General features: G+C 39.7%; 3 protein-coding genes across 6 annotated transcripts; 2 read left to right on the top strand and 1 right to left on the bottom strand.

The window, feature by feature from the left end:
- Positions 1-33,519: 33,519 nt before the first annotated feature.
- Positions 33,520-43,147, top strand: LOC107828904 (chloride channel protein CLC-f-like). 4 transcript variants are annotated; one of them, XR_012697476.1, is made up of 9 exons: positions 33,520-34,147; positions 36,587-36,989; positions 37,605-37,799; positions 38,621-39,075; positions 39,175-39,279; positions 40,424-40,660; positions 40,802-41,063; positions 41,177-41,409; positions 42,632-43,147. XR_012697476.1 is itself a non-coding variant. In XM_075227017.1 (9 exons), the coding sequence occupies exons 1-9, from the start codon at positions 33,809-33,811 to the stop codon at positions 42,711-42,713; spliced, it is 2,265 nt and encodes a 754-aa protein (XP_075083118.1). In that variant the 5' UTR covers positions 33,520-33,808; the 3' UTR covers positions 42,714-43,147. The 4 variants fall into 4 exon arrangements, 3 of the variants coding, with proteins under 3 accessions (XP_075083118.1, XP_075083119.1, XP_075083117.1); XM_075227017.1 differs by having other exon boundaries at positions 40,802-41,017; XM_075227018.1 differs by lacking the exon at positions 40,802-41,063.
- Positions 43,148-44,955: 1,808 nt separating this feature from the next.
- Positions 44,956-47,711, top strand: LOC107828905 (putative 4-hydroxy-4-methyl-2-oxoglutarate aldolase 3). Its single transcript, XM_016656294.2, has 2 exons — positions 44,956-45,090; positions 46,977-47,711. Exon 2 carries the CDS (start codon positions 46,985-46,987, stop codon positions 47,483-47,485), a length of 501 nt encoding a protein of 166 aa, XP_016511780.1. The 5' UTR covers positions 44,956-45,090; positions 46,977-46,984; the 3' UTR covers positions 47,486-47,711.
- A 1,102-nt stretch (positions 47,712-48,813) lies between these two features.
- LOC107828906 (COP9 signalosome complex subunit 6a) lies at positions 48,814-55,061 on the bottom strand. Its single transcript, XM_016656295.2, has 9 exons — positions 54,704-55,061; positions 54,126-54,214; positions 51,822-51,915; positions 51,394-51,455; positions 51,220-51,298; positions 51,004-51,096; positions 50,553-50,653; positions 50,222-50,277; positions 48,814-49,217 (listed from the first exon to the last, which is right to left on the bottom strand). Exons 1-9 carry the CDS (start codon positions 54,975-54,977, stop codon positions 49,136-49,138), a joined length of 930 nt encoding a protein of 309 aa, XP_016511781.1. The 5' UTR covers positions 54,978-55,061; the 3' UTR covers positions 48,814-49,135.
- Positions 55,062-72,089: the final 17,028 nt, after the last annotated feature.

Here is a 72,089-nt window from a genome sequence, read left to right as displayed (position 1 = left end):
AACCGATGTCGAAACCTATCAAATCACGTCCGATTGACCTCAAATTTTGCACACAAGTCATATTCGACAGTGCGGATCTACTCCAACTTCCAGAATCAGAATTCGACCCCAATATCAAAAATTTCACTTCCGGTCAAACTTCCCAAAAATTCAACTTTCGTCATTTCAAGCCTAAATCAGCTACAGACCTCCAATTCACATTTCGGACACGCTCCTATGTCCAAAATTACCCAACGGAGATAACGAAACCGACGAAACTCCATTCCGGAGCCGTCTTCACACAGTTCCAACTACTATCAAAATCATAAGACTTAAGCTTCCATTTTAAGGACAAAGTGTCTCAAATCACTCCGATACCATAAACAAAACATCTCGGCAAGTCACATAAGCAGAAAAAGATACGGGGGAAGCAGTAAATAGGGGATCAGGGCCGGGTCGTTACATCGACCGGAGAACACTTAGGCGAACATAAATAATACATGAGTATATAACATATAGGCGATCTATGATTTTATCACGAGCTCCCACTTTATGACGATCTACCGGAGATCAATTAGGCGATCGTAACTAATACATGAACGATTTCTAGATAACACATAGACGATCTATGATTTCACGACAAACTCCCACTTGTAAAAAGATAATCATGGTAATAACTGATAAATGATAAATCGGAGATCACTTAAGCGATCATAAGTAATACATAGGCAATTTTTAAATAACACATAGGCAATCTATGATTTCATCAAGATCTTTCACTTACAAAAATTGATATTGGTAATAACTGATAAGCGATCAATTAGATATCACTTAGGCGGTGATTTTAGATAAATCATAGGCTATCTGTGATTTTACCTGGACCACCCACTATACAAAAAAGTTATTCCAGTAATAATCAATACGCAATGAAGAAGATATCACTTTCCATGAGTAATACATGGACGATTTTTAGATAATACATAAGTGATCTATGATTTCACCAAGATGTCCCACTATATAAAGCAACAACAACAACTCGGCCTTAGTCTTAAGGAAGTTAAAGTCGACGACATGAATCCTCATGCCTTTTATTTAGCTTAACTCATATCATCATTATTATAGTCTAATTAATGATGAATTCCCACTATATAAAAAATGATCATGATAATAACTAATAAGCGATCGACCGAAGATCACTTAGGCGATCATAAATAATACATATATGATGTATGATTTTACCAGGATCTCCCACTTTTAAAAGATTGATCCTAATAATAAATAATAAGCGATCAACCAGAGATCATTTAGGCGATCATGAATAATACATAGGTGATTTCTCGATTACACATCGGTGATCTATGATTTCACTAATATCTCCAAATTTATAAGTGAATGATCTTGATAATGACTAATAAGCGATTAACCGGTGATCACTTAGGCCATCATAAATAAAATATGTATAATTTCCAAACAACATATAAGCGATCTATGATTTCACCACGATCTCCCGATTTATTAAAAATAATTCTTATAATAACTAATGCGCGATCGATCGTAGATCACTTAGACGATAATAAATAATACATGAGCGACTTCTGGTAAAACATCGGCGATGTCACGACCCAAAACTCAACTTGTCGTGATGACGCCTATCATGGTACTAGGCAAGCTAACAACTCAGACATTACCGATACTTTCAAATTTTAACATATTCTAAAACAAGTTTAAATAAGTAAACTCTCATAAAACTGGATAAAATGTCATAACTAATACAGAAGTTTCCCAAAACCAAGGTGTCGCTGAGTACATGAGCATCTATATAATGACATAATCTGATACACTGTCTAGAAAGTAGAACTGAATAAATAAAACTGAAAGATAGGGGGAGGAGAGTCAAGGACTACGGACGCAATAGAAGTTACCTCGATGATCTCCGAGCAGGTAAAAAATCCACGATCAACAACCATCGTGCCCGAAAATGCCTGGATCTGCACAAGAGGAGCATGGTGTAGTGTGAGTACAACCAACTCAATAAGTATAGCAAATAAACAATTCAAGGTAAGAGAAGCTTAAATTATTTAGGATACTAGTTGATTCAGTGTGATTCTGTCCTTTTAGACCAACACAACATAATATTTAAAACTAACTCATAAGGCTTCGTCGGAAGAATATTCGTATGTGCACGTGCACTGTTTTCTCAAAATACCTCGCTCAACAATATTATGGAATGTAAAGGAAAGAAACAAGTAAATAAAATAAATGGTCAAGGAAATACAAGTTCCACACACTGCACGGACAACTCACGTGTAACGGCCCGGCCGGTCATTTTGAGAGTTGTAGCCCCATTTTACCATTTACTGTTACTTTATGCTTTATAGTTGTTATGTGACTTACCAGGGTGATTGGTTTGGGCTCGGAGAGATTTCGGAATGAATTGAGACACTTCGCCTCAAAGTTGGAAGCTTAAGTTGAAAGAGTTGACCGAATATTGACTTATGAGTAAATGACTTTGGAATGGAGTTTTGACGGTTCCGTTAGCTTCCTTAGGTGATTTTGGACTTAGGAACGTGTCCGAATTGTGTTTTGAAGGTCCGTAGTTGAATTAGGCTTGAAATGGCGAAAGTTAGAAATTTGGAAGTTTGACCGAGAGTGGACTTTGTGGACGTCGGACTTGGATTGGAGTTCTAGGAGTTGGAGTAGGTCCGTGGTATCATATGTAACTTGTGTGCAAAATTTGGGGTCAATCGGATATAATTTGATAGGGGTCCCGGGGGGCCTCGGGTTGATTTTGGATGTTTAACGAATCGAAAATGGGACTTGGTGCATGGCTGAAGCTGGGACTCTTCTGGTGTGATCGCACCTACGAGGGGTTGGCCGCAAGTGCAATGCCGTAAATGCGGATGGTTATGTGTAGGTGCGAAGCTGGGATTGCCTGGGGCAGGGCGTAGGTGCGAGGGGGTAACCGCATCTGCGTGCCCGCAGGTGCGAGCAAGGCTCCGCAGATGCGGAGTTAAGGGGCGAGCAAGGCTCCGCAGATGCGGAGTTAACTAGATGGTGGGCCGCAGAAGCACCTCCGCAGGTGCGGAACCTGGAGCGCAGATGCGGGCCCTGGGGGTTTAAGTGATTTTCGTAAAAGTGGAGGATTTTACAGCAAATATGGTTCCACAGGTGCGAAAAGCCTAGGTAGTGTCTAATAAATGAGGGTTTCGAGATTTTTCACCATTTTAAACATTTTAAGCTCGGGATTTGGCGATTCTTAAGAGGAGTTTTGGGGGATTTCATGAGGTAAGTCACTTGTGGTCTAATTTGTTCAATAATTGTGTTTCCCCATTGATTTTCCCACCTAGTTTGTGTGTATTTATGATGGAATTTGGGAGTTTGACGCTAGGGATTTAGAGAGTTTGATTTGGGGATTTGGGTGGCGATTTGGTGTCGGATTTTGGTAAATTTAGTATGGTTGGACTCGTGGATGAATGGGCTTTCGGGTTTTGTGACTTTTACCAGATTTCGAAACGTGGTCCCAGGGGCCGACTTTTGAGTTGACTTTTGACTTTCGATTAATAACATAGTATTTTTCTTATGGAATTGATTCCTTTAGCCTGTGTTGATTATATCAAATTGTTTATAGCTAGATTCGAGGCATTCAGAGGCCGTTTCGTGAGGCAAAGGTGTGTTGGAGTAGAAAATTGCACGGATTGAGGTAAGTAGCAGTTCTAAATTTGGTTATGAGGGTATGCAACCCCGTATTATGTGTCATGTGTTCGATTTTGACGTGACGGGCATGTGGGCGTGTACCGTAGGAATTGTGACTTGGTCAATCCCATGAAACTGTATAGTTGAATAATCTGTTGTTATCTGTATATTCTCCATGTATTAGAGAAATTGAACTACAAATCATGTTAGAAATCATGTTTAGACTATATGTTGGCACCGTAGGGACCCACAGAAGTCGTGCACATGTTGAATTATCTGCTAAAATGTTGTTTTGTGCTCAGTCACAATTTTAGTTGCATATTACATCTTAGTCTCTATTGTTGTTATTGATGCATTATATCATTGTTGTTTGGGCTGGTTATCATGATTTCTGAGAGCCCGAGAGACTGGAGAGGTTGATGACTGAGTGAGGTCGAGGGCCTGATTGTGACGATATTTATAGGATCAGGCTGCACGCCGTAACATGTTCCATTGATTTATGCCATGATTGGCTTGTTATAGAGCTTGGGCTGAAGGAGCCCCTCCGGAGTCTGTACACACCCCAGTGAGCGCAGGTACCTACTGAGTGTGAGTGCCGAGTGCCGAGTGCTGAGTGATCGAGAGGAATGAGTGACTGTAAGAATGAGTGATGGTGAGGTTGGAGTGAATGGGAGGATAGAGTGATTGTTGCTCTGAGAGGATGCATTTGACTTTCATTTCTGTTGCAGTTCAGTTGTCATATATCACCGTCTTGTAATTTCTGAGAGATATTATGTTCTATTTCACCTGAACTTGACATGGATTAACTGTTGTGGCCTAAATTGTCGAACTTGAAAGCATGCCTACCTTCCTATGTTGAAATTACTGTAATTGAACTATAACTATGAAGCTCATCACTATTTTTAGTCCTTTATTTAGTCTTATTGCTTACTGAGTTGGTTGTACTCACACTACATCCTGCACTTTGGGTGCAGATCCAGGTGTTTCCGGACACGGTGCGTGTTGACCCCTTTGTACAGTTGATCATGTGGAGATTTCAAGGTAGCTGCCTGGTGTTTCGCAGACCTTGTCTCTCCTTCCCTATCTTTTCGCCTTATGTATTTAGTTTCAGAATAATATAGACAGTAATTCTAGAATTGTGATGTTTAGACGCTCATGTACTCAGTGACACCCCGATGTTGAGAATTTTTATATTTTGAGAGTTTTGCTGATTTAAACCTGTGTTATTCTTATTTTTCAAAAAATGTGGAAGTATTTTGAAGTGTTGGCTTGCCTAGTACCATGATAGGCGCCATCACGACAGGCTAGGTTTTGGGTCGTGACATCACGTGTCAAAAATATTAATATGTGGATCCGCACGGACAACTTACGTGTTGCACGGATAACTCACATGCCAATAATATCAAAGCATTTATTAAATTTGTTCAGGGGTTGAACCTCTTTGTAGCCTTGTCAGGGCTTAATAGATCACATAAACTGTTAACAGTCATTTCTGGGCTTATAAAAGCCCAGGCACAACCCAAACATAAATGTATAATCTCGGTGCCGGCACATGGGATCATCCCCACGCATGTGCGCACCCAAAAGCACATGGTTATCATAACAATTCAGGCAATTGGTGCCTCAACCGAGTTTAAATACGATACTTACCTCACATCGAGCAAATCTCTACTCCAACTAGCCCTTGCCTCGCGAATCGACCTCCGAATGCCTCGAATCTAGCCGCAAACAATTCGACACAATCAACACGAGCTAAAGGAATCGATTCCATATGAAATTACTAAGTTCTTAATCAAAAGTCAAAAAGTCAACTCAAAAATCGACCCCTCCGGGCCCACATCTCGGAATCTAATAAAAGTTACAAAATTCGGAAGCTCATTCAACCACGAATCCAACCATACCAAATTTAGCAAAATCTAACACCAAACCTTCACTCAAATCCCAAATTAAACTCTTCAATTCCCTAGCCTCAAACTCCCAAAATTCCACCTCAAAAACACACAAACTAGGTGGGAAATTCAATAGGAAAACAATATTATTGAATAAAAATGATCACAAGTGACTTACAAGACCTCTTCGAAATCCCTCACAAAAATCGCCTTAGACTAAGTTTGAAAAGTTCAAAAATGAAAAAAATCACGAAACCCTCGAATTTAATATTCTGCCCAGTGCCTTCGGACCTGCAGGCCAAATATCAGCACCTGCGGAATCGCTTATGCGATAAGAGTTCCGCTTCTGCGGAAGTCACTTAAGTCTACAGGCTCCGCACCTACGCTCCAAGTTCCACACCTGCGAAAGCGCTTCTGCAACCTTCGATCCGCTTTTGCGAAGACAGTCTATACTCCCCTTCTCCGCGTCTGTGAAGCCTTGCTCGCACCTGTAATCACATCTAAAGCACACCTTAAAAGAGGAATGAAACGTTCATATGTAATAATATAAACCCAACTAAGAGTCGGGGTCGAATCCATAGGGAGCTAAGATGAGGGTTAGGGGTATATATTCGAGTTGAGCAATTGGATTTTCTAGATTGTACTACCATACAAAGATATGTTTTCTATTTCTAATTTTACTCTAATGACTGCAAAATAAAGGAAGATGACTAGAGAAAATTATTTTAAAGGTTTTTCCAAATGGATAAAAAGCCTAGGGTTGTGACCATGACCTAGATGTTTGCCTAATGGGATAAAGATTTTAATACTTGTTTCGTTGATTGGGGTGTATTATAGCTATTAATTCTAATTTACACACTCAATACCTCTCGGTCAGAGAGTGGTTTTGCCCAATTTGGCTTTCTTAAGACCAAATGGGTATCACCCAAATCAGTTGATAAGAGCTCAAGTCGAATTATTACTATCTCTAGGTTGAACCCTTTAATTGGGTTAACCAATCTCTCAATTGACCCAATTCCTTATTAGCTAAGTTATCCTAAACTGGGTCTCTCTTTCTCAAGTAGAGACTAAGTCAAATAGGCATGAACTAATATTTGCAACCATTAATTTTACAATTAAAGCATGAACTAAGCTAAATAATAAATACCCAATCATAAACAAGCACTAAATTAGATACCCATAAGGTTTACACACTAGGGTTGGGTCACAACCCTAGTAAAAGTCTAGCTACTCATAATAGATTTTGAAGAAAATAAGGAAGAGAAACTAATTAAACTCATAATGGAAGCTAAACATGGTTAAATGTATTGAAAACACACCAAAGCAAAGTAAAAATTCCTAAAATAGTAAAGCAAAATGGCTACAGCAACTTCGGAGGTTCAAACTTGACCTAATTTTGTGAAACTCCTCTATTTTATAAAAAGGCTGAAAATCTCGGACAAAAATGCCCCTCGGGAGGTTTTGTGGCCTCACAATTCCATGTGCGGTCCGCAGATTTCTTCATCTGGCAGGAGCTGGAGTTCTGCGACCACACAATTCTGAACTGCGACTGTGATGTATTCTTCTGCGAACGCAAGGCAACTCTTTTGCGGTCCGCATATTTAGGACTGCGGCCGCACAATTCTTATGCGGTCCGCAATTCATTGAGGCTCTGGACTTGGTCTTTTTGCATACTCTCAGCTCTTCGACTCTTAGCCCAGCTTTGCGGCCGCACAATTCATGTGCGGTCCGCAATTTGTGCAAATGTCTACTATATTTTCCTTCTTTGTTTGCGGTTGCAGATGGAATTTGCGGTCCGCAATTTCTTCTGCGGACCGCACATTTGTTCTTCCGTGGCCTTTATTGCATTGTGCTTCGGACTACTCCTTTTTTAGTTGGGTTTCATCTCAGGAGATCAACTTCCAGCATTCCTGCAATTATGCATAATTTCATTAGTTTTGGGAACACAATTCAATGCTTTTAGACTGAAACAAAAGCTAAAAGATGCTAATAAGCAACCAAAAACCCCACTTATCAACCTGCGGGCTCGCAAATGCGGAGCTCTTTCTCCGTAATGATGTAGTTGATTTGGGCACCATTCATGGTCTTACTAGCATAGTAGAATGGATGAAAAATCTTGTTGATGCGTTTCCCCAAAACAGTCTCAACCGCTACGTCACTTGCATCATACATGAGTTCAAAAGGGACACTCCAATTCGGAGCGGTGATGATGGGAATAGTTGTCAACTTGAACTTTAACAATTCAAAGACTCTCATGCAATCATCATTAAAGTTAAACTTAGCATCTTTCTCCAGAAGCATGCACAACGGGTTCACCACCTTAGAGAAATCTTTGATGAAACACTGGTAAAACCCCGTGTGGCCTAAGAAACTCCGCACACTCTTCACCGAAGTTGGAGGTGGAAGTTTAGAAATCACCTCAATCTTTGCCTTATCAACTTTAATTCCATAGTTTGATATTTTTCGGCCAAGGACAATGCCTTCCTCAACCATGAAATGACACTTCTCCCAATTGAACACCAAATTTGTTTCTTCACATCTTGCCAACACTTTATCTAAATTTGCAAGACAATCATCAAAATAATCTCCAACCACCGAGAAGTCATCCATGAAAACTTCAAGGTAGTCCTCCACCATGTCCGTGAAGATAGCCATCATACACCTTTGAAAAGTCTCTGGTGCATTGCACAAACCAAATGGCATCCGCCTGAAGGCGAACGTACCATAGGGACATGTAAAGGTTGTTTTCTCTTGGTCCTCCGGAGCAATAAGGATTTGGTTGTAGCCCGAATACCCATCAAGAAAGCAATAGAAAGCACAAACGGCCAATCTATCAAGCATTTGATCTAAGAAAGGAAGTGGGGAATGATCCTTCCTTGTGACTTTGTTGAGCTTGCGATAGTCCATACACACTCTCCAACCGGTCACCGTTCTTATAGGAATCAACTCATTCTTGTCATTGGTGACCACCGTCATGCCCCCCTTCTTCGGGACACATTGAACCAGAGAAGTCCATGAACTATCGAAAATGGGGTAGACAACCCCGGCATCCAACCACTTGATAATATCATTTTTGACAACTTCTTGCATAGCCTCATTGAGTCTCCTTTGATGTTCAATAAATGGTTTGGCTCCTTCCTCTAAGTTGATCTTATGCATGTAAAATGCGGGGCTTATCCCCCGAATATCCACCAATGTCTACCCAATAGCCTTCTTCCTCTTATGTAGCACCGCCAATATAGAATCTACCTGCACATTAGTCAAACAAGAGGAAAGAATAGCCGGTAAAGTAGAACAAGGGCCAAGAAATTCATACCGAAGATGTGGAGGCAATGGCTTCAAATCCAAGGTAGGAGGCTCTTCAATGGAAGGCTTTGTAGGAGGAGTTGTACTATTTTCAAGATCCAAAGATAGTTTCTAGGGTGCATAATTGTACGACCATATTCCTTGCAAAGAGTTCACATATTCCATAAAGTCATCCATCTCGTCATCATCAAAGTTGAGCAAGACGGCCTCCAACATATCACCAACATTGATCGTGGCACTTGTATCATCAACAATAACATTGGTAACCAAGTCCATAAAAGAACACACCTCGTTGCTATTTGGTTGCCGCATGGACTTACACACATGGATACCACTTTTTTATCACCCACCCAGAAAGTGAGTTCTCCGGCTTTAACATCATAAAGAGCCTTCCCTATAGCAAGGAATTGTCTTCCACGAATAATCGGCACCTCATAATCAACTTCACAATCTAGAATGACAAAATCCGTCGGAAGAATGAATTTATTAACACAAACCAAGACATCTTCAATCACTCCCAAAGGTTTCTTCATGGTCCGATCAGCCATTCGCAATCTCATAGAGGTGGGTTTTAATTGCCCAATTTCCAAGGTCTTGAAAATCGAATAGGGCATCAAATTGATACTTGCCCCAAGTTCACAAAGAGTTTTAGCAAACTCAGCACTTCCAATTGTACAAGGAATCGTGAAAGCACCATGATCTTCTAACTTAGTATCCATTGAATGCACAATTGCACTCACTTAATGAGTGACTCTGATAGTTTCATAATTCATTGACCGCTTCTTTATCACAAGATCCTTCATAAACTTTGCATAACCGGGAATTTGTTCCAAAGCTTCAACTAATAGCACATTGATTGAGAGACTCTTCATCATTTGAATGAACTTTTAAATTGATTCTCGCCATTTTGTTTGGAAAGTCTTTGAGGATATGGAGGTGGAGGCTTAGGCAATGGTGTCTTAGCCTTTTGCACTACTGATTCCGATATGTCAATAATGTGATCCCTAGACGGGTTTACATCCTCTTGAGTCTCTTCCACATTATCATCAATATCAATCCAAACTTTATCATTGATTGCACCACATTGTTCGGACCTCCTTTTCTTGTACCACTTGATCATTCTCCACAAGTTGTTTTTGACTTGAGGTGGGTGCATTCTCACCTCTTCCACTTCTTGTAGTAATGGCCATGGCATGCCCCGTGTTGTTTCCACTCTTTGGGTTTACCACTGTGTTACTTGGTAGTGCCCCCTTAGGACGAGAATTTAGAGCTTGAGAGATTTTTCCCATTTGAACTTCTAAGTTGCGGATCGATGTGTTGTGTGAGGCAAGTTGGGCATCCGAATCGGCATTCTTCTCCATAATTTGCTTGAACATGTTCTCAATACGCCTCATCTCATTGTTGGAAGAACTAAGGCCATAGGAAGGATAAGGAGGCGGGTTGCTCGGTTGTTGATACATCAGGGGCCTTTGAAAACCTGACCCCTGATTTCCTTGATTATTGTTCCATTCGCCTTGATTGTTACCCCTCCCCCCCCCCCCAATTCCCTTGATTATTGCCACTCTAATTTTCTTGATTTTTTTTGTTATGCCAATTCACTTGATTGTTTCCACCATTCCAGTTTCCTTGGTTGTTAGACTTCCAATTGCCTTGATGTTTTGAGGTCGACATTGTTGTTGGTTTGGGCCTTGAAAGTTGTTTCGTTGCCCTTGAAAGTTGTTCACATATTGTAACTCCTCTTCTTGTTCATTGTAAGAATCATCTTGATCAAAACCACTATCCTCTTGTACATAATTCTCCACTCGATGTTGCACTTGTGGCCCCTTAGTCTTTCTTTTGTTCACCATCATGTTCACTCCCTCCATGGCATTGACTTGCTTAGGATTTTGCACTTGTTGTAGTTGAGCCTTTGCTAATTGATTCATGGTGGTAGTCAATTCGGCGATGGCTTGCCCATGGTCATGCAACTCTTTGTGAAAGTGGATCACGTTGAGATCACCTTGTAAAACATTAGCCCGGGATTGCCATACCGATGATGTTTCTGCCATTTCATCTAAAATCTCACACGCCTCCGCATAAGGCATAGTCATGAAGTTCCCACTGGCAAGCTGATTTACTACACATTGGTTGGTTGTGTTGATCCCACAATAGAAAATTTGTTGAATCATATTCTCCATAATATCGTTGTTGGGACATTCATTAACCATTGTGCTATAGCATTCCCATCTCTCATGTAGTGGTTCATTTGGATCTTGCTTGAACGCCAAAATCTCATCCCGAAGTGTAGCCATGTGCCCCGGAGAGAAGAACTTAGAAATAAACTTTTCCGCCAACTCATCCCAAGTGTGAATGGAATAATTCAACAAACGTTCCAACCAATCTAAAGCTTTCCCCCGTAGAGAGAAGGGAAAAAGACTTAGCCTCAATGTATCCTCGGAGACATTTGTTTATTTGCTCTCCCAACAAGTGTCCACAAACCCCTTCAAATGTTTGTATGCGTTTTGACTTGGAGCACCGGTGAAGAAATCTTATTGCTCTAGCAAAGTGAGCATCACATTGGTGATTTGAAAGTTGCCCGCCCTAATACGGGGAGGGACTATTGCACTTTCATATCCTTCATTGGGTAACACCCGATGTGGAGTCGCTCGTGGTAAAGGTGTGGGTGGAACGTGCACATTGTCACGAGGCACTCGGCCTCTTCTATTGGCTTGAGGTTCAAGAGGAACCTCATCCACTTGGTCATCCTCAACGTCCACATCCCCCAAAGCAATATTTTCGAGCTCATTGTTTGCCATGGTTGTACCTACGATTTCTCAAACACGTTAGTAACATGGAAGGAAAAGAAGATATTCCAAAAATACACCCAAATATATAGCTAACACCGTTTATAACTCCCCGGCAACAACGCCAAAAATTAATCACGTCCAAAGCACACCTCAAGAGAGGTATGAAACAGTTGTATACAATAATAGAAACCCAACTAAGAGTCGGGGTCGAATCCATAGGGAGCTAAGATGGGGGTTAGGGGTATATATTCGAGTTGAGCAATTGGATTTTCTAGATTTTACTGCCACACAAAGATATGTTTTCTATTTCTAATTTTACTCTAATGATTGCAAAATAAAGGAAGACGACTAGAGAAAATTGTTTTAAATGTGTTTCCAAATGGATTAAAAGCCTAGGGTTGTGACCATGACCTAGGTGTTTGCCTAATGGGATAAAAACTTTAATACTAGTTTCGTTGATTGGGGTGTATTATAGCTATTAATTCTAATTTACCCACTCAATACCTCTCGGTCAGAGAGTGGTTTTGCCCAATTTGGCTTTCTTAAGACCAAATGGATATCACCCAAATCAGTTGATAAGAGCTCAAGTCGAATTATTACTATCTCTAGGTTGAACCCTTTAATTGGGTTAACCAATCTCTCAATTTACCCAATTCCTTATTAGCTAAGTTATCCTAAACTGGGTCTCTCTTTCTCAAGTAGAGACTAAGTCAAATAGGCATGAACTAATATTTGCAACCATTAATTTTACAATTAAAGCATGAACTAAGCTAAATAATAAATACTCAATCATAAACAAGCACTAAATTAGATACCCATAAGGTTTACACACTAGGGTTGGGTCACAACCCTAGTAAAAGTCTAGCTACACATAATGGATTTTGAAGAAAATAAGGAAGAGAAACTAATTAAACTCATAATGGAAGCTAAAAATGGTTAAATCTATTATAAATACACCAAAGCAAAGTAAAAATTCCTAAAATAGTAAATAAAAATGGCTACAGCAACTTCGGAGGTTCAAAGTTAACCTAATTTTGTGAAACTCGTCTATTTATAAAAAGGCTGAAAATCTCAAACAAAAATGCCCTTCGGGAAGTTCTGCGGCCTCACAATTCTATGTGCGGTCCGCAGATATTTTCATCTGGCAGGAGCTGGAGTTCTGCGGCCGCACAATTCTGAACTGCGGCCGCGAGGCATACTTTTGCAGCTGTAAATTTCTGGACTACAGTCGTAGGCCGCAAGGCACTCTTCTGCGGCAGCACAATTCTTATGCGGTCCGCAATTCACTGAGGCTCTAGACTTGGTCTTTTTGAATATTCTGATCTTTGACTCTTAGCCCAGCTTTGCGGCCGCACAATTCATGTGCGATCCGTAATTTGTGCAAATGTCTGCTATATTTTCCTTTTTGTTTGCAGCCGCAGATGGAATTCTGCGGTTCGCAATTTCTTCTGCGGACCGCATATTTGTGATTTTGCGACCTTTATTGCCTTGTTCTTCAGAATACTCCTTTTTGAGTCGGGTTTCATCTCGAGAGACCACCTTCCAGCATTCCTGCAATTTTGCATAATTTCGTTAGTTTTGGGAACACAATTCAATGCTTTTAGACTGAAACAAAAGCTAAAAGGCACTAATAAGCAGTCAAAATCCCCACTTATCAACATGCAGGCTCGCAGATGCGGAAGACCCCTCGCACCTGCATCACACCCCAGGCCAGGCCAGGCCAGCTCCGCTCCTGTGCTACATCAGCTGCACCTGCGGCATCGCACCTGCATTCAATCTCCTCGCAGGTGCGAACGAGCAATCAAAAGATTTTGTAGCATCTTCGGGATTAGTTATTGTTCCCCCAATGATCGTAGTACCAAGTACTTCCTGGCGAGCTCTAATATGATACGATTTATAAGTAAGTATCTCTTGTAAAATATGAGCAACTACAAACCCTTCTAGAGCCCAAACCTCCATTTCACCTACCCGATGTCCCCCTTATTTGGCTCTTCCTCTAAGGAGTTGTTGTGTAACAAGCGCATAATGTCCACTGGAGCGCCCATGGATTTTATCAACAACTTGATGAATTAATTTCAAGATATAAGGCTTTCCTATTATAACGGGTTGTTCAAAAGGATTCCCCGTCCTTCCATCAAATATTCTGCTCCAGAAGGCTCCCACCTTCACCAATGCTCTAAGTCCCATTTTCGATCTGATAACCATCTGAACTCCACCCGAGGCCCCCGAGACCTCAACAAAACACACTAACAAGTCATAAAACACGATACGAACATAGTCGAGCCCTAAATTCACATCAAACAACATCAAAAACATGAATCGCACCCCAATTCAATCCTAATGAAAACTAAGGAATTCCAACTTCTACAATTGATGCCAAAACCTATCGAATCAAGTCCGATTGACCGTAAATTTTGCACACAAGTCATAAATGACACAGCAGACCTACTCCAACACCCAGAACCAAACTCTGAGCCCGGTAACCTTGGTTAAACTTCTAAATTTCCAAAGCTTCAAATTTTCCAACTTTTGCCATTTCAATTCTAATTCAACTACGGACCTCCAAATCACTATCTGGACACACTCCTAAGTCTAAAATCACCCAACAGAGCTATCGGAATCATCAAAACTCCATTCTGGAGTCGTTTACAGATAAGTCAACATCCGGTCAACCTTTTCAACTTAAGCTCCCAACCTTGAGACTAAGTGTCTCATCGCATTCCGAAATATCCCCGGAACTGAATCAACTACCCCGTCAAGTGACATAACAACAATTAAGCATACAATGAGCAGTAAATGGGGGAACGGGGCTACAACACTCAAAATGACCGGCTAGGTCGTTACATCCTCACCCTCTTAAACAAATGTTCGTCCTCGAACGAGTCTAGAAATATACGTGGAGTCTCAAATAGGCGTGGATATCAGCTCCGCATCTCCCACTCGGTCTCCCAAGTAGCCTCCTCAACTGGCTAACCTCTCCACTGCACCTTCACTGAAGCTATGTTCTTTGATCTCTACTTTCGAACCTGTCGATCCAAAATGGCCACCGGCTCCACATCATAAGTCAAATCACCATCCAACTGAACCGTGCTGAAATCCAAAACATGAGACGGATCACTGACATACTAGGTAGAAAGGCAAGCTCGTAAGCCACCTCTCCAATCCTCTAAAACACCCCAAACAGCCCAATATACCGAGGGCTCAACTTGCCCTTCTTCCCGAACCTCAGAATACTCTTTATGGGTGAAACCTTGAGCAGTACCTTCTCCCCAACCATGTAAGCAACATCACGAGCCTTTCGATCGGCGTAACTCTTCTGTCTAGACTACGCCGTGCGAAGCCGATCCTGAATCAATTTAACCCTTTCCAAGGCATCCCGAACCAAGTCAGTACCCAATAGCCTAACCTCACCTGGCTCAAACCATCCCACCGGAGACCAACACTGTCTCCCATACAAAGCCTCATATAGAGCCATCTGAATGCTCGATTAGTAACTATTGTTGTAGGCAAACTCTGCGAGCGGCAGGAACTGATCCCAAGAACCGCCGAAATCTGATGGTAAAATGTTGTACTCAGCTCAACATATGTGCCCAACTCTCGTTGCACTGATCTCCAAAACTGTGATGTAAACTGTGTGCCTCGATCTGAAATGATGGACACTGGTACACCATGAAGGAGAACAATCTAGCGGATGTAGATCTTAGCCAACCGCTCCGAAGAATAAGTAGTCCCAACTAGAATGAAATGCGCGGACTTGGTCAACCAATCCACAATCACCCAAATAGCATCAAACTTTCTCAAAGTCTGTGGGAGTCCAACTACAAAATCCATGGTGATACGCTCCCATTTCCACTCCGGAATCTCAAGCCTGTGAAGCAATCCGCCCGATCTCTGATACTCATACTTCACCTGCTGACAATTTAGGCACCGAGCTACAAAACCCACTATATCCTTCCTCATCCTCCTCCACCAATAATGTTGCCTCAAGTCCTGGTACATCTTCGCGGCACCCGGATGGATGGAATACCGCGAATTGTGGGGCTCATCAAGGATCAACTCAAGTATCCCTTCTACATTAGGCATACAAATCCGACCATGCATCCACAACACCCCATCATCCCCAATAGTAACATCCTTGGCATTACCGTGTTGAACCATGTCTTTAAGGACAAGCAAATAGGGATCATCATACTAGCGCTCTCTGATGCGATCATATAAGAAAGACCGAAAAACCACACAAGCTAGAACCCGGCTGGGCTCCGAAACATCTAAATTCACGAACTGGTTAGCCAAGGCCTGAACATCAACTACAAGCGATCTCTCACCAACAGGAATAAATGCAAGGCTACCCATACTCATTGCCTTTCTACTCAAGGCATCGGCCACCATATTGGTCTTCCCGGGATGATACAAAATGGTGATATCATAGTCCTTTAGCAGCTCCAACCACCTCCACTATCTCAAATTTAGATCCTTTTGTTTGAACAAGTGCTGGAGACTCCGATGATTTGTAAATACCTCGCAAGACACACCATAGAGGTAATGCCTCCAATTCATCAATGCATGAACGATGGCTGCCAACTCCAAATCATGAACATGGTAGTTCTTCTCAATAGGTTTCAACTGACGCGAAGCATAAGCAATCACTCTACCCTTCTGCATCAAGACACACCCAATACCAATTCAAGAAGCATCACAATACACTGAATACAAGCCAGAAGTTGAAGGCAAAACTAGAACTAGAGTTGTGGTCAAGGCAGTCTTGAGCTTCTGAAAGCTCTCCTCACACTCATCCGACCACCTGAATGGAGCACCCTTTTGAGTCAATTTGGTCAAAGGCGCTGCAATAGACGAGAAACCCTACACGAAGAGACAATAATAACCAGCCAAGCCGAGGAAGCTCAAAATCTACGATTTGGGCCAACTCTAAATCGCCTCTATCTTCTTTGGATCCACCTTAATCCCCTCACTGGACACCACGTGCCCCAAGAACGCCACCAAACTAAGCCAAAACTCACACTTAGAGAACTTGGCATAAAGCTTCTCCTCTCTCAACCGCTGTAATACAATCCTCAAATGCTGGGCATACTCCTCGTTGCTACGTGAATACACCAGGATATCATCAATGAATACTATAAAAAATGAGTCGAGATATGGTTGAAATACATTGTTCATCAAATGCATGAATGTTGCTGGGGCATTGGTCAGCCCAAAATACATCACAAGGAACTCATAGTAACCATAACGGGTCCTGAATGCCGTCTTTAGAATATCTGAGTCCTGAATCTTCAATTGGTGATACCCAGAAATCAATCTTGGAGAACACCCTCGCTCCATGAAGCTAGTCAAATAGATCATCAATACGCGGCAAAGGATACTTGTTCTTGATTGTAACTTTATTCAACTATATATAATTGATGCACATCCGCATAGTACTATCTTTCTTCTTCACAAACAGAACCAGTGCACCCCACATCGGCACACTAGGCCTAATAAACCCATTATTAAGAAGTTCCTGAAGCTGATCTTTCAATTCCTTCAACTTAGTTGGTGCCACACGATACAGAGGAATAGAAATGGGCTGAGTGCCCGGCACAAAGTCCTACCAAAGTCAATATCCCTGTCGGGTGGCATGCCCGACAGGTCTGCAGGAAACACATCCAAAAAGTCTCGCACCACCAGAACAGAATCAATAGTAGGGGTATCAGCACCAACATCCCTCACAAAAGCCAAATATGACAAACATCCCTTCCCAACCATCCATTGGGCCTTCAAATGTGAAATCACCCTGCTGGGAACATAATCTAGAGAACCTCTCCACCTGATCCTTGGCAAACCTGACATTGCCAACATCACGGTCTTAGCGTGATAATCTAGAATAGCATGACATGGAGACAACCAATCCATACCCAAGATCACGTTGAAGTCAACCATACTAAGCAATAAGAGATCAACTCTTGTTTCCAATCCCCCTATAGTCACTACATACGACCGATATGCACGGTCCACAATAATAGTATCGCCCACCTACATAGAGACATGAACGGGTGAAAATAAGGACTCACATGACATATCTAAGTAACAAGTAAAATAGGATGATATATAGGAATAAGTAGAATCGGGGTCAAATTATATGAAAGCATCTCTATGGCACACTGAGATAATACCTGTGATCACTGCATCTGAAGCAGCAGCATCTTGCCTGGCAAAAATAACATAGAATCGAGCATGACCGCCACCTGATCGGCCTCCCCCTCTAGGGCGACCTCTAGTTGCATGGGCCTCACTCCGAGCTGATTGTGCGGGAGGTGAAGCAACTGGTGGTGCCAGTACCATCGGCCGAGAACTCTACTGTGGAACCCCACTTAATAATCTAGGGCAATCCCTCTTGATATGACTCAAGTCCCCGCACTCAAAACAACCCCTCCTCTAATGGAGCTGCTGCTCCTAATAACCCGAGGATCTTCCTATAGAAACCTAGGCAAACGATGCATGGTGAGAACTCTGCGCTGGTAGTGCACTGAATGAAGACTGGCCCGAGCGAGCACTGTAAGAACAGTGGCTAACTAATGCACCATGATGAGTTAGACGACCAGTCTGAGCGGGCCTATAAAGACGACCCCTATTGTGGTGGGACTGAACCCTAGAAGAAACACCGTTGAAACCACCTGATCCACAAGGCCTCTTGGCCTCCCTCTCCTTACGCTCCTAAATACGAACCATCTCTAGCCACCGAGCAATATCAACCACCTCATTGCACGTAGCACCGGTTATACTCTCTCGAGTCATAATAATATGCAATTGATAGGTGAGGCCATCAATGAACCTCTTAATACTCTCCCTCTCAGTGAGAACCAACCAAACTGCATGACGAGCCAACTCTGAAAATCTCATCTTATACTGGGTCACAGATATGCCTTCCTGACGCAGCACGCAAACTGTCTACGCAGCTCCTCCCTGCAGGTCTGTAGCACAAAATTCTCCAAGAAGAGAAAGAAGAACTCATGCCATGAAAGTGGTGCAGCACCGACTGGCCTGTGCGTCTCATAGGCCTCCCATAATCTGAAGGCATCCCTAGTAAACATAAAAGTAGTAAATGAGACCCCACTGGTCTCCATAATACCCGCCGTGTGAAGAATCCGCTGGCACCTATCCAAGAAGTCCTGGGCATCCTCTGACTCAGCCCCACTGAATGATGGAGGCTGGAGTCTCCCAAATCTCTCTAGTCTCTTTTGCTTATCATCACTCATAACGGGACCCACCTGGGCCTAAGCAAGTACAACCGGTTGGGCTGGTAGTACCCCCGGTGTTTGAAGTCCCTGCATCACCTACTCTAGAGTACGGGCAGCGGGAGTCTGAGTACCTCCCCCTGCCTGAGAAATGGCTGGCACGGTCTGAACCGAAACTGCCTGAGCAAGGCTAGTGCATACAGTCAATATCTGACCCAAAGCCTCTTGTGGGCCTGAAATCATAATGGGCACTCCTGGTGCCTGAGCTAGCCCCACTAGCTCAATCACATCTGGTACCTGCTCCTGACCTGGAGCAACTGGTGGATCTGCAGGTGCTGCTCTAGCTGATGTACGAGCTGCACCTCGGCCCCTACCGCGACCTCAGCCTCTCGTGGCCCTAGTTAGTGGTACTAGTGGTTGTCCGTCCGGTCTGGTAGCACGTGTCCTCACCATATGTGAGAGAATAGAATAACAGAAATTTAGTTCCCGGAATCAACAAATTCGCACGACGAGAATACAAGAATATGAAGTTTTCCTAAGGGTTCGGTAGCCTCTCGAAGATAAGTACAGATGTCTCTGTACCGATCCGAAAGACTCTACTAAACCTGCTCATGATTCGTGAGACCTATGTAATCTAGGCTCTGATACCAACTTGTCACGAGCCAAAATGCAACCTGTCGTGATGGCGCCTATCATGGTACTAGGAAAGCCGACAACTCAGACATTACCAACACTTTCAAATTTTAACATATTCTAAAACAAGTTTAAATAAGTAAACTCTCATAAAACTAGATAAAATGTCATAACTAAATACAGAAGTTTTCCAAACCAGGGTGTCACTGAGTACATAAGCATATATATAATGACATAGTCTGATACACTGTCTAGAAAGTAGAACTGAATAAATAAAACTTAAAGATAGGGGAGGATAGTCAAGGTCTTCGGACGCCATATCAGCTACCTCGATAAATTCTAAACAGGTACAAACTTCACGATCAACAACCACTGTGCCCGAAAATGCCTAGATCTGCACACGAGGTGCAGGGTGTAGTGTGAGTACAACCAACTCAATAAGTATCGCAAATAAATAAGGCAAGGTAAGAGAAGCTTAAATTATTTAGGATACTAGTTGATTTAGTGTGATTCTGTCCCTTTAGACCAACACAACATAATATTTAAAGCTAACTCATAAGGCTTCGTGAGAAGAATATCCATGTGTGCATGTGCATTATTTTCTCAAAATACCCCGCTCAACAGTATTATGGCATATAGAGGAAAGAAGTAAGTAAATCAGATAAATGATCAAGGAAATACAAGTTCCACACACTGCACGGACAACTCAGGGATTGCATGGACAACTCACGTGCTAACCATTGAACCTGCACAGACAACTCACGTATGACACGGACAACTCATGTGTAACGGCCCGGCGGGTCATTTTGAGAGTTGTAGCCCCGTTTCACCATTTACTGCTCCTTTTATGCTTTATAGTTGTTATGTGACTTGCCGGGATGGTTGATTTGGACCCTGAGAGATTTCGGAATGAATTGAGACACTTAGTCTCAAAGTTGGAAGTTTAAGTTGAAAGGGTTGACCGAATATTGACTTATGAGTAAACGACTTCGAAATGGAGTTTTGACGGTTCTGTTAGCTTCGTTGGGTGATTTTGGACTTAGGAGCGTGTCCGGATTGTGTTTTGAAGGTCCGTAGTTGAATTAGGCTTGAAATGGAAAAAGTTAGAAATTTGGAAGTTTGACCGAGAGTGGACTTTGTGGTTACCGGGCTTGGATTGGAGTTCTGGGTGTTGGAGTAGGTCCGTGGTGTCATATGTGACTTGTGTGCAAAATTTGGAGTCAATTGGATGTAATTTGATAGGTTTCGACGTCGTTTGTAGAAGTTGGAATTTCTTAGTTTTAATAGGCTTGAATTAGGGTACGATTCGTGTTTTTGATGTTGTTTAACGTGATTTGAGTGCTCGAATAAGTTCGTATCGTGTTTTAGGACTTGTTGGTATATTTGGTTGAGGTCTTGGGAGGGCTCGGTTTGATTTCGGATGGTTAACGAATCGAAAATGGGACTTAGTGCATGACTGAAGCTGGGACTCTTTTGGTGTGATCGCACCTGCGAGGGGTTGGCCGCAAGTGCGATGCCTCAGATGCGGTTGGTTATGCGCATGTGCGGAGTTGGGCTTGCCTAGGGTAGGGCGCATGTGCGAGGGGGTAACCGCATTTGCGAGCCCGCAGGTGCGAGCAAGGATCCACAGATGCGGAGTTAAGGGGCGGGGTCAGTTTTCGCAGAAGCGGATGGTGGGCCGCAGAAGCGCCTCCGCAGGGGCGGAACCTGGAGCGCAGATGCGGGCCTTGGGGGTTTAAGTGATTTTCGCAAAAGCGGAGGATTTTACCGCAAAAGCGGTTCTGCAGGTGCGGTTATTTGGTCGCATGTGCGAAAAGCCTGGGCAGTGTCTAATAAACGAGGGTTTCAAAAAATTTCACCATTTTAAACATTTCAAACTCGGGATTTGGCGATTCTTGAGAGGATTTTTGGGGGATTTCTTGAGGTAAGTCACTTGTGGTCTAATTTGTTCAATAATTGTGTCTCCCCATTGATTTTCTCACCTAGTTTGTGTGTATTTAAGGTGGAATTTGGAGAGTTTGATTTGGGGATTTGGTGGAGATTTGGTGTCAGATTTTGGTAAATTTGGTATGGTTGGACTCGTGGATGAATGAGCTTTCAGGTTTTGTGACTTTTATCGGATTTTGAGACGTGGTCCCGGGGGCCGACTTTTGAGTTGACTTTTGACTTTTGATTAATAACATAGTATTTTTCTTATGGAATTGATTCCTTTAGCTCGTGTTGATTATATCGAATTGTTTATGGCTAGATTAGAGGCATTCGGAGGTCGTTTTGCGAGGCAAGGGTGTGTTGGAGTAGAGATTTGCTCGGATTGAGGTAAGTAACAATTCTAAATTTGGTTCTGAGGGTATGAAACCCCGTATTATGTGTCATGTGTTCGGTTTTGAGGTGACGGACATATGGGCGTGTACCGTAGGAATTGTGACTTGGTCAATCAGATTGAACTGTGTAGTTGAATAATCTGTTGTTATCCATACATTCTCTATGTATTAGAGAAATTGAACTACAAATCATGTTTAGACTATGTGTTGGCACTGTAGGGACCCACAGAGGTCGTGTACATGTTGAATTATCTGCTAAAATGTTATTTTGTACTCAGTCACAGTGTTACTTGCATATTACATCTTAGTCTCTATTGTTGTTATTGATGCATTATATCATTGTTGTTTGGGCTGATTATCATGATTTCTGAGAGCCTGAGAGACTGGAGAGGTTGATGACTAAGTGAGGTCGAGGGCCTGATTGTGAGGATATTTATGGGATCGGGCTGCACGTCGTAACATGTTTCATTGATTTATTCCATGATTGGATTGTTATAGAGCTTGTGCTAAAGGAGCCCCTCCGAAGTTTGTACACACCCAGTGAGCGCAGGTACCTACTGAGTGCGAGTGCCGAGTACTGAGTGCCAAGTGCTGAGTGATTGAGAGGAATGAGTGATGGTGAGGTTGGAGTGAATGGGAGGACTGAGTGATTGTTGCTCTAAGAGGATGCATTTAACTTTCATTTCTGATGTAGTTCAGCTGTGATATATCACCGTCTTGTAATTTCTGAGAGATATTATGATCTGTTTCACCTGAACTTGACATGGATTAACTGTTGTGGCCTAAATTGTCGAACTTGAAAGCATGCCTACTTCCTATGTTGAAATTACTGTAATTGAACTATTAATGTGAAGCTCGTCACTATTTTCAGTCCTTTATTTAGTCTTGTTGCTTACTCAGTTGGTTGTACTCATGCTACACCCTGCACTTCGTGTGCAGATCCAGGTGTTTCCGAACACGATGGGAGTTGACCCCTTTGCACAGTTCATCGTGTGGAGATTTCAAGGTAGCTGCCTGGTGTTTCGCAGACCTTGTCTCTCCTTCCCTAACTTTCTGCCTTATGTATTTAGTTTCAGACTATTATAGACAGTACTCCCAGAATTGTGATGTTTAGACGCTCATGTACTCAGTGACACCCCGATGTTGGGAATTTCTATATTGGTTTTGACTTTCTATCCATTTTGAGAGTTTTGTTCATTAAAACCTGTGTTATTCTTATTTTTCATTTAAAAATATGGAAGTATTTTGAAGTGTCGGCTTGCCTAGTACCACGATAGGCACCATCACGACAGGCTAAGTTTTGGGTCATGACAAGTTGGTATCGGAGCCTAGGTTACATAGGTCTCACAAGTCATGAGCAGGTTTAGTAGAGTCTTGCGGATCGGTACGAAAACGTTTGTACTTATGTTTGAGAGGTTGTCGAACCCTTAGGAAACTTCATATTCTTGTATTCTTGTCGGGCGGATTTGTTGATTCCGGTAACTAAATTTTTGTATTCTATTCTCTCATAGATAGTGAGGACACGTGCTACCGGTTAGGACGGACAGCCACCAATACCACCAGCTAGGGTCATGAGAGGCCGAGGTTGCGGTAGGGGCAGAGGTACAGCTAGTACAGCAACTAGAGCAGCACCTGCAGATCCACTAGTCGCTCCAGCTCAGGAGTAGGTACCAGATACGGTTGAACCAATGGGGCCAGCTTAGGCACCAACTGTGCCCATTGTGATTCCAGGCCTTCAGGAGGCCTTGGCTCATATTTTTATGGTGTGTACCAGCCTTGCTCAGGCAGTCTCTATTCCGGCCACAACAGCCACTTCTCAGGTCGGGGAAGGTACTCAGACTCCCGCCGCCCGTACTCCAGAGCAAGTAATGCAGGGACTCCAAACACCGGAGGTATTACCAGCCCAGCCGGTTGTAGCTGCTCAGACCCAGGTGGTCCCCGTTATGGATGATGATGAGCAGAGGAGACTAGAGAGATTTGGGAGGCTCCAACCTCCATCGCTTAGTGGGGCCAAGTCAGAGTATGCCCAGGGTTTCTTGGATAAGTGCCAGTGGATTCTTCGCACGACTGGTATTCTAGAGACCAGTGGGGTTTCGTTCACTACTTTTCAGTTTATCGGGGTTGCCTTCAGATGGTGGGAGGCTTATGAAAGGCATAGGCCGATCGGTGCAGCACTACTTACAAGGCAGAAGTTCTCCGTTCTCTTTTTGGAGAAGTTCGTGCCGCAGTTTCACAGGGAGGAGCTGCGCAGACAGTTTGAGCAGCTACGTCAGAAGGGCATGTCTGTGATGCAGTACGAGATGAGGTTTTCTGAGTTGTCTTGTCATGCAGTTTGGTTAGTTCCCACTGATAGGGAGAGGATTAGGAGGTTCATTGATGGCCTTACATATCATATGTGGTTGCTTATGACTCGGGAGAGGGTAGCTAGTGCTACTTTCGATGAGGTGGTTGATATTGCTCGATAGATAGAGATGGTCTGTAGCCAGGAGTGTGGGGAGATAGAGGCCAAGAGGCCTTGTGGATCGGGTAGTTTCAGCGGTGTTCCTTCTGGGGGTCAGTTCTACCACAACAGGGGTCGTACTTTATAGGCACGCTTAGACGACTCGTCCAGCTCACCGTGGTGTATCATCCAGCCATGGTTCATTCAGTACTCATCAGGGTCAGTCATCTTTCAGTGCCCTTCCAGCTCAGAGTTTATCACGTGCTCCATCGGTTCAGGGTTCATCTATACCAGGTCCTTCTAGTAGTTATCCTGGTGCTCGGAGCTCCCTTCAGTCCCCACCACAGCACCAAGGAGTTACTTTGAGTGCAGGGAGTTTGGGCATATGTGGAGCCAGTGTCCTCGTTGTCCGAGAGGTCCAGTGCAGCAGAGGAGTCAGGCTGCGACTTCAGCACCAGTTACTTCACCACCCGCCCAGCCAGCTCGGGGTGGGGCTCAGTCAGCTAGGGGTCTCCCAACAGGGGAAGGTCGATCAGGTGGTGGCCGGGCCCAATTTTATATTATTCCTGCCAGACCAGATGTTGTTGCTTCAGATGCAGTGATTACAAGTATTGTCTTAGGATGCCACAGGGATGCCTCTGTATTATTTGACCGTGGTTCCACTTATTCGTACGTATCATCGTATTTTGCTCATTATCTGGATATGCCCCATGAGTCCTTAGTTTCATCTGTTCATATATCTATGCTAGTGGGTGATACTATTATTGTGGACCGTGTACATCGTGTGTAGTAACTATTGGGGGATTGGAGACTAGAGTTGATCTCTTATTGCTTAGTATGGTTGATTTCGACGTGATCTTTGGTATGGATTGGTCTCCATTCCATGTTGTTCTGGATTGTCACGCTAAGACCGTGACATTGGCGATACCGGGATTGCCAAGGATCGAGTGGAGAGGTTCTCTAGACTATGTTCCCAGCAGAGTGATTTCATATTTGAAGGCCCAGCGGATGGTTGGGAAGGGTTGTTTATCTTATTTGGCCTTTGTGAGGGATGTTGGTGCTGATACCCCTACTATTGATTATATTTCGGTGGTGCGATACTTTCTGGATGTGATTTCTGTAGACCTGTCGGGTATGCCTCCCGACATGGATATTGACTTTGGTATTGATTTGGTGCCGGGCACTCAACCTATTTCTATTCCTCCATATCGTATGGCACTAGTTGAGTTGAAGGAATTGAAATAGCAGCTTCAGGAACTTCTTGATAAGGGGTTTATTAGGCCTAGTATGTCGCGTTGGGGTGCACCGGTTCTGTTTGTGAAGAAGAAGGATGGTATTATGAGGATGTGCATTGATTATAGGCAGTTGAACAAAGTTACAATCAAGAACAAGTATCCTTTGCCGCGTATTGATGATCTATTTGACCAGCTTCAGGGAGCGAGGGTGTTCTCTAAGATTGATTTGAGGTCTGAGTATCACCAGCTGAAGATTCGGGACTCGGATATTCTAAAGACAACATTCAGGACCCGTTATGGTCATTATGAGTTCCTTGTGATGTCTTTTGGGCTGACCAATGCCTCAGCCACGTTCATGCATCTGATGAACAGTATTTCAGCCTTACCTCGACTCGTTTGTCATAGTATTCATTGATGACATCCTAGTGTACTCTCGTAGCCAGGAAGAGCATGCCCAACATTTGAGGATTGTGTTGCAACGATTGAGGGAGGAGAAGTTTTATGCCAAGTTCTCCAAGTGTGAGTTTTGGCTTAGTTCAGTGGCATTCTTGGGGCACGTGGTGTCTAGTGAGGGGATTTAGGTGGATCCGAATAAGAGATAGGCAGTTCAGAGTTGGCCCAGACCGTCCTCAGCTATGGAGATTCAGAGCTTTCTCGGCTTGGCTGGTTATTATCGTCACTTCGTAGAGGGTTTCTCGTCTATTGCATCGCCCTTGACCAAATTGACCCAAAATGGTGCTTCTTTCAGGTGGTCGGATGAGTGTGAGGAGAGCTTTCAGAAGCTCAAAACTACCTTGACCACAGCTCCAGTTCTAGTTTTTCCTTCAGCTTCAGGCTCTTATACAATGTATTGTGATGCTTCTCAGATCGGTATTGGGTGTGTGTTGATGAAGGAGAGTAGAGTGATTGCTTATAGTTCACGCCAGTTAAAGCCTCATGAGAAAAACTACCCCGTTCATGATTTGGAGTTAGCTGCCATCGTTCATGCATTGAAGATTTGGAGGCATTATCTCTACGGTGTGTCTTGTGAGGTATTTACGGATCATCGGAGTCTCTAGCACTTGTTCAAACAAAAGAATCTAAATTTGAGGCAGCGGAGATGGTTGGAGCTGCTAAAGGACTATGATATTACCATTATGTATCATCCCGGGAAGCTAATGTGGTGGCCGATGCCTTGAGTAGAAAGTCAGTGAGTATGGGTAGCCTTGCATTCATTCCTATTGGTGAGAGACCTCTTGCAGTTGATGTTCAAGCCTTCGCCAACCAGTTCGTGAGATTAGATATTTCGGAGCCCAGTCAGGTTCTAGCTTGTGTGGTTTCTCGGTCTTCCTTATATGACTGCATCAGAGAGCGCCAGTATGATGATCCCCACTTGCTTGTACTTAAGGACACGGTTTAGCATGGTGATGCTAGAGATGTTACTATTAGGGATGACGGGGTGTTGAGGATGTAGAGTCGGATTTATGTGCCTAATGTAGATGGGCTACATGAGTTGATTCTTGAGGAGGCCCATAGTTTGCGGTATTCCATTCATCCAGGTACCGCGAAGATATATCAGGACTTGAGATAGCATTATTGGTGGAGAAGAATGAATAAGGATATAGTAGGATTTGCAGCTCGGTGCCTTAAATGTCAGCAGGTGAAGTATGAGCATCAGAGACCCAGTGGATTGCTTCAGAGGCTAGAGATTCTAGAGTAGAAATGGGAGCGGATCACCATGGATTTTGTAGTTGGGCTCCCACAGACTTTGAGGAAGTTCGATGCTATTTGGGTGATTATGGATTGGCTGACCAAGTCCGCGCACTTCATTCCAGTTGGGACTACTTATTCTTTAGAGCGGTTGGTTGAGATTTACACCCGCGAGATTGTTCGCCTTCACGGTGTGCCGATGTCCATCATTTCATATCGGGGCACGCAGTTTACATCGTAGTTTTGGAGAGCCGTGCAGCGAGAGTTGGGCACCCAAGTTGAGTTGAGTACAACATTGCACCCTCAAACAGACGGATAGTCCAATCGCACTATTCAGATATTGAAGGACACGTTACACACTTGTATCATTAATTTCGGAGGTCCATGGGATCAGTTTCTGCCGCTCACAGAGTTTGCCTACAACAACAGCTACCAGTCGAGCATTCAGATGGCTCCGTATGAGGCTCTATATGGGAGACAGTGTCGATCTCTGGTAGGTTGGTTCGAGCCTGGGGAGACTAGGCTATTGGGTACTAACTTGGTTCAGGATGATTTGGACAAGGTTAAATTGATTCAGGATCGGATTCACACGGCGCAGTCTAGACAGAAGAGTTACGCCAATAGGAAGGTTCGTGACGTTGCTTTCATGGTTAGGGAGAAGGTTCTGCTCAAGGTTTCACCCATGAAGGGTGTTATGAGGTTCGGGAAGAAGGGCAAGTTGAGCCCTAGGTATATTGGGTCGTTTGAGGTACTTCAGAGGATTGGAGAGGTGGCTTACAAGCTTGCCTTGCCACCTAGTTTGTCGAGTGTGCATCCAATGTTTCATATTTCTGTGCTCCGAAAGTATGTCGGTGATCCGTCTCATGTTTTGGGTTTTAGCACGATTCAGTTGGATAGTGATTTGACTTATGATGTGGAGCCGGTGGCTATTTTGGATTGGCAGGTTTGAAAGTTGAGGTCCAAGGACATAGCTTCAGTGAAGGTACAGTGGAGAGGTCAGTCAATTGAGGAGACCTCTTAGGAGACCAAGCGGGAGATGCGCAGCAGATATCCACACATATTTGAGACTCCAGGTACGTTTCTAGACCCGTTCGATGATGAACGTTTGTTTAAGAGGGGGAGGATGTAACGACCCGGCCGGTCGTTTTGAGAGTTGTAGCCCCGTTTCCCCATTTACTACTCCTTTTATGCTTTATAGATGTTATGTGACTTGCCGGAGGGGCTCGGGTTGATTTCGGATGGTTAACGAATCGAAAATAGGACTTAGTGCATGGCTGAAGCTGGGACTCTTCTGGTGTGATCGCACCTGCGAGGGGTTGACCGCAGGTGCGATGCCGCAGATGCGGCTGATTATGCGTAGGTGTGGAGTTGGGCTGGCCTGGGGCAGGGCGCAGGTGCGAGGGGGTAACTGCATCTGCGATCCCGCAGGTGCGAGCAAGGCTCCGCAGATGCGGAGTTAAGGGGCGAGGTCTGTTTTCGCAGAAGCGGATGGTGGGCCGCAGAAGCGCCTCCGCAGGTGCGGAACCTGAAGCGCAGATGCGGAGTTAAGGGGCGAGGTCTGTTTTTGCAAAAGCGGATGGTGGTCCGCAGAAGCGCCTCCGCAGGTGCGGAACCTGGAGCGCATATACGGGCCCTGGAGGTTTAAGTGATTTTCACATAAGCGGAGGATTTTACAGCAAAAGCGGTTCCACAGGTGCGGTTATTTGGCCGCAGGTGAGAAAAGCCTGGGCAGTATCTTATAAACGAGGGTTCCGAGATTTTTCACCATTTTAAACATTTCAAGCTCGGGATTTGGCGATTCTCGAGAGGATTTTCGGGGGATTTCTTGAGGTAAGTCACTTGTGATCTAATTTGTTCAATAATTATGTTTCCCCATTGATTTTCCCACCTAATTTGTGTGTATTTAAGGTGGAATTTGGGAGTTTGAGGCTAGGGATTTGGAGAGTTTGATTTAGGGATTTGGGTGGCGATTTGGTGTCAGATTTTGGTAAATTTGGTATGGTTGGACTCGTGGATGAATGGACTTTCGAGTTTTGTGACTTTTATCGGATTTCGATACGTGGGCCTGTGGGGCGTCTTTTGAGTCGACTTTTGAGTTTTGATTAATAACGTAGTATTTTTCTTATAGAATTGATTCCTTTAGCCCGTGTTGATTGTATCGAATTGTTTATGGCTAGATTCGAGGCATTCATAGGTCGTTTTGTGAGACAAAGGTGTGTTGGAGTAGAGATTTGCTCGGATTGAGGTAAGTAACAGTTCTAAATTTAGTTCTGAGGATATGAAACCCCGTATTATGTATCATATGTTCGGTTTTGAGGTGACGCATATGCTAGGTGACGGGCGTGTGGGCGTGCACCGTAGAAATTGTGACTTGGTCAATTCCATGGAATTGTATAGTTGAATAATCTGTTGTTATCCGTACATTCTCCATATATTAGAGAAATTTAACTACAAATCATGTTAGAAATCATGTTTAGACTATGTGTTTGCACTGTAGGGACCCACAGAGGTCGTGTACATGTTGAATTATCTGTTAATATATTATTTTGTACTCAGTCACAGTTTTACTTGCATATTACATCTCAGTCTATATTTGTTTTATTGATGCATTATATCATTGCTGTGTGGAATGATTATCATGATTTCTAAGAGCCCGAGAGACTGGAGAGGTTGATGACTGAGTGAGGCCGAGGGCCTGATTGTGAGAATATTTATAGGATCGGGCTGTACGCCGCAACATGTTTCATTGATTTATGCCATGATTGGCTTGTTATAGCGCGTGGGCTTAAGGAACCCCTCCGGAGTCTGTACACACCCCCAGTGAGCGCAGGTACCTACTGAGTGCGAGTGCCGAGTGCTGAGTGATTGAGAGGAATGAGTGACTGTTGCTCTGAGATGATGCATTTAACTTTCATTTCAGTTGCAGTTCCGTTGTCATATATCACCGTCTTGTAATTTCTGAGAGATATTATGTTCTGTTTTACCTGAACTTGACATGGATTAAATGTTGTGGCCTAAATTGTCGAACTTGAAAGCATGTCTACCTTCCTATGTTAAAATTACTGTAATTGAACTATAACTGTGAATCTCGTCACTACTTTCAGTCCTTTATTTAGTCTTGTTACTTAATGAGTTGGTTATACTCACGCTATACCCTGCACTTTGTATGCAGATCCAGGTATTTCCGGATACAGTGGGTGTTGACCCTTTTGCACAGTTGATAGTGTGGAGATTTCATGGTAGCTGCCTAGCGTTTCGCAGACCTTGTCTCTCTTTCCCTATCTTTCCGCCTTATGTATTTAGTTTCAGACTATCATAGACAGTACTCCCAGAATTGTGATATTTGGATGCTCATGTACTCAGTGACACCCGATGTTGGGAATTTCTATATTTTGAGAGTTTTGTTGCTTTAAACCTGTGTTATTCTTATTTTTCAAAAAATGTGGAAGTATTTTGAAGTGTCGGCTTGCCTAGTACCACGATAGGCGCCATCACGACAGGCTAAGTTTTGGGTCATGACATCACGTGTCAATAATATCAATATGTGGATCCGCACGGACAACTCACGTGTTGCACGGATAATTCACGTGCCAATAATCAAAGCATTTATTAAGTTCGCTCAGGGGTTGAACCTCTAAGTAGCCTCGTCAGGGCTCAACTAGATCACATAAATTGTTACGACAAGTGAGATATCAAACCTTAAAGCTTAACAATCATTTATGGGCTTATAAGAGCCCGAGCACAACCCAAACATGAATGTATAATCCCAGTGCCTGCACATGGGATCATCCCCACGTATGTGCGCACCCAAAAGCACGTGGTTATCACAACAATTCAGGCAATTGGTGCCTCAACCGAGTTTAAATACGATACTTACCTCAAATCGAGCAAATCTCTACTCTAACAAGCCCTTGCCTCGCGAATCGGCCTCTGAATGCCTCGAATCTAGCCACAAACAATTCGATACAATCAGCACGAGCTAAAGGAATAAATTCCATATGAAATTACTAAGTTCTTAATCAAAAATCAAAAAGTCAACTCAAAAGCCGACCCCCTCCCCCCTCTCCCCCTCCCCCCCGGGCCCACGTCTCGGAATCCAATAAAAGTTACGAAATCCAGAAGCACATTCAACCACGCGTCCAACCATACCAAATTTACCAAAATCTAACACCAAATTGTCACTCAGATCCCCAAATTAAACTCTCCAAATCCCTAGCCTCAAACTCTCAAAATTCCACCTCAAAAACACACAAACTAGGTGGGAAATTCAATAGGGAAATAATATTATTGAATAAAAATGATCACAAGTGACTTACCTCAAGAAACCCTTCGAAATCCCTCTCAAAAATCGCCTTAGACCGAGTTTGAAAAGTCCAGAAATGAGAAAAATCACGAAACCCTCGAATTTAATGTTCTGCCCAGTGCCTTCGCACATGCGGAATCACTTTTGCGATAAGAGTTCTGCTTCTACGGAAGTCACTTAAGTCCACAGGCTCCGCACATGCGCTCCAAGTTACGTACATGCGAAAGCGCTTCTACGACCCTCGATCCGCTTCTGCGAAGATAGCCTACACTCCCTTTCTCCGCATCTGCGGAGCCTTGCTCGCACCTACGAGCTCGCAAATGCAGAAGACCTCTCTTACCTGCGTCACACCCCAGGACAGGCCAGCTCCACTCCTGCGCTACATCTGCCGCACTTGCGGCCAATCTCCTCGCAGGTGCGATCACACCAAAAGGCTCCCAGCTTCAGCAATGCTCTAAGTCCCATTTTCGATCCGATAACTATCCGAACTCTACCCGAGGCCCCCGAGACCTTAACCAAACACAATAACAAGTCCTAATACGTACTTAGTCGAGCCCTCAATTCACATCAAACAACATCAAAAATACGAATCACACCCCAATTCAAGCCTAATGAAAACTAAGGAATTACAACTTCTACAATCGTTGTCGAAACCTATCGAATCAAGTTCGATTGACCTTAAATTTTGCACACACGTCATAAGTGACACAACGGACATACTCCAACTCCCGAAATCAAAATCCGAGCCCGGTAACCATAAAGTCAACTCCCGGTCAAACTTCTAAATTTCCAAAGCTTTTAATTTTCCAACTTTCGTCATTTCAAGTCTAATTCAACTACGGACCTCCAAATCACTATTCGGACGCACTCCTGAGTCCAAAATCACCAAACGGAGCTATCAGAATCATTAAAACTCTATTCCGGAGTCGTTTATATATAAGTCAACATCCGGTCAACCTTTTCAACTTAAGCTCCCAACCTTGAGACTAAGTGTCTCATCGCATTCCAAAACATCCCCGGAACCGAATCAATTACCCCGGCAAGTCACATAATAATAATTAAGCATAAAATGAGCAGTAAATTGGGGAACGGGGCTACAACACTCAAAACGGCCGGACGGATCATTACAGGCGATCTATAACACTAGGCAATTTATGATTTTATCACGATCTCCTATTTTATAAAAAAAATAATATTGGTAATAACTAATAAGTGATCAATCAAAGATCACTTAGGCGATCATAAATAATATATGAGCTATTTTTAGATAATACATAGACGATCTATGATTTTACCAGGAACTCCCTCTTTATAAAAAAGTAACCATGGCAATAACTAATAAACAATCAACCGGAGATCACTGGATTATAAGTAATACATGGACGATTTCTAGATAACACACAGGCGATTTATGATTTCACCAAAATCTCCCACTTTATAAAAATATGATCCCGATAATAACTAACAAGCGATCAACATGAGATCATATGAGAGTATAGGAGAAATGAAGAAATTATTTATGATTGAATTCCGAAGTGTTACTAAGGTATTATGTGACAGAAGGAAGCTTATGAGTAAGTTTTATAGTGCAGTTATAAAACCAATACAGATATACGTAATTAAATATTGGACTACTAAAATTCTAACATATACCCACAAATGAGTATTGCATAGGTATGAATATGCAACATACATGAGATTAGAAATAACCACTCAATAAAATTCAAGTAGAACTCGTCGACAAAAAATACGAGATAGGTTTGATTATGTAATACGTAGGCACCGATTTATTGATGTGAAACCATGATAAGTAAAGATATTAAAAAAATACATTCAAACCTAAAATTATTTGGAAGGAAATTGTGGAATGACTTACATTCTCTTGTCATCTATACACAGAGAAAAAATAGAGAACGATTAATATACTATTTGTCATTTATTTTACAATAAAAAACTAAGATAACACTATGATAACATTGCATTAATAAGTTAAGAAAGTATGGATTTTTACTAATTAAAAACACATAAAATAAAGTTGAAATATGAATCTTTAATTCGAGCTTGGACCATTCACCGACCACTGTCCGCCGTAAGCCGCTAAACTCAGCCTTCACCGACGCCAATAAGTGGCCATTTCCACCACATTTTCCACCTCCGGCTCTCCGATTCCGGCCTCCGGTACCTCAAATACTCCTAAAACCTTCTCGAATCTCCAGAGAACTTTCTAGAACAAGCATTTACCGAATCTACACAATTCGTATGCTCTATTTTACGGAAATGACATTGTGTTAAAGGCGCGTGAGAGATGTCCGTAGGCGAATATAGCGGCGATCACAACGTCCTGTTACGTTCGAATTCATCGGCGTCGGACGGAGATTTAGAAGGTCAGTTACCGCATAAGACTGGTAGTAGTAAAGGCATTACGGATCTATTAAAGCGTTTGGATCGAGGATTTTCGAATAGACGATCGTCGAGTTTAAAGCGTTCTGATAGGGACCACAGTGTTGCTTCTACTAGCGGTTCTGGTAACGTCTGCGCTGATGAAATTCTCGGTGATAGTGCTCCGCCGGAGTGGGCATTGCTGCTAGTTGGATGTCTCCTTGGCCTCGCTATTGGACTTTGTGTTGCGGCTTTCAATCGTGGGGTTAGTCGTCAGGATTCTTACTAGTTTTCATTGCAATGTAGATAGTAATACTCCCTCCCTCCCAATTTATGTGATGTTTTTTGACTTGTCATAGAAAAGTATGTTGAAACTTGTGGTCATGAGAAGTTAAAGTTAAATTGTTTCTGAAATAGAAAGATATCATTTTTTTTGGTACGGTCTAAAAAGGAAATTGTGCCACATATATTGGGACAAAGGGAGTATTACTGAATGGTTTAGTTTTGAATTCATGTTCATAGAACCCGTAAGCTAGCTTAAAAGACAAATAATTTGCTGGTAATGAAATAAAATGAGTTGGAATAGAGTGGAATTGGATATAGAGGATTCAAATAGCTGATAATGACTAGTTTGTGGTTGAGGCATTGTTGATTGATTGGTTCATAGGTTAAGTTCCACCAACTGTGAAAAAGGCTAGAGCTTTATGATTTATTGCTGTCTGAACTTCTTTCAGGAATTATAGACATGTCATTTATTTTGTTCTGCTGCTTTTCTGATATTGGTGATTATCCTTTTTTCTTTTTTTGTTCCTGATAGCTTTTACAAATAAGAAAACTGAGTGGGGAGTTTTTGTAAAGTTAGCTTCATATAGTTGTTACTGGAAGGAAAAAGGCAGATACTGAGCTGCCGTGCCATGAAATCTGCATGTTGAATCTCAAAGCACTTATCTTGTTTATGTTTATTCATCTATTTTTCCTGTGGGTTGAAGTTTTCAGAAGTAGAGGCTTAAGATAATGAGCTGACACATTTTTCACGACGTGAGTTGCTTTGTTTTTGGGGAATTGGGTATACAGAGGACCAATTTTATAATATTATGGCTTGGGTTTATGCCGGGGCGTTCGACTACAGAAGCCATCCATCTTGTTAGGAGATTGATGGAGCAGTATAGGGAGAGAAAGAAGGACTTGCATATGGTGTTCATCGACTTAGAAAAGGCGTACGATAAAGTTCCGAGGGAGGTTTTGTGGAGATGTTTGGAGGCTAGAGGTGTACCTGTTGCCTATGTTAGGTTGATTAAGGACATGTATGATGGAGTAAAGACCCGAGTGAGGACGGTGGGTGGGGACTCGGACCATTTTCCGGTTACTCGGACCATTTCTCGGTTATTATGGGGTTGCATCAGGGGTCGGCACTCAGCCCGTTTTTGTTTGCTCTGGTGATGGACGTACTGACGCGCCACATCCATGGGGAGGTGTCGTGGTGCATGCTATTTGCAGATGATATTGTATTGATTCACGAGACGCGAGACAGTGTGAACGTGCAATTAGAGGTATGGAGGCAGACCTTGGAATCTAAAGGCTTCAAGTTGAGTAGGACCAAGACAGAATACTTGGAGTATAAGTTCAGTGGCGAGACTCTAGGAGGGGTAGGGGAGGTGAGGCTGGACTCGCAGGTCATCCCTAGGAGAGGGAGTTTTAAGTACCTCAGGTGGATGGGGAGATTGATGAAGATGTCGCACATCGTATTGGGGCGAGATGGATGAAATGGAGACTCTCTTCCGGTGTTTTGTGTGACAAGAAGGTGTCACCAAAACTTAAGGGTAAGTTCTACAGAGTGGTGGTCAGACCAACGATGTTGTATGGGGCTGAGTGTTGGCCAGTCAAGATTGCTCATGTCCAGAAGATGAAGGTAGCAGAGATGAGGATGTTGAGATAGATGTGCGGGCACACCAGGTTAGATAGGATCAGAAATAAGGTTATTCGCGATAAGGTGGGTGTGGCCTCTATTAAGGACAAGATACGGGAAGCGCGACTTAGGTGGTTTGGTCATGTGAGGAGGAGGAGTACAGACACCCCAGTGAGGAGGTGTGAGAGGTTGACATTGGAGGGCCTACGGAGAGGTAGAGGTAGGCCAAAGAAGAGGTGGGGAGAGGTGATTAGGCAAGACATGGCGCAACTTCAGCTGACCGAGGACATGACCCTTGATAGGAAGATATGGAGGTCGAGAATTAGGGTAGTAGAGTAGGTAGTGTAGAGTGTTCATAACATTAGTATTGGCACGCATTCTCGTTTTCTGTTGGTAGCAGATTTTTATGACTAACCGTTATTTTCTTTCATTGTTGATCACTTTACTGTCTTGTTGTTTTATTCTGCTTTTATATGGCTTTTTGATATTGTCCCTTCTTGCCTATATTTTCATTAATGTGGTACTTATACTATCCTGAGCTGAGGGTCTATTGGAAACAACCTCTCTATCCTCACAAGGTAGGGGTAAGGTCTGCGTACACACTACACTCCCCAGACCCCACGGAGTGGGATAATACGTGGTATTATGTTGTTGTTGTTGTGGCTTGTAATGTCAAATAAAGGAAAGAATTTGGATATTTTTCTCAAACTGTATTTGTGACTCTGTTTTGATGATAGACCAGTAGTTTGAACCGTATTGCATCCCAGACATTGTATGACAATGAGGATATCTGTTTAGGTACATGTAGTACATGAGTGGGCTTGGGCTGGTACTCCTAATGAGGGAGCTGCTTGGCTTCGCTTGCAAAGGCTAGCTGACACTTGGCATCGGATACTTCTAATACCAGTCCTTGGTGGAGTCATTGTGGGCATGCTGCATGGTCTGCTTGAAATATTGGACCAAATAACACAATCCAGTTCTTCACCGGGACAAGGATTGGATTTATTAGCTGGAATCTTCCCTACTGTAAAGGCAATTCAGGCAGCTGTGACTTTGGGAACTGGTTGTTCTTTAGGTCCTGAAGGCCCTAGTGTAGATATAGGAAAATCTTGTGCCTATGGATGCTCAGTGATGATGGAAAACAACCGAGAAAGGAGAATAGCTCTTGTCGCTGCTGGTGCAGCTGCTGGAATTGCTTCAGGTATGTTGCTTCTCATTGAGAATTATCTGTACCTGACAACATTTGTTGCTTGATCTCAAAGTCGTTACACATGATTGTTGCATAGTTTTCATGTTTGGAAGTTTTTGTGGATGATCATTTCTTGCTTAATTTAGAGCCTTAATGAATAGATGAGTATTGCAAAATTATCATGTTTGGAAGGTTTTCTAGTCTGCGTATAAAATTTATGGATTATGATTTGTCTCAAATGTTCAAGGGACATTAAGAGGATCAGAAAAAAAATGTTTTATGCTGTCCATCTTATTCTTCGTTCTTAAAAGAGTTTTTTTCCTCGGTTTCCTCCTAAAAATGAAGCAGTTTAAAACAGGGATTTTGTGATCAAAATGCGCTTGCCTATTATGTTTTTGTATATCTCATCCACATGCGTACATGTGTGTATTTATCTTCAAAAGTGCACTTGTGAGTGTGTGCTTCATCATGGAGGGGAGTTTACGTTACAAGGTTTAAGGTCAGCCTTAACTTTTTGCTTTTGAATTTTGTCCAGATTGAATGAAAGATCTGTCTCTCTGCATCTTTTACAGGAGCCTTCATCAACTGTTGGATGAATATTCAAGATTTAACTCTTTTGTGTTGCAGGTTTCAATGCAGCAGTGGCTGGCTGTTTCTTTGCAATTGAAACAGTTTTAAGACCACTTCGTGCAGAAAACTCACCTCCATTTACAACTGCAATGATCATATTGGCTTCTGTGATATCGTCTACTGTTTCAAATGCTGTACTTGGAGAGAAACAGGCTTTCACTGTGCCCACGTATGATATGAAATCTGCTGCTGGTATTTGATCTGATTCTAGTTTAATTTATTGTGGGCAAAACATTAGCTCATGCTGCTTACACACTGCTCATTTTCTCTTTGTTACCTGTGCAACTCTACAATTACCAATGTTGCTATGCATATGGACTCTTTTCGCAATTGATTTACTGCTCTTTCCTAATTCAGTTCATTATTTACTCCGTTGAATGGAAATATTTGTAATTAGTGAATCTTGACATGCGATATGTGGTTCCAGGTCCTTTTCCTGCTCTCTGCTCGTTTAGTGCCGTTTCTCCTATGATAATTTCTCTGTTTTTTGTCTGTTCATACTTACAGGTTGTCGCTCATATGCTAGCTTTTACTAACGAAGGTAGTGACAAACATGTTTTGCTGAGTATTCTCTGATTTCTCATTTTTTTAACAATTAGAATTGGTACATATTCCTGTACTGTTGCTGCCAAGCATGGATTATGTAGCTCTTAGTAACACCTCTATGTGATTCACGATTGTTTTGATTTAGCATACATGTTTTCTCGAGAATGATCAGAAAGATGCTGCTCAGAAATGAATTTTTTTTCCTGAACTTCGTTTCTCAGACGTTCTATAATGGTAAAGATGTCTGCTGATTCTTTTTGTGAGATGAATTTGGAAAAAGAGAATGAATAAAGGGATAGCTGTCTTAGATAATTTTTACTTTGTTTTGGGATGTCCAAAGGGGGGGAGAGGGCTTTTATTATATGGACGGAATGTTTCTTGATGCTTTCATAGATTAAACTCAGTTTTGATTGTCGCTTTATTCAACAAAGTTTCCTTCCTGAATATTAAACCGGCTTCCTTAACAGAGCTACCTTTATATCTAATACTGGGGATGCTGTGTGGAGCAGTAAGTGTGGTTTTCACTCGATTAGTCGCCTGGTTCTCTAAAGCATTTCAGTTCCTCAAGGAAAAGTTTGGACTTTCTGATGTTGTCTGCCCTGCTTTGGGTGGTTTGGGAGCTGGAATAATAGCTCTTAGATATCCTGGAATTCTCTATTGGGGTTTTACTAATGTTGATGAAATTCTTCATACTGGTAAGACTGCATCTGCACCTGGAATCTGGTTGCTAGCTCAACTAGCAGCTGCAAAAGTTGTGGCCACTGCATTATGCAAAGGTTCTGGTCTTGTTGGTGGTCTGTATGCACCAAGTTTAATGATAGGTGCTGCTGTGGGTGCTGTATTTGGAGGTTCAGCTGGGGAACTAATCAATTCAGCTATACCAGGGACTACTGCTATTGCTCAGCCGCAGGCGTACGCCTTGGTCAGATCGTCTACTTTTACATCTTACAAGTAAATATTTTCTAGACATGATTGGACTTCAGAAAGTAACTCTTTCTATTGCATAATTTAAAAAATGCAGGTGGGAATGGCTGCTACATTGGCGTCAGTTTGTTCAGTGCCTTTGACTTCAGTCCTGCTTTTGTTTGAGTTGACAAAAGATTATAGAATATTGCTTCCCCTCATGGTTAGTCTTACTGCCCAAGGATTCACAAGCTGTAGTTGGTATCAACGTGCGTGTAAAAATTACATTGTTCAGTTAATTATTAGAAAACCTTTGTATATGGTAATTGTGTAGCTTCTGCTTAATTGAAGCATTCTCTGTGACGGATGTTTGTCAGTCTAGGTACTTAGCCCGAAAAAAGGATTTTAACAAAAAAGGAAGAAAAGAAGGTCACCGTAAATTCATAATTCAATAGGAGATGAAGCTTCATTTATTTTGGGGGTGAGAAGTGAGAATTGATGGAATGCGTGAAGACAATTGGCTAAGGCAGAAAAGCTTTTATAGGCATACTTTACAACTACCATTCTGCACTTATTCAATGTGGAATTTATTACATACTACATAGACTATTACATATATACTCATCTAATTTGTAAATAGGTAAATTATCTTCAAGTGCCCTAATTTTAGTGAAAGTTTAATTGTCCTTTTATTCTAAATAAAAACTTAGTGCTAAACCACTTATGTTCAGTTGACCTTTCATCACCTGCAAATGTTGTCACTGCCAATCATGTTAATACCATTTGTGTAAAATTTGTTGGAGTAACTTATCCAACAAAGAAAGTTTTTTGGAATTTATCAAAAACCATTGTCAGATTATAAATAATTGTCTAACGAAATTCTCAAGTGGTATTTTTAGTTTCATTTTAAGAGCTCTTTTTAGGCATTAGACATAATAGTAAGTAGCATACCAAATAACAGTATATATTTATCATGTCCCTTGGATTCTAATTTTAGGTGACTATGAATCCGACGCTTAGATCCATATCTGTGTTAGATACTTTACACTTTAGTCCATGTAACAGGTGGAGAAAGATGATTAGAAGGTAGAGCTCTTCTTCACTTTTGTCATCCCTTTTTTTGGGTGGGTGGGGGGAGATAAGTATCACTTATTGCATCTAAGTTGCTCGGTTTTATCTCTAACTGGAGCTGTTGTCTTTAAATTGTAGTGACTATACCAGACTATCTAGTCGGCTAGTCAAGTGGACTTTAGTGATCTTTTTTTGATCTGGCAATATTTTGTTATTCCTATGTTATTTTGGGTGAAGTTTTAGTGCTTGTTGAAATGATGACTGGGATTAACATGCGTTTTAAATTATGTGAACAGGGTGCTGTTGGACTGGCAATTTGGGTGCCTTCTGTAACAATCCAGGCAAAGGAAGTGGAGGCATCAGATTCCAAGTATGTATCAAAAGGATACTCTGTCCTTTCACCAGATGATGAGAAGAATGAACGGAATGTTTGGAGGCACACAGGTGAGAGGAATGACTTGGAACTAGCTGTAATTGGATGTCGAAGCAGTCATGAATCTCTTGATGAAGGCCTAATTCTGGAAGATCTAAAGGTATGATCTTTTCATTCTGCCTCTGGAATGTAGCAAGGTTTACCTATCATGAGTTTTTACTTTTTTTTTTCTTTCTATTGGACTATCGTTTCATGTTGGTCCTTCTGTTTCGATTTCTAAACCGTTTCCCTCGATGACCAGGTTTCTCAGGTTATGTCAAATGATTATTTGAGGGTCGCTCCAAACCAAACTGTGAAAGAAGCATTAGAATTCATGCATGATAGTCGACAGAATTTTGTTATTGTGGTTAATGCTGAAGATTATCTGGAAGGAATTTTAACATATGGTGACATCAAACGTAGTTTGTTTAACAACTCAGGGGATTCTTCCGACAGGGATTTGGCACTTAAAGATTACGTATATATACTAAATGCCACCATAAATAAGTTTATTTTGGTTCTCAGTATGCAAGTTCCTTTTTCAATTAATTCTCTTTTTCTCCTCTTTCATTATGCAATCGTTGCTCCTTGGTTTCTCTCTTTAATAGCTTTATTGGTTTCTTTAACCTGTCTACAGGCAAATACTTGTCTTGTTTCCTCTATATGCACAAGAGGGATAAACTATCGTGGGCGAGAATGTGGACTTATAACTTGTTATCCTGACACCGACCTAGCAATTGCAAAGCAGCTAATTGAGGCCAAAGGAATCAAACAGTTGCCCGTGATCAAGCGTGGTGGAGACTTGAATCGAGAAAGAAAGCGCAAAATTGTTGCTATTCTGCGTTATAAGTCAATCGAAGAGTCTATCAGGTTTTGTTTCTTCTATCCATAGTTTACCTGACGTGTCTTATACGTGTTCCCTTTCGCTGTAATCCAGCATTTAAAATATTTGTTTGGTTCTATGTGGTATTGATTCAAGGTAAAACTGTTCTTTTGATGGGACTTTTTCTTTCCTTTTTTTAAAATATTATGCAGCAGCTTTCTCCCGAGGTTTGTAAAAATGGAAAAATGTCAAATACAATGACTTGTGTTTTTGGAAGTCCACCAGGAATTTGATGTTACATTGGGACATAAACTGGGGCTTGCCATATATAGAAAAGAGACAGAAGATGTGAACTAAGTGATGGGTTCTTTCAATATTTGCTTAATTATGGCTTAAAACTTAAAAGCATAGCATGAATTACAATATGTCTAGTACAACTTTGAAACATTATGGGGCTAGGGCTCAAAGGCGGATCCAGAATTTTAGGAGACCTATTGTGAAGAGGTGGATCTAGAATTTACATTTGACAGGTTTAACTTTAGTTTCTTATCTTGAACGCACTACATTTTTAAAATTTTAGGTTCAAAATTATATTATTTTTGAAATTTTAGTAATTTTCATATATATATATCAATACTCCGTGCCGAATACAAGACCGTCAGGAGTGAGATTTGAACCGCTAATTTCACTTGTAGAGATGCACCAAATAATTATTGCACCATAAGAGTCTTTGAGAATGGGTGCACACATATATTTAAGTAATTTTAAAAAAATATAATATTATTATACATGGGTTTAGGGAGAGGAGCATGGGTTCACATGAACCCACGCCCCTTAAGCTAGATGCACCCCTGCTAGGGCTCTGGAGGCTAAACAGCTATTTTTATGGTATTATACCAGCTGTTGTGCAATGATGTATGCTTTCTTTCTTAACTACACACTTCTTGCATGTTTTGATTTTGGATGAACTTGCTGGTTTTGCTTTGGAAGAAGAAAAGTTGGTAGCAAGCATCGTAGCATTATTTAGGTTGTTGATGAACTTCCTATGACCTCTGCTCTTGTTGTCTATGTTCAAATCTAGGATGCATCTACCTTTCCTCCTCCTATATGTCTATCTTGCAATAATTGACTGAGAGAAGAGAAGATATACAACCCATTAAATAACTATAAAGAGCAACATCAAGTAGCAACTAAAAGTGTGAATCTCCATTTGTTTAGAAGTAATTCATTTGTTGTTAGGGCATTTTCTGAACATTATAACTCCCACAGAAATGAAGCGAGTCGACGAAAATCAGTCTACCAGCAAAGAAAAGAAGACAATGACAAACAGATGGTAAAAAATGGTCATTAATTGCACGACGGGGCCGAGCATGAAAAGCAAGTTTCAACAATTAATTATTGTTTTTTGATGATTTGGGCATCAGCTGGTAATATGCAACTTGACTGCACAGTTGTTCCTGCTCATAATTTTGGTTGCATGCAGAAGTTTGAGTTCCCTTTAAGCTTTGTGGTCTTCCCTTTTCTGGACAGCCTCTAAGGTTGCCTAATGTCTTCAGATTTCATATCAATACTTGTTTTAATCAAAATTCTATATTAGTTGGGTTTGATTTATACCGAGTAGTTGTCGGTAGGTATACCTGTGTAATCTGATATCTCACATTTTGTACAAAAAGTTTGCTTTACTGTTTTAGATGCAAGTCTAAGGCAAACAATATTCGATATAGACAGATTTTAAAGCAGAAATATTCAGTATTAATGAAAACACTCTCAATATTTTACTCTGAACTGCTTGGACTGTTTCTCCTCTCATTCTATTCCCAGCATATTGAGTTAACTTTAATTTTTATTTCTTGCTTAAACTCTTATCGAAAAGCCCGATCGCAGCAATTTTGATATGCTCGCAAGGCTTTGGTCTAGTGGTAAGAGTGTAGCACATAATGCTTTGGTCTCGTGGTTAGAGTGTAGCACATAATGCACACGCCAAGAGTTCGAAGCTCGGAAGTCTGCACCGTTATTTGTCAAGTTTCGATCTTGCGCCATTGTTCCTCGAGAGTATTTTGGTTATAGAATAGAAAAACATTTTCACATTTAACACAAAGGAAAGATGCAGGTTAGTAATTTCTTATAATAGAAAAAGTTAGAAAAGAAAAGAATGCGCCAACCCATGATTGACCATCTCGATTAAATAATCTCCAGTATCACAGTCTATAGCTGCTGGTTAGTGCCAGATTTTCATAAAATCAGCGATTGAAAAGTGAAATCCTAAAAATGGCTATGGTAGGAATTAAGCAGCGGCTTAGTTTTTTATTTTGACGTGGAACATAAATTAATAAGTAAAATTGTAATAAATGGGAGGTATGAATTCATACTTTTAAAGATGTAATAAATTTAATGTTAAGAATCTTAAAGGTTAAACTACTTTCTTCATTCACTTTTAGTTGTCTATTCTTTATTTTGCTGCCCGCCTCCCCTCCCGCTTTAAGAAAAAATAAATGAAGCATGTATTTTATAATTTTAAATATAATAATGATAGTATTTCAAAAAAAATTAAAAAATAATTTAGGGAACAAGTAGTTCATGATAAGAGTAAAATATTAAAAAAGATTGTCTTTCTCTTGATTTGCTAAAATTGACAAGTAAAAATAAAATGTATTTTTAACGAAGTGGACAAGTAAAAATAAAAGGAGTGAGTAATAGGATTTAAATTCGGAATCAGCTTATGTCCATTGCAACTACACCATCTCACCCCTGACACCTATAGAATTTGTCTAGATTATATAAATGTTTTTAAGATAAAATTTTGTATTTACTCCCTCCGTCTCATATTAATAGACATGGTTACTAAAAATAATTGTTTCAAATTATTTGTTATTTTAGAAGTTCAAGATAAAATTGATTGTTTTTTTCTTTTTTTACTCTTAGTAATTATTATTCTTGAAGATAGAGATAACACATAAATAGAATAAATATTCAATGAAAAAAGATTATATCTTAAGACATAAATAATGATAGAATAGTCTAATCTCTTTCCTAATTAATATCTTTTAAGGGACATATAAAAGAGAAACACGACACACTCCAATAAATACACTCTTTTTTCAGGAAAAAGCATTTTTTTGGAACCAAACACAACCTTAATGTCCAACGAAAGCTGGGCCACTAATATTCGTTGCTATACTGGCCTCTTATTTTATTTCTTTTTTCTTTCCACTCTCTCTGGCTGCGGTTCTAAAATTCTTGATCTTAAATAAATAAACCCAAATATCCGCTAACTCAATCGTTTAAATTAAAAATAGCCGGTGAATATATATAATATATATATATATATATATATATAATTATGTATAATCAATATATAATTTATATATATGGTTAGAAAAAGTAGGCTACGTAAAAACCGCATAAATAAAAGCAACTTGTAATTAAAAAAAATATCCATAGATTCAACTACTTGAGCAACCCATGAAAATTTTGATGGCACAACGACCTAGAAGATGAGATGCCGTCATCCTATGAACGGTCTGACATAAACAATGCCAACAATAATTCATTAATTATAATGATCGGATCAGTTTGTGCTTAATTTAATTAACTTTACGAGTTTCGAGTGTATATATATAGATTAGATCGCCTTCGAAATTTGCAATACGCCACAATCCAGCAGAAGCTCCATTTTAGGAATTCGATAAAGCTCATATACAAAGTACTACTACTCGTACTGATCAAAGGTAAATTTTTTCTTTTTTCTTCGTTTCTTTAAAGGGTATGCATAGATATAATCATCTTTAATTGTTTAATTAAATCTCGTTGCTGTGGATTTGGATTAAACAAACTCAACTTGAGTAGAGGTTGGAATCTGAAATAGTAGCGGTGGCTGACTGATTAATTACTTACTACTACTATGTGTGTAATTGTTGAATTAACAAACAACAAGTTCCACCTCACACTCTCAATTGTTTAATAAAGGAAAAATTCCAATCTTCTTTGATGCTTGTGGTGGGATTTGAGCCTGCATTCTGAGTTGTTACTATTAGGCTACAACTCCAATTTGTCTGTCTTTGAAATGAGTTACATAGAGTAGCATTTTAGAACTGTAATTGTTATTCTTATGTGTGTGTTGCTTAGGGGCGCAACTACAATATTAGGTATGGGTTCGGACGGAGCTAGTAGTTTTTGCTTAGATCATGTATTAGAGTATTAGGAAATCCGTTAAATATGTGTAACATTTAATACTTAACCCAGTAACTAAAACGAGTTATGGGTTCTGTGCCAAGTTCAAAACCCATAAACTTCAAAACCTGGCTCCGCCTTGCTTATGGAGAAAAGAATAGTGCTCCCTCCGGTCCCAAATAAGTGTCTTTTAAGGCTTTATTTTGGACTCAAAGTAGTAGCATTTAAACTCAGTTGCGCGCTGGATTAGTATGCGGGTGTGGAAGACCCAAAAGATGCTCACTTTTACAGACAAATGCTGATTCTGCTAGCTTAATGGAATGTCACTTTGATGGGGTTCTCTTGTATAGAAAACCAGCACCATAATCTAAAGGATGGAGAAGGATACAGTATTGTAGCATTTCTTTCTTGGTGTGCTTATATTGCTAGTATCTTAGTAAGATATTACCCTGATTTGGTCTCCTCACAAATCTATATTTTGCATAATGCCATTAGAAAGTATATTTCTTGATGGTATTCCACATTTAGAATCTTGCGTTATAGATTTTATCAACGATTTCCTTACAGCCAAGTGTCCTGCTATAAGTTTTATTGGCATGTAGAGGTCTTGTTCGTAAGAAGTTTTATATCAATGTTGATCTAGGTTTGTTTCACATCGTCCTGAATAAGTGCCATGCAATTTCAAAAGATTTAAGGGAATGGGAAGTGAGATTAGGAAGCTGATTTTATGGTAGATGTAGCATTCATCTTCATTCGTTCGAGCCACTTTTTACCAATATTTACAAATTCCTGGTTGCACTATTCTTTTAACCATATTCAACATTTTCGATCATGTGAACTGCCTTCTGGTTTTGATGTTTTGCTTTTGCCTCATTGTTTAGGCCCTAGGATAGGTTCATGTCAAATTAACTTGTGCCAACTGCCTTTCCTTATTGCTGTTCTTGTAATGCCAAAATTTGTGGGTTCTGGCAACTTATCTATGATTTAAATGAAGAATTTACAAGTGGCTTCAATATCTTTGTGGCTCCTACTTAGCAGATTCACAAATTTGTAATGAAGATAGAATTTTAGTGTTAGAGATTTTTTTGTTCTGATTCGACCTTCTGATCTTTGTTCTTCAAGCTGGCAAATAAGGTAAGCATCAGTTGCATTGAAATTTCAGATGTAAATGTTTGTGTAATTTGGTATATAATGCCTGGTGTTTGGGGATTCCAGGCCAGAGAAATGAACTACAGTCAGACTCCTCTCTAATAGTATCATTATATAACAACACTTCACTATAAAAGCCAAGTTATTCCGGAACCAAACTCTGTTCTATTATAATATATGTTTTCTATAACAGCAATTCGCTATAACATCCAAAAATATCCAGAACAAACGTGGCTTATATAAAGAGGTTTGACTGTAGTTCAATTTCTAACATTTATACCTGTCGCGTTTCCAGGAGAATACATGGCATCTTTGGCAACAGCAGAAGTTTGTGATGTAAATGCAGGGCTTCTGTCAAATGGCGACCTGCGAGTTTTGCCACCTATCTTCCAAATATACGGGCAAAGTCGAGCTTTCTCTGGCCCCATTACAACCCTTAAGGTGTTTGAGGACAATGTGTTGGTCAGGGAGCTTCTTGAAACTAGAGGCGAAGGACGAGTTCTGGTTATAGATGGTGGAGGGAGCATGCGATGTGCTCTAGTAGGCGGGAACTTAGGACAATTAGCCCAGAATATGGGTTGGGCAGGTATTGTAGTTAATGGCTGCATTCGCGATGCAGACGAGATTAATGGCTGTGACATTGGCGTTCGTGCATTGGCATCGCACCCTCAGAAATCGAACAAGAAAGGCCATGGTGAAAAACATGTTCCTGTTTATATTGGAGGGATGTTGATTCGTGAAGGAGAGTGGTTATATGCAGATAGTGATGGCATCCTCGTATCGAAAACTGAATTGTCTGTCTAATTCGAAAATCATGCGGTTCTCTGCTCCAGCTCGTGTCTTTAGTTTTATGATCAAAGTCCTATGGCAAGTGAAATCATAGTCTTGTGTTGTGTATTAATACATATTTTGATTCATGTAATCTATTAAGGGCAATGCCAATCATTTTCATAACTATGGGGGTTTCTCCGTTTCTGTACCGAAACCAAGCACCCTCGATGAATGTTTTATTTTATGTGACACTTTTCTTTTAATCTATTGAGAAAAGAATGATACTCCCTCCGTTTCAATTTATGTGAACTCACTTGACTGGGCACGGAATTTAAGAAAAGACATAAGACTTTTGAACTTGTGGTGTAAAATGATAGCACATATATTTTTGTGTGACTATAAATCATTGCATAAAGGTAAAGAAATGGGTCATTCTTTTTGGCACGGACTAAAAAGAAAATAGGTTCACATAAATTAAAACGGAGGGAGTACCTTATATTTGAATAATTTAACTTTACATTCTCTACTGCTCTTAATGACAAAGCTTTTATAGACATGTTTAAAATCATAAGTATTAAAAATCTTCTTTTTTTTAAAAGATTTTTAAATACCGTTTCTAGTCAATCACCTTGAAATAGAATGAGATGGAAGGGGTACATTATACCAAGGCGGGCCTTCTGACAGCTTGTTACGTGATGAACATGTCCATATTGCTTTTGTAATTTCTGGTTGTAGAAGTTGCATTGGAAAAGTTGTAGTTTGGAGCTTTCAACATTCAAAAAGAGAGGATTTTAGATTTGAAAACATTAGCACTGCTAGTTTGAAGAGCCCGGGGGATATGTCCGGTCCAGTTTGTGCATATCTCTGACTAATTACATTGAATACCTGCTACTTCCACTAGCACAGGTATCGGATAATTCTATCCACCAAAGTTTAGACAGGTATCGGGTAATTCTATCCACCAAAGTTTAGACAGATAAAAAGAGATCACGTATTGTTTTTTGTCTCCACCACGATCAAGGGCGGGCAACAATAGTGCATGTTGGATGGTAACTGTGTTCTCCACCAAAAAAAATTCTATTAGGAAAATAGGAACAGAAAAGAGACCATTCTTTTGGTATTTTCCTTTAATTTTCTTGTAAATATTGAAAAAGTAAAAATTTAGAGAGATAATATATTTAGAGAAAAGTGAAACTTGCTTTAAGTGATGAAGAAGACAATGACAAAAAATAGAGAGAAATGTCCACCTTGGCAGTCAGTCAACAAAAGGCAAAATTTTCAATCCCAGCTAAAGGACTGTTGGTAGGAACGGCAGATTTGAGACTTTTCGCGACGGTATGAATAGACCAAAGTACAACGGAGAGTAAACTTTCTCAATCTCGTATAGTACATAAGCAATTTTTAACCTTTCCCCTTAAAATTATCACATGTTCTGCAAAAACGTTTCCAAATATAAATAGCTTCTGTCCCCAAAATCCTGTCATTTTCTATTATATCTATGATTGTATTTGCACCACAAGAATCAAAGAAATGGGCAGGCTAACGCTAAAGGGAGGCAAAATAAAAACAAAGCTACTTAATGATTCCTAAATTTTCATGAATGGGATACCAAAACTCGCAGATGCTGCAACTACAGCGGGAAAGACAGCGCGCAAAAAGGCAATACTGGAGATATATCAACTTTCAGATAAAAGCAGTTCTACCACCCCTCCTACTATGCCGCTCATATGCAGTGTTGAATTTGTCAACCAACTCGTTCATTGTACTGCAACCAGGAAAAAAGAAAAATATTAGATCCATTATATTTGACTCTAGTAAACAGGATTTGAACAACAACAAAAAAAAAAAAAAAAAAAAAAAAGATATGGCAAAAGGAACTGTTTCTCCCGCTTGTCGAACTCATTCAAGAATACCATCTTAAGATGTGAAGAACTCATTCAAGAGATGAACTGTTAAATAGCGCAAAATCATCCAAACACGAACGATCACCAATTTTTGTTTTTCTTTGAAAAGCAAATGTTCACCAAATTCTTAAGTTAGGAACATATAATGACTTTAGAAACAGTACAGGTGTACTTCCAGGGCAGAGATAATTAAAAAATAGTCTGAATTTCCATATATGTTTTTAGGGAGCCACTTGTTAAACACTCCTGACAGTCTCACGAATATCTCCACAATAAAGCGGAAACCAAGACTAAGACCTTAACAGATACCACTTACCGGAAAAAAAGGAAAAAAAATTAACGAGCGCCATCTTCAGTTAACCACATGTCTATTCTGCAGCCCATATTTCCGGGAAGGTCTCAAGTCAAGAATAAGAATGAAAGTTTCACACCCATAGTGCACCTCAACTTTTTATTTATAACCGTGGTGTCCGGATCAGCTTGCGCACACCTTGATTAATTCCACGAGTACTTGCTACCTCCCGCCAGCACAGGAACCGGGTAACTCTGTCCATCAAGGTTTGGACAGATGGGAAGAAATCACCTAGTGTTTTTAACTTCTTTGGGACTTGAACCTGAGACCTTGTGGTTCTTAACCCACTTCATTAACCACACCCTTGGGTGCTTCACAGTTCACCTCAATTTTATTCTGCAGTCCCACTTGAGATAATCACACTTCAGCAAAACCATTTTTATCTGAATTTTGGCCCTATTATCTACATAATCTTGGATAGTTCTTCATCAATGAAAAGCAAAAAGGAGAAAAATGGAAGAAGAGTTAACGTAAGAAACTACTTTTACAAGCGCAAGAAGCCTGACATCATACCTAGAGCAGTTGGTGAACATGGCCAGGTAACTAACTAACAATGTGTCATTATATTCCTGCACATAAGAAAAGAGAAAATAAAACAATAGAATCAGAAAGTGGCAAAAGCTGATTGGCGCACCTAAAACAAATATGAAAATGTCTACTTAGCAATTTCCACTCAGCATCGGAATTACACTAGTAATTATTTGAAGCTGACGAAGGTCTTATTAGAAAACTCTTTAAAGAATATCCTGCAAATAAAGAAACATCCCTAGGAAAAAAAGAGTACTAATAGGCTACATTTACTTAAAACAGGTCAACTCCAATAACAAGCTCAAAGAACACCTACCATCAAGAAATCATCTCGAAATCTCTCCGACTCAATTGTTGGTAATCTTCTTAAAAGACTGGAGACCTGCCTGAGCAATGAATTCTCACAAGGGATTTCACCTACATTCACAGCAGGAAAAACATTAAAATTCTAGAGCCACTGCCCCGTGAAAAAAACTTATCTTCCATTTCCATGTTAATTGTCGAAGAAGTTTGTGAGATTAACATTCTCCAAAATCAGTTTCACGCTGCTTGACTAGTTCATGAGGCTAAAATGCTGAATGGATAGTTCATGAGGCTATCTAAGCATCATAGATATTCAGATGCAAAATATACGTCTTAGCTTGTAACACTAAAAAATTTATTTCCTGGTGAGCCTCTCCCAGTAAATTCAGAAGCATCTTCTCCACTATAAGGAGCTTCTTCGACCAATCAGAATGTAGTTTCAACTTCTAGCAAAAAATGGATACCTTTTTGCATAGAAAGAAGATAATGTTGTAGCACTCTAATTCTGCTGTTCAGCATCTTGATGGCACTATGTGTGCCGGTAAGGTGCGCAGCCACTGCACAAAGAGAACTCAAAGTTAAACAATAAGCAAATCGTGCCACTAAAAGATTAGGGAGCCGCTAAAAAATCAGTAAACGCTTAGAGTCTTGAGAAGACAAATGAAGTTAAAGGTGCTCACACTGAGTTGCAGCAGAGCCTCCATCAGATGGTTTAAGATGTGCGACATGATCAACAGAAATCCGTTCAGCTTCAACCGTCTAGTAAGAAGTCAGGTATTGCAAGTGAGAAGAATTTGTTAGATGCTCCCAATAACTTGTGGAAAAGATGACAAGATAAATGAATAGGGAGATACCTCTATTGTGTAGCTTGCTTGGACAAAAATAAGCTGTGGGATGCCATCAATGATGTGCAACTCTTCGAATATCAATAAATAGTTCCAAAACCCAAAAAAAATAATAAATCGTAAATTCTCATAGCGTCAATAGCTCTGGAAGGGACTAAAGATGGACACAAGAAGAAGTTCAAATTGGAACTTCTTAATCATGGTCTCTCGCACAGGGCATAACCCCCAAAAACATTAAAGTGTCTGAACAAATATGAGGGCCATGGTGGAAGGCTCTGTATAAAATATGTTATCTTCTACCCAGAAATATAAAACTAATTTGTGCAAACAAAATTTAACTGTTTAGTTTCTCCTTTCTGTTTTCTTCAAAACCAAGCACAAAAGAATAAGTTTAATCATGGAGCACCTGTAACATGACAAATAAAATATATACGCACCACTTTCATAGATAGTGATTGGCAAGTCCTTCTGTGCACGACTGATAGAAGGATTGAGAAGAATGTAGACAGGACTTTCATTGATATCCATCAACTGATACAAGAAAATATGCTATCGTCACGGCTCGACAAAAACTATAGGAATAAACAATGTTCTATAGGAAAAGGTAAACGTAAATTATTCATCCAGAGGGCAGGATCAAGTTATACTTGAATCATGGGCCTTGATGCCATTCTCCACAAGTTCTAGAAAAGGAGATGTTACAACACTACAACAGTTTAAATGAATGGGATATCTCACGTCAGGACCTAGTCACCAAGCAAAGTGTGACAGCATTAGCATCGACATTGTAATCCCTTTTCCCTTTCATGACAGCAAGCATAACTACAAGGCAGTTTCCTGCACCGCCCAAAATTTGTATAACCTGGTTTCCTAGGGCTTCTATGTCTCAACAGAATAGGTAGCTAGTATTGCCCAAAGAACAAGTATGCATCAAGAATTCAGAAGATCTCAAGGAAAATACAATGATGAGCATGCAAAATGAATTAGCTTACAACACTCTCTTTTATACAAGAAGCATGCAGCAAACATGTAGCTCATTCCCCAACGCACAGTCAGCATAATATATGCAATATGCTTCAGTCAGTTCCTAATTCAGTTCCTATTGCCCAAACTAAATATATGCTGCGTCAGTGCTTTGATAGAGGACGCTGCCAGCTTATGGATTGAAATTTTCTGCTTTCAACTATTTACTATTTTTCAGTCTTTTCTAGAGTTATGGGTAGGTTTTGCTGCTTTTCCCTCATACCATTATTTATAACTCGCGTCCTCAAGACATTCTTTAAGATCATTAAGAACATCATAAAAATAATTTTTTTTTTCCAAAGGAACATTCAAACACTAAACCTTGCACTTGACAAGTGGCTAGAATACTATTAGCCAAAAGGCACTCCTAGAAAGTGTGATGCTATGGTATCTCATATATATCACTGGATGGCCTATTAAGAGAGCTTTCCAGTGATATGGGTGTTAGCGTGTATTCCTTAATGTGCCATTGATAACTTACCCCAAGAATGACTTGTCAAAGAAAAATATATTCCCTCAGGAATAGATGAACAGTATTAATCCACTACATTTTCCACTTTTTTTAATTCCTTTCTTTTTTACAGGTATTATCCACAGAAGTATCAGGCCGTACCCTCCATGTAGTGTCCAATTTCCCTATCCTATTCTCAATTTCTGCAACTTAACCTGACCTAATACAAACAAAATTAATACCACATACTCATTTCTAAAACAAGTCATTTCTGCTATAGCCTCCTGAAAAGCATCATAGTATTATAGGCATCTTTTACCCTTTTCAGATAAGCATCCTCTCTCACATTCATAGTGTTGTTTCATCAATAATCTAGTGAAAAATAAATGTCTTTTACATCTGGTTAATTAGTTGTAGCCTTACATATGCTCCACTATCTAATATCTAAAGGTTGTTGCGGTTGATGACCTTAGTGCAGATATTTCAATTAAGTAATCCATCCAATAATTGGGAGGTAAACCCAGTCCGTTTTTTCATCAGGAAGATATACAATTGACGGGAGTGAATACATGTGCCCAGATGTATAGACATTAAGGTCTAGATAATGAAGAATCAAATACATAAATAAAAAGATATACTATGCATAGTTAATGCTCAGCCTCACCTCCTAATTACTGAGCAAACACAACAGAACAGAAAAGAAAAGAAAAACATAAAAAGATACTAACTGAATATAAGACAATACTTCCTTGTCCAAATTTCTATGACATAATTTTTATATAACGTTGGTCTGATGTGAATTTAAATGGAGAAACATGGTTAGTGAAGATTAACCGACCCCAACTTGTTTCGTACTGAGGTGTTGGTCACTGTAGTATTCAAAAATTTAAACTTTGGTCTGATGTCTTCTTTTATCAAACTAACTTTTGAACAATTACATTAATATTTTATTTCACTACCACAATGGTAATAAAGGACAGCCCGGTACACTAAGCTCCCGCTTTGAGCGGGGTCCGGGAAGTGCCGGACCACAAGAGTCTATTGTGCGCAACCTTAACCTATATTTCTGCAAGAGACTATTTCCACGGCTCGAACCCGTGACCAGGAGGTCACATGGCAGCATCTTTACCAGTTACCCCAAGGCTCCCTTCACTGCCACAATGGTAATATCTAAGTAATATAAATCCCATATCTAATCACACGTCTTAACATAAAATGGAACTGATGGATAAATAATCACTATTTTAAGCAAAGAGAAAAAACTCACAGCTTTGTGAATGTGCATATCTGATTCCTGAGCATCACTCCCAGTTGAATACCACCCCAGTATATAGAAATTAGGAAACACCTTCTTATCTGCTCCAAAATTGACACCATTAGTATCAATTATATCAACAACATAACCCTTATAGCCTGTTTGGCTAAGCCTTTTGGAAGCCAAAAGTGCTTATTTTTTAAAGAAGTTGCTTAATTCTATAGAGACTTGAGGTGTTTGGCCAAGCTTTTAGGAAAAAACAAGTGCTTTTAAGTAGTGGCAGTCTGCAGAGCTGAATAAAAAGCAACTTTGGTGTTCAAAAACTGGCAAAAGTGGTTTTCAAATTGATTAGCGAAACTGAATTTTTTCTGCAAAAAAATCGTCTGTTTCAATGTATGAAAACAAAAATTCAAATTTTTGCAAGCTGTTGTGCAACTTGAAATTTTCAGTTTGACTATTTTCCAACATGAAATATACACTGTTGGATCTGTTTTCCACCTATCAATTACCGTGCGAGGTCAAAAAAACACAAATTTAAAATAGTTATGAAAATGTAGTAAATTCATTGTTTGGAGAAAGAAAAAACTGACAGAGTTCTTGCTTCTTTTCGAGGAAAGGCCGGTCGAGGGAGTGAGTCGAGGGATCATAAAGGAGTTCGAAGCTGTTGAATATCTCGACAGTGCGGCCTCTCTGTACGCCGATAACGCAACCTAATACCCTAGGCGGTGGTGGCGGAGAGGAATCGGCACCGTCGTTGGCGGAGGAGTGAGACTGAGATTTGACCCGAGTGTAGTGATCCGATATGTTTAGTATAACGAGCGGGTGGAGCTTGAACGTTAAGACGCTGCTCGACGATGACGCCATTGCTAAGCACTACTCTTCTCTTCTCTTCTCTTCGTAGAGTTCTAATTTCAGTTTCCAGTGTAGACTCCACCCGTTTTATGTTTCCCAAACGCCATTATATTAAACTAGTATTAGACATTGTCAAATTATAATTTAGATTATTTAGCTTACGTGCAAATAACCTTAGTATTTAAACTTTCGCATAAAATTTATAGATAATTATTAGATTATTAATTAAAAAGAGAACATAAAATCATATCTCAAATCTAGTACATGTTTTCTTTTTCTTTTTAAATCTGTAACAACATAATCCCTTCATTTTATACTTCCATTTCGTTATGCGGTCAATATTAAAGAATACTAATGGCCCGTTTGACCATAAAAAAAATTTACTTTTTTTGAAAAAAATTTACTTTTTTTTCCCGGAAATACTGCTTGGCCATGAAAATTTCAAAATTCACTTGAAAATGAATTTCAAAAATTTTAAAAACTCCAAAAAACTATTTTTCAAAACTTTCACTTCAAATCACTCATAAAAATTCAAAAACAATTTCAAATTGTATTCATTCAAAACTTTCACTTCAAATCACTCGTAAAAATTCAAAAACAGTTTTAAATTGTATTCATATCCAAACACAACTCTAATTTTCAAATACTACTTTCACTTGAAAAAAAAATCACTTTTTTCCGAAATTTCACAATTCTTATGTCCAAACGCCCCCTAAACATGTAACGTTGAGATCTATCTTGTTCGAGCATATTAAATATTATTATTTTAATAAAATTCTTACTACCACTTTATTTTATATCTCATATTCAAATATGTCTTATCCTTCTACTTTTTTCTCTTTTTGTTCTTTGCTTATAGTTATTGTATTACCCATTACTTAATATTATTATATTGTCATGTGATTTTTTATTAGTTCACCAACTAACTTAATGTCTTGGTTATTATATTTTTAATAATCATCGATAAATATAAAAAAAATCTTAAAATTTAATGTATTTTTACACTTTATCCTCTTATTCGAAACTCTTCTATCATTTAAATATATCAATAATACTATATTATTTAATTATTTTATTTATTTATTTAAATTAATTCATAGTATAAATATCCTCACACTATCACTATTTTTCTCTTTATATATTCTCTTCCCTACTAACAAAATTTAATTAGTTTATTACAGTAATATTTTACCTATGATCAAAATATTAATACATTAGTTCTTTAATTGTTATGTTCCAAATCTATTGAGTTTTCTTATAGTATTTGCTTTTGTACTACGTGCAATTAAACTCTCTTTCTCTATTAGTTTCAAGATACAAATTGAATTTTTAATTTTTGTTAGTAAAATTACCTACATGGGACATTTATTTTATATTTTTAAATTTTAGTTTGTTATCAAAATTATATATTTTTTCTATCTAGTAAGACTTTCGTGGTCCTATCTATAGTATATGCGCATAAGTATTAATTATTAATTTATCCTAAAATTGTCAAATGACTTTTCATTAGCTTGCCACTTGATTTCACCACATAACAAATTATCCTCTTATTTTATGTATATAGATATAGATATGAACATGGTTATGGATATAGATATATAAATATAATTTATTAATTAAAAAAATTGTTGCAATTTATTAACTTTGTCCTAATTTTGCTATGTGGCATACTCTTAATATGTCACTTGGCTTAACCACATTACAAATTACCCTCCTTTTAATAATATAAAAATTTTAGAATATAAATATAAATTAATAATGACGCTACATATATATCATATAAGTCAAAATAAATATTTTGTTATTAAATAAGCACCTAAATTAAAAGGATAATATCACACAAACTAAGCTCTAAGTTGGAAATATATCATGAAGGAAAATCAGTCCAAATTCACTTATTTCGTTTGTCACTTAGTCCGAAATTAATGAGAGAATATTTCTTAAATAAAATTTTTATTATATAAACACTTCTTGAACAATTTAGATTAGATTTTGTCCTAATCTTGTTAATTTATATGAGATTTTGTCTTAAAATTTATTTAAAACTTGTCTTAAAAGTGCCGAGTCGCATTTCTCAATATGCCACTTGGCTTAACCTCATACTTCACTACATATATATTGTTAATTCAAAAAAAAATCATTGCAACTTTTATTAGCTTTGTCCTAATTTTGCTTACGTTTAATATGTCACTTTAATTAATCACATTGTAAATTATCATTCTCTTAATAATATAAAATTTTAGAATTGTTATGAAACAATAAAAGGAGAAGAAGAATATTGCAGAGAAAAGTAGAGAGAGGGGATTCTTATTGATTTGGGACCAATTATAATGGAATAGAACTCCTTTATTTATAGGAAAAAAGTGACTTAGCCACAAAGTAACAAACCCTAAAATTTCTCTAAAATATAGACATTCACCTTAAATACAATTCTATTTATAACACTCCCCCTTGAATGTCTATCCAACAGATAATGTGCCTCGTTAAAATCTTAACTAAAATAAAACTTAGTGGAAAAAAAATCAGAGAAGGAAAAAGAGTACACATGTTTAGAAATACGCCTTTTGGTTGACTCGTTAAAAACCTCACAAGGAAAACCCAGTGTGACAAAACCTTATAAGGGAAAAGGAGTACAACGCGTATTAACTCCCAGTGATGAGAACATCAATTCACTTCTTTGAGCCTTCGCATTCCAATCTTGTGCATCATCTTCAAAATATCATTGGTGGATATTTGATAAACAAACCATCCATATTAACTTGAATGAATATGTTGCACTTTGAAATCATCATTCTTGATAAATATGTAATGTCTTCATATAATATCGTGGAATGTCCCTTTTAATATCTCCATATAGATTAAAAAAATCTCGCTATCACATTTTCATGCTTATAGTTATAGCAAGATACATATGTGCACACATTTCACTTTATGATGAGGTACTTCAGGACCAAGAATTGTATATGATTTAAGTGATTTAAATCATTTAGGGATTGTTATATAAGCTAAGTCATATAAGCCATACGAATCGACGTTAGATACATATTAAGTTTTCATGTCATGCGAGACATATAAGATAGATAAAAGTGATTGCACACACCATTGACTTTATACTTTCAAGTGTTTGAACTACATATCTTTCGTATGAAACTAATTCTACTTGAATTATTTCTCCAGACTTAAGATCCTCATATATATATTTAACGTTATCATAGATGTAGTCGACGGACAATTTATATCGATTTCAATATTTTTTCCATAAAAATCTCTTCATTCATATTTCCAGGTACTTGAATCTCTCCTGAGATTTTATGAAGTGTTATGTCATGTGATCTTCTAGATCACTTGCCTCCTTATTATGATCATTTGCTCATCTTCCTTATCAAGAAGTTTATTTGAAACTGATTTGTTTATACGCTTTAGGCGTACCATAGATTTTGTCCTTCTAGGACTTATTCTAATAGGAGAATTTCAGTGAGAATATTGTTACTTGCTTTGGGTCAGCAAATGTATCTGGCATGCTTTGTAATATATTGCAGATGAATTATCTTTTTATGAATTTCAAGTTCATATTATCTTATTCGAGGATCTACATATACAAAAGGATAATTCATTCCACGCAACTTTTTTCCCAACTGTTTATCCTGTCTCCCCCTCATGTTAGAAAAAGTAACTTGCTTCCTTAACTTTGAAAATCCACCTTTGTGTGTTATGGTGTTAATCAAAACATACACCAGACATCAATAATAATAAGATGAAATTATTTGGTTCATGACCCTGAACCACTTGTGAAGGGAGAATGTAATATACTTTTGTATATAACGTGTAAACTGATATATATATATATATATATATATATATATATATATATATATATATATATATATATATATATATATATATATAAAAAATTTGTTCTCATAAGCAATAGTTTAGCTATTAAGTGAAGACACTCAATAAATTATTTTGCTAAACTAACTGTGATGTAAACCAACTTATCAAGATGAACTATCCTAAATAAAAAAATCTGGAATATGCTCTAAATTAAATTATTGAGCAAATTATCTGGCAAACATCATGTTGCAGGTTAATAATAATCGCACATGTAACCATCTCATAGATGCATCTTATGTGGTATACATGGTAGGTGAATGAGCTCATATTCACCTTTGATATTTCTAGCATTCATGGGATTCAACCCCAGTTTTAGTTGGTCTATTAATTAATGAGAACAAACAACATAAGATAATTCGTAAAGAACTTTCTAGTTCTATAATATTTATCATGTGAATTCTCTTTTATTTTTGCGCATCATACTTAAATTGACATGGCTAAATCAATTATGCCAACTGGATAAATTATTAATATTGATAAACTCTAGGTTTATACCATGACGTGTGCAATTATCAATAAATACCAAGTTTATTATGATAAGAGTTTTTATATCAATAAACTTCTACTTTATTGTAGCATTCTTTTATTTGTATAGTACAAACTGAAAAATAAAGCGGGTAATTTTTCACATACATATTTTCCCGTTATAAGTTGTAGTAATAGAAGATATTAAATCTTTTCATTATTTATAGTATCAATATAATCAACCGCTTTTGTGAATACTTTAGAAACTCAATAAGTTTTTTTGAGACTTACTACGACATAATACATTATTAATAACCAGTTTTATTTATCCAAAATAGTAATAATTGGCTCTTCGAGAACACTCAATTAATTTTGTACTATCACATATTCATCACATCCATATGGTAAATATATCTTTCAAAGAGAAAGTTTATACCAGGGTGGTCATGGTCAAAATCATTATAGGCAAGATATATTGCTTCCATCACTTTTGCCCCGTAATAATCAACAATAACAACATACCCAGTATTATCCAATACCGTGAGGTATGGGAGGGTAGTGTTGTTACATTTCGCGTTTTCAAACGTTAAAGTTTCGTCGTAAGTTAATCGACATAGACTCGAGAATGAGATTATTTTTTAGGTTATAAGCATTTATGCTATTTATAACAGGCGATAAGTAAGCGCCGTAAAGGTTAGAGGGTAAACGAATCAAAGAATGAGTATTCGTTGAAGTTTATCAATTTGGGATAAAATATGATCCGAGCTATAATACCCGATATTTGTGGACTAGTGCCATACAAGGTACCACATGGCCATGATAGTAAGGTGTATAAGTATGTTAAAACTTAGTAGTATTTTAAGTAATTTGAGATAATTCTTAATTATGTAGATAATTGAGTAATTATTGATTTTTAGTGGGAGATTAACTAATTAATTAGAATCTTGGATAAGCTTAATGTAGATCCCCCCCCAAATGTGGCAACAAGCTACATATGGATCAGAGCCTAATTAGTGACTCTTTACTCACATAACAAGGTGACACATTTAGAGATTTTTTTGGCTAAGTCATCACCTAAGTGGGGCCCACACCCACTAAGGTAAAAGACCTCTCAAATTCACAAAGAGAGATGCTTATATCCAATCTACAAAGTAATAGATCTTCCACAACAAAATTCATACGAGATTATATTACATAATAGCAACGAGATTTGCAATTCTAGGGGAGCCTAGTATAATCTTTCTCAAGAATATCATACGGATTTTTCCCTACTTCGATCTCGTCGTTATGTGTTTTGTCGCGATTGACGGGTGTTAGAGGGATTGTCAAAAGGATCGGATCAGGTATGTTAAGATTGTCCCTTCTTTCCTTTTGGTATGATTCATACGATACAAAAGAAACGAGCAAACGCACAACTTTCATAAATACCTCTATTCATAGAAGGACTAGGGATGCCTATGTTCTCGAATTTTCATGTGTCTTATTATTATATCTTCTATTCATGGGTCTCAGAAAAATACGCAATTGATAAAATTTATCCGAAGATATATCGAGTTTATGACATTCCTAGAAATCTTATTAACTCACTTCTTATGCATTTCATTCATTTATATATGTACCTTGACCCATGACCATATGGCGTTATATACACATATATTATGCGTATATGGTATATGGAAAAAGGTTACTGCATTATATACGCACCACCACCTGATCAGTTAGTATATGTTGATGATTTCTCCCACAGAGGCCGAGATGATATGACGGGATGCCCTTAGAAGCTTGATGATGTTATGTATACATATACCTATGCATGATACGACATTTATACGCACATGCATGAACTTATAAATATTTCAGGGTTCACAAAGTTATTTAGACTTACAGGTGGATTCCTTTACTCCATGTTTCTTTTATGTCTTCTATGTACTAATTTTTATGCCTTATATACTCGGTACATTATTCGTACTGACGTCCCTTTTTACTAGAGACTTTGCGTTTCATGCCCGCAAGTGCAGGTAGACAGGCTGACGGTCTTCTTTTTTAGGATCTTTGATCAGCGAGAATTGGTGTTCTCCACTTGATCTGGAGCTGTTACTAGTTTTGGTACGCTATTTTTGGTAGGTAGATATGGGTACGACGGGGCCCAGTACCATCCATTATATAGTTGTACACTCTATTAGAGGTATGTAGACAATCATGTATAATTGGATAGTGTGTGGCCTTGTCAGTTTCCAGTTTTGGATATATAGTTATTTGTAGCAGCCTTGTCGGCTCTCCCTACCGTATTCCGCATGTACCTGTATATATGTCTTTTGGGCATGTTCTCCTCACGTACGTTATTCACGTAATTCAGCAGTTTAATGACATATGTTATTCATGATCTACCCTTAATTCATGTTTATATATTAGACGCATGCTTAGGGGTGTCCGACATGTAGGACTCGGGCACTCCTCATGGCCCATCAGATTGGGTCGTGATAAGGGTGTACACATACTTTACCCCTACTTTGTGATAATAGAGAGATTGTTTCCAATTGACCCTCGGCTCATAAAGTATAAGCACCACATTAATAAAAATATAAACAAGAAAGGACAGTAGCAAAAAGATATATAAAAGCAGAATAAAAATAACAAGATAGTAAGGTGATCAACAATGAAAAAAATAACGGTTAGTCATAAAAACGTACTACCAATAAAAAATGAGATTATGTGCCAATACTACTGCTATGAACACTCTATCTTACCTACTCTACTACCCTAATCCTCAACCTCCATACCTTCCTATCAAGGGTCGTGTTCTTAGTCAGTTGAAGTTGCGTCATGTCTTGCCTAATCACTTCTTCCCACCTCTTATCTGGCCTACCTCTACCTCTCTGTATGCCTTCCAATGTCAACCTCTCGCACCTCCTCACTGGGGCGTCTGTGCTCCTCCTCCTCACATGACCAAACCACCTAAGTCACGCTTCCCGCATCTTGTCCTCAATAGGGGCCACACCCACCTTGTCGCAAATAACCTTATTTCTAATCCTATCTAACCTAGTGTGCCCACACATCCATCTCAACATCCTCATTTTTGATACCTTCATCTTCTGGACATAAGCGATCTTGACTGGCCATCACTCATCCCCATACAACATCGTTGGTCTAACCACCACTCTGTAGAACTTACCCTTAAGTTTCTGTGGCACCTTCTTTCACACAAAACACCGGAAGTGAGTCTCCATTTCATCCATCCCACCCCAATACGATGGGTGACATCTTCATCAATATCCCCATCCCCCTGAATAATAGACCCAAGGTACTTAAAAATCCCTCTCCTATGGATGACCTGCGAGTCCAACCTCACCTCCCCTTCCCCTCCTTGAGTCTCTCCACTGAACTTACACTCCAAGTATTCTGTTTTGGTCCTTCTCAACTTGAAACATTTAGATTCCAGGGTCTGTCTCCATACCTCTAATTGCACGTTCATACCGTCTTGCGTCTCATCAATCAATACAATATCATCTGTAAATGGCATGCACCATGGCACATCGCCTTTGATGTGGCGCATCATTACGTTCATCACCAGACCAAACAAAAAAGGCCGAGTGCCGACCCTTGATGCAACCCTATCATAACCGAAAAATGGTCTAAGTCCCCACCCACCGTCCTCACTCGGGTCTTTACTCCATCATACATGTCCTTAATCAACCTAACGTAGGCAATCGGTATACCTCTAGCCTATAAACATCTCCACAAAACCTCCCTCGAAACTTTATCATACGCCTTTTCTAAGTCGACGAATACCATATGCAAGTCCTTCTTTCTCTCCCTATGCAGGAACCATCATGTTCCACCTCCACTATTTGGGCATCTTATTAGTTCTAAAAATGACATTAAATAACCTAGTGAGCTACTCCAAGCCTACCTTGCCCGCGCTCTTCTAAAACTCCAACGGGATTTCATCTGGTCCGATGATAAGTTGATATTTTACCAACTTATCTTGTCTTTAAGCTTATATTTTTGCTAAGTTTGAGTGATAAAATCATGTGTTTAATGTCGTTTATTTCTATTTTATAGGTTCTATGTGATTTAGAAGTGATCATGAAGAAACAAAGTAAAAAAAAAGTCAAAAAGAAGTTGAAAAGAAGAAAATTTGGAAAATGGCCTCAGATGTCGCAATTGCTACACAGATGTGGGAAATGCGAAGAAAGCAGTGATCACAAATGCGAAAAAGGGCTTCGCAAATGCGAGGTCAACCCAGGCAAGCAGTCCTCGCAAATGCGAGAAAGAGCTTCGCAAATGCGAAGTTCACCCAGGCAAGCAGTCTTCGCAAATGCGATAAAGGACTTCGCAAATGCGAAGTCAAACCGGACAGTCAAACTTCGCAAATGCGAAGTCTTTATCGCAAATGCGATGGTCAACGGGAATATCATTGTTCGCAAATGCGAAGATCGCGCTTCAGTTTTGGGTACTTCTGTAGTTTCACACTTTTTGGCCCCAAACCCTTTAATACACGACCTAGCTTATTGGAAAGATATCTTTGGCATATCATTTGGCTTATTTTTGAGCATCTTGACAAGAGAGGACAAATTTTGGAGATAGGGTTCTCGCACACACACTTGGGTCTTGAAGATTTGAAGCTTTTGATTGAGAATTTCTTACCCATTTATGTTCATTTCTTCATTTCCTTGCTTTGTATTGTATATTTAAGTGTGTAGTATTTTTTCAATACTTGAATCTTGTTTATGGGAATATTCATATTTAAAATATGGATTAAATATCTTATTGTGCTTATGTATTAAATAATTTTTATTTATTATGAAGTGAGTTATTGTTTCTTTAATTATTCTTGTTCTTTAATGTTTTCAAAGGGATTAGCTAACCCTAGGACTCGCCCATTTACTTCAAATTAATTTTGGGAAAGATAATTTGGGGTTGAGAAATATTAATTAACAAGAACTTGAGGCTTTAACCCTCACTTTATAGATTATACATAGGGATAGGATTGAACTACTTGTAGCCATATTCAGGTGTGCTCAATCTCTTAATTATTTTAGGGATAATTCAATTAGGAAGTCTTATTAGTCTTCAGAAGAAGCTAATCTAGAATTATTACTCGAGGCTAATTAACATAAACTCGCTCATATTTATAAAATCGTGAAATACATTGGATCGTTACTTAAGTGTAATTCCCAATGCATCCATGCTTGTAGCCATTGATTATTTTATTTGCTTTCTAGGTTAGTTTATATTTCCGCATTTAGCTATAATATTTTCACAATCATATTTTAAGTGTTTGGCTTAGCATAATAAGTGATAATTCTCTTACACGCCTAATCGCCTTGTGATGACTCAAATTATCATCTTTAAATTTATTAAGTAATTATGTGTTCTAAGACCTCGAAAAGCACCATTTATCATTCCTCGACTTGCGTGCGCAGTCCTTAAAATTTTTCAAAAAGTTTTCATGTGAAAAAAATGGATTAAAAATGTGAAATAGAGCTTTAAAACTCAACTTAATTGACTTTGGTCAATATTTTTGGTAAACGGATCCGGAACAGTATTTTGACAGTTTCGGTAGCTCCGTATCGTGATTTGGGACTTGGGCGTATGCCCGGATTTTAATTTGGAGGTCCCTAGATCAAATTATGACCATTTAACGGAACCAGCAATTTAAGGCTCAAGATTCCAAGTTTGACCACGGGGTTGACTTTTTAATATCGGAGCCGGAATCCGATTCTGGAAATTTGAACAGCTCCGTTATGTCATTTATGACTCGTGTGCCAAATTTGAAGTCATTCCGGATTCATTTAATATGTTTTGGCACGAGGTTTGCAAATTGAAAAGTTTAAAAACTCAAAGTCCGAATCGAGGTGCGAATTGTAATTTTGATGTTATTTGATGTGATTTGAGACCCCGAGTAAGTCCGTATTATGTTACTGGACTTGTTGGGATATTTGGATAAGGTCCCGAGGGGCTCGGGTGAGTTTCGGATAGGCCACAGGATGTTTTGAACTTAGAAAATTTTGTTGGTATAACTGAACCTGTTGCAGGCCTCTGATCTCGCAATTGCGAGATCACGCATCGCAAATTCGAACCGAGCAGGCATGGCAATTGCGAGATTTTTATCGCAATTGCGAAAAAATCCTAGGCCAGCAGTTCTCGCAATTGCGAGTTTATCTTCGCAATTGCGAAGGGCCAATTGTCGCAAATGCGACATAATCTTCGCATTTGCGAAGGCAGCGAAAATGTGAAGGTTCTCGCATTTGCGATGAATCCTTCGCATTTGCGCGCTTCGCAATTGCGAAGCTCAGGTCGCAATTGCGACACCTGCAGCTGAACAAAATAACTTTTGGAAGGGATTTTTGATTCATTTCCCAAATCTTCAAAACCTAAAATCTCAAGAGGCGATTTTTGGGCGATTTTCACGGAAAAATATTGGGGTAAATATTTCTTATCCTATATTGATTATATTTCATGATTTCATACTCATTTATATCATGAATCTGTGAATTTATGGAGGAAAAATCAGATTTTTCTAAAATCTTCCAAAAACGAAAATTTAAAATTTGAAGGTCCATTTGTTATCGAAAATTGGATAATTTTTGTATGGTTGGACTCGTCTCGGAATGGGTGTTCGAATTTCATAAGTTTTTTCGGGATTTGAGACGTGGGTCCCACTACCAAATATTTTAATAAATTTTGGATTTTTATCCGAAAAATTTATAAATTCATATGAAATCAATTCCTATGATTCGTATTGAGTATATTAAATTGTTTGTGAATAGATTTGAAGCTTTTAGAGACAAATTTAAAAGGAAAAGTTGTGGTTGAATAATTGATTAGAATTTGCAAAGCGAGGTAAGTGTCGTGGTTAACATTGACTTGAAGGAATAGAACCCTAAAATTATTTGTTATGTGAATTGCATGTGAATGACATATAGGCGAGGTGACGAATGTCTATAGGTCGTCAAATTAATTATTTGCATGTTTACTTGAAAATCATAAATTATTTTTAATCATAAATTAATTATTATAATGATTGTTTCTCCCTTATTCTTTGTCAAGATATTAATTTTTGAATTCCTGCATTAATTGTTACATTCTATTTGAATTATGTGTTTTAATTGTTATTTGACATTTAGCATATTAAATACTAAACAGCCCATTTTCTCCCTGATTTCTATAATAAATTGCTAATTATCATTGTTTGTTTCATAATTAAATTATAATTGTTGTATGATTGTTGTCTTACGATTTTATATTAATTGTTGCGTTTATTGGAGAATTTCTTCTATAAGAATTGATTGGTAAATGAATATGTTGAAGGAGCGGGTTGCACGTCGCAACAGGATTGATTATAATGAATATATTGGAGGATCGGGTTGCACGCCGCAACAGACTTATTAAAAGTCAATATTGGAGGATCGGGTTGCACGTCACAACAGACTTATTAAAAGTCAATATTGGAGGATCGGGTTGCACACCACAATAGACTTATTAAAAGTCCATGTTGGAGGAGTGGGTTGCACGCCTCAACAAGATTGATTATAATAAATATATTGGAGGATCGGGTTGCACGCCGCAACAGACTTATTAAAAGTTAATTTTGGAGGATCGGGTTGCACGCCTCAATAGACTTATTAAAAGTCAATATTGGAGGATCGGGTTGCACGCCACAACAGACTTATTAAAAGTCCATATTGGAGGATCGGGTTGCACGCCGCAACAGACTTGATTAAAATGAATATATTATGAGAGCGGGTTGCACGCTGCAACAGAATTGAATGTGAATATATTGTGAGAGTGGGTTGCACGCTGCAACTGAATTGATGGAAATGATAATTGGTTATGACTGCTGAGTTGGCTTCAATTATTAGAAATGAGTTACTTGATTTATTTCTATTATTGTTGTTGTATCTAATATTGCGTACAGGTAATGTAAGTAACCCGCCTTAGCCTCGTCACTACTTCGTCGAGGTTAGACTCAGCACTTACCAGTACATGGGGTCGGTTGTACTGATACTACACTCTGCACTTCTTGTGCAGATTTTGGAGTTGGTCCCAGCGGCATGTTATAGTTTTGCTCGGATTTCAGCTACTCGGAGGAGACTTGAGGTATAACTGCATGGCGTCCGCAGTTCTGAAGTCCATGTCTATTTCACTTTAGCTGTGTGTTTATTTCCAGACAGCTTTACTCTATTCAGACCTTTATTTGTATTTATTCTAGAAGCTCGTGCACGTGTGACACCAATTCTGGGATGATATTTAGACACCGTTATTTAATGGATTATTTCACTATATTTCAAACTTTGTTTCCGCATTTGTTTCCTTGTTATTAATACATTTAAAAATTATTTTAAAATATATAATATTATTCTAACGTTGGCTTGCCTAGCAAGTGAAATGTTAGGCGCCATCACGGTCCGAAGGTGGGAATTTAGGGTTGTGATAGTTGGTATCAGAGCACTAAGTTACATAGGTCTCACGAGTCACGAGCAAGCTTAGTAGAGTTTGAAGGATCGGTACGGAGACGTCTGTACTTATCTCTTAGAGGCTATGAAGTTTAGGAACAATATAACTTTTTTCTTATTCTGTCGTGCGATTTTATTCTATCATCGATGATTAAACCATTCTATTCTTATTCTCTCGCAGATGGTGAGAACACGTAATACCTCTACCGATGGATAGGGGCCAGAACCCCCGGTGGAAACTATGGCCAGGGGTAGAGGTAGAGGCTGAGGTCGTGCTAGAGGCTGAGGTAGAGGCAGAGGCCGAGGTAGAGCTCAGTACAGAGCTCGAGCAGCTGCACCTATTGAAGAACCTCAGATAGACCTTCAGGAGGAGGTCCCAATTCAGAATGTACCAGTTGGACCAGTTCAGGTCCCGGAAGGATTCATAGCCACTCCAGTGCTTCAGGATGCTCTAGTCCGATTGGTGAGTCTTATGGAGGGTGTGGCCCAGAATGGTATATTTCCAGTGGCACCAGCCGTCTCACAGGCTGGGGGAGGAGCATAAACTCCCACTACTCCCGCCCCGGAGCAGATGGCTCCCCAGAATTAGGCTCCAGCAGCCCCGCCAGTTGGGGTAGTTCAGCCAATTATTGCGGCACAGACCGGTGATAGGCCCACCATATTTTTTGAGGCCTTATTGAGACTGGATAAGTTCACTAAGCTCTTTCTAGTTCATTTCAGTGGTACACCTTCTGAGGACCCACAAGATTATCTTGAACGCTGCCATGAGGTGCTGCGGAACATGGGTATAGTTGAGACCAATGGAGTTGATTTTGCGGTATTCCAGATGACGGGTTCCGCTAAGAGGTGGTGGAGAGATTATACATTAACCCGACCAGTCGGATCACCTGCAGTTACCTGGGAGAAATTCTCTCAGCTATTTATGGAGAAGTTCCTCCCTATCACACTGAGAGAGGAATTCCGCAAGACATTTGAGCTTCTACAGCAGGGCAATATGACTGTTACTCAGTATGAGTCCTGTTTTGTGGATTTGGCCCATCATGCTATCCTTTTACTACCTACGGAGGGAGAGAGAGTGAGGAGGTTTATTGAGGGACTCACTCATCCCATCAGACTTCAGATGGCCAAGGAAACTGGAAGTGAGATTTCTTTTCAGGCGGATGCTAATGTCGCCAGGAGGATCGAGATGGTTCTTTCACAGAAGAGAGGGCAGAGGTCTGATAAGAGGCCTCGTCAGTTCGGTGGTTTCAGTGGTGGTAGGGGTCATCCTCCCAGACCATTTCATTCAGCACTTCATGTATCTCTCGATGCTTCAGGGAGTCACGTTCATATTATGCCTTACTCTGGAAAGCTAGTATTCAGTGCACATTTAGCTCCTATCAGTGTACCACCACTCCAGAGTTACTACAGTGGTTATCCGGCCCATTTGGGTCAGCTTCAGCTTCAGCAGCCATGGCATCAGGATGGGTGTTATGAGTGTGGGAACATTGGTCACATCAGGAGGTATTACCCTAGATTGGCGAGCAACAGATCTCGGCAAGATTCTCGTGCCATCATACCGGCACCGGTTGCTTCACCGCCTGCTTAGCCAGCTAGAAGTAGGGGTCAGGCAGCTAGAGGTGGAGGCCAGGCCATTAGAGGTGGAGGTCAGACCGTTAGAGGTGGAGGCCAGCCAGTTAGAGGCCGTCCCAGAGATGCAGTTCAGAGTGGTGGTGCCTAGCCCCGATTTTATGTTTTTCTAGCTAGGCTTGAGGCCGAGTCATCTGATGTTGTGATCACAGGTATTATTCCAGTTTTCCATAAAGATGCTTCAGTTCTATTTGATCCAGGATCTACTTATTCCTATGTGTCCTCCTATTTTGCTTCATATTTGGTTGTGCCTTGTGATTCTCTGAGTGATTTTGTGTATGTATCTACACCGGTGGGAGACTCTGTGGTAGTAGATCATGTCCACCGTTCGTGTGTGGTTACTATTGGTAATCTTGAAACTAGTGTAGATTTTTTACTTCTCGATATGGTAGATTTTGATGTCATCTTGGGTATGGATTGGTTGTCTCCTTATCATGCTATATTGGACTATCATGCCAAGACAGTGACCCTAGCTATGCCGGGGTTATCTCGGTTAGAGTGGAAAGGAATTCCTGTCCACTCTGCCGGCAGGGTTATTTCTTATATGAAAGCTCGGCGTATGGTAGAGAAAGGATGTCTAGCCTATTTGGCTTATATTCGCGATCCCAGTGCGGATGTCCCTTCTATGGACTTAGTACCAGTTGTTCGTGAATTTTCAGAAGTATTTCCTGCAAATCTGTGGGGGATGCCACCCGACAGAGATATTGACTTTTGTATTGATTTGGCTCCGGGCACTCAGCCCATTTCTATTCCACCATACCGTATGGCCCGGCCACAATTGAAAGAATTGAAAGAGCAGTTACAAGATTTGCTTGATCAGGGATTCATTAGACCCAATGTCTCGCCCTGGGTGCACCAGTATTATTTGTAAAGAAGAAAGATGGCTCGATACAGATGTGTATAGACTATCGGCAGTTGAACAAGGCCACTATCAAAAACAAATATCCGTTGCGAAGAATTGATGACTTATTTGATCAACTTCAGGGTGCCAAGGTATTTTCGAAAATTGATTTGAGATATGTTTACCATCAGTTGAAGATTAGGGCATTTGATGTCCCTAAGACAGCTTTTCGGACTCGGTGTGGGCATTACGAGTTCTTAGTGATGTCATTTGGGTTGACAAATGCTCCAGCAACATTTATGGATTTGATGAATCGGGTGTTCAAGCCTTATTTGGATTCTTTTGTGGTTGTATTCATTGATGATATCTTAATTTACTCTAGCAGTCGAGAGGAGCATGAGCAGCATCTTCGAAGTGTGCTTCACACCTTGAAGAATAATCAGTTATATGCCAAATTTTCAAAATGTGAGTTTTGGTTAGACTCAGTTGCCTTTTTGGGACATGTTGTATCGGCAGAAGGAATAAAGGTGGATCCTAAGAAGAATGAGGCTGTTCAGAATTGGCCTAGACCTACTTCAGTTACAGAGATCTGGAGTTTCCTGGGTTTAGCAGGTTATTATCGTCGGTTCGTGGAAGGGTTTTCATCTATAGCAAGCCCATTGACCAGACTAACCCAGAAGGGTGTCCAATTCAGATTGTCAGATGAGTGTGAGTTGAGCTTTCAGAAGCTCAAGACCGCTTTAACTACAGCGCCAGTGTTGGTATTACCCACAGGTTCAGGATCATATACGGTATATTGTGACGCATCTCACATTGGGCTTGGTGCAGTATTAATGCAAGATGGCAAGGTAATTGCATATGCGTCGCGTCAGTTAAAAGTTCACGAGAAGAATTATCCTGTTCATGACTTAGAATTGGCAGCCATTGTTCATGCGCTGAAGATTTGGAGGCATTACCTCTACGGTGTCTCGTGTAAGGTATTTACTGATCATCGTAGACTCCAGTATCTGTTCAAACAAAAGGATCTTAATTTGAGGTAAAGAAGATGGATGTAGTTATTGAAAGACTATGATATCACCATTTTTTTATCACCCCGGAAAGGCCAATGTGGTGGCCGATACTTTGAGTAGAAAGGCTGTGAGTATGGGCAATCTTGCGTATATTTCGGTTGGTGAGAGGCCATTAGCTGCAGATGTTCAGACTTTGGCTAATCAGTTTGTGAGGTTAGATGTTTCAGAACCCAGTCGGGTTCTAGCTTGCACAGTCGCTTGGTCTTCTTTATATGAGCGCATCAGAGAGAGGCAGTATGATGATCCTCACTTACTTGTCCTTAAGGACACGGTGCGGCACGGTGATGCCAAATATGTTGCTATGGGGGAAGATGGGGTTCTGTGAATGTAGGGCCGTATTTGTGTGCCTAATGTGGATGGGCTTCGTGAATTAATTCTTGAAGAGGCACACAGTTACAGGTATTCTATTCATCCAGGTACCGCTAAAATGTATCAAGATTTGCAGAAACATTATTGGTGGAGGAGAATGAAAAAGGATATAGTTGCACGTATAGCTCGGTGTCTGAATTGTCAGCAAGTTAAGTACGAGCATCAGAGACCTGGTGGTTTGCTTCAGAAGTTAGAAATTCCTGAGTGAAAGTGGGAGCGTATCACTATGGATTTTGTTGTTGGGCTCCCACGGACTTAGAGAAAATTTGACGCAGTTTGGGTCATTGTGGACAGGTTGACCAAGTCAGCCCATTTCATTCCAGTGGCAGTTACTTATTCTTGAGAGAGGTTAACTGAAATTTATATTCGTGAGATTGTTCGCCTTCACGGTGTGCCC

The sequence above is a fragment of the Nicotiana tabacum genome, chromosome 12 (genome assembly GCF_000715075.1).
Source record: "Nicotiana tabacum cultivar K326 chromosome 12, ASM71507v2, whole genome shotgun sequence".
Classification (NCBI taxonomy): domain Eukaryota; kingdom Viridiplantae; phylum Streptophyta; class Magnoliopsida; order Solanales; family Solanaceae; genus Nicotiana; species Nicotiana tabacum.
Note: the sequence above shows the minus strand (reverse complement) of the source record. Positions and strands in the feature narration are given on the sequence as shown.

What these genes read in the sequence shown, in the direction of transcription:
- LOC107828904 (XM_075227016.1), top strand. Translation starts at nt 33,809, where the DNA reads ATGTCCGTAGGCGAATATAGCGGCGATCACAACGTCCTGTTACGTTCG. An exon ending in AGCTGCTGGAATTGCTTCAG is followed by an intron (nt 36,990 to 37,604) that starts GTATGTTGCTTC and finishes TTTGTGTTGCAG; the next exon opens with GTTTCAATGCAGCAGTGGCT. An exon ending in GAATATTGCTTCCCCTCATG is followed by an intron (nt 39,280 to 40,423) that starts GTTAGTCTTACT and finishes TTATGTGAACAG; the next exon opens with GGTGCTGTTGGACTGGCAAT.
- LOC107828906 (XM_016656295.2), bottom strand. Translation starts at nt 54,977, where the DNA reads ATGGCGTCATCGTCGAGCAGCGTCTTAACGTTCAAGCTCCACCCGCTC. An exon ending in ATATGCACATTCACAAAGCT is followed by an intron (nt 51,916 to 54,125) that starts GTGAGTTTTTTC and finishes TTCTTGTATCAG; the next exon opens with TTGATGGATATCAATGAAAG. An exon ending in AAGCAAGCTACACAATAGAG is followed by an intron (nt 51,299 to 51,393) that starts GTATCTCCCTAT and finishes ACTTCTTACTAG; the next exon opens with ACGGTTGAAGCTGAACGGAT.
- LOC107828905 (XM_016656294.2), top strand. Translation starts at nt 46,985, where the DNA reads ATGGCATCTTTGGCAACAGCAGAAGTTTGTGATGTAAATGCAGGGCTT.